General features: G+C 41.5%; 1 protein-coding gene and 1 pseudogene across 2 annotated transcripts; one reads left to right on the top strand and one right to left on the bottom strand.

Annotated features, from left to right (window-relative positions):
• The first annotated feature begins 20,536 nt into the window (after positions 1-20,536).
• On the top strand, positions 20,537-37,448 carry PABPC1 (poly(A) binding protein cytoplasmic 1). Of its 2 annotated transcripts, none has more exons than XM_059672081.1 (15): positions 20,537-21,250; positions 24,312-24,505; positions 24,970-25,085; positions 27,233-27,363; positions 28,464-28,558; positions 28,880-29,017; positions 29,429-29,524; positions 32,506-32,778; positions 32,898-32,988; positions 33,872-33,982; positions 34,067-34,221; positions 35,012-35,096; positions 35,537-35,667; positions 36,281-36,374; positions 37,204-37,448. In XM_059672081.1, exons 1-14 carry the CDS (start codon positions 21,058-21,060, stop codon positions 36,371-36,373), a joined length of 1,902 nt encoding a protein of 633 aa, XP_059528064.1. In that variant the 5' UTR covers positions 20,537-21,057; the 3' UTR covers position 36,374; positions 37,204-37,448. The 2 variants fall into 2 exon arrangements, with proteins under 2 accessions (XP_059528064.1, XP_059528063.1); XM_059672080.1 differs by having other exon boundaries at positions 20,538-21,250; positions 27,233-27,372.
• Positions 37,449-54,731: 17,283 nt separating this feature from the next.
• On the bottom strand, positions 54,732-55,588 carry LOC132219663 (malignant T-cell-amplified sequence 1-like; annotated as a pseudogene).
• Positions 55,589-65,260: the final 9,672 nt, after the last annotated feature.

A 65,260-nucleotide genomic window follows, 5' to 3' on the forward strand; every position in this document is an offset into this window, starting at 1 on the left:
ATAAGAAAAGATGTTTAATCTCTTTCATAAGAAATGGCTGAACCGGTTTGGCTCAGTGGATAGAGCGTCGGCCTGCGGACTCAGGGGTCCCAGGTTCGATTCCGGTCAAGGGCATGTACTTTGGCTGCGGGCACATCCCCACTGGGGGGCGTGCAGGAGGCAGCTGATCCATCTCTCTCATCGATGTTTCTGGCTCTCTATCCCTCTCCCTTCTTCTCTGCAAAAAATCAATAAAATATATTTTTTAATAAAAAAAAAAATAAGAAATGAAGTAAGGTAGAGAAGTTAAAACTACAGCAAGCTCTTTGGCTTCTGTGCCCTTCCCGACGCAGTGCCGTACCCTCTTGCCAGGACCCCTGCGCACTGTCAAGGGCAGGGTGTCCCTCATGCTGCCTCTTCAGCTGGGCTCCCTCTCTTGCCTTCTTCTAGGAGCCCTCACGGAAGGAAAGGCTTGCCTCTCCACTGACCCCAGTATTTCCCCTGGCTTCCGGGTTCTGAAGATTCTGGACTGGCTCCTTGAAGTGAGGACTGAGCACTGCTTAGGAAGGGTTAAAACATGTTTACATATATATATATAGTACTGCGTCCATATCCAGGAAGCAATAATCTGGAGTATTCTGTGCCAGTCAAGCCACTGTTGAGTAAAATGTTCCGTTCTTTGATAAAGGACAGTGCCCTGTAAGGAGGGCAGCCAGCAGGGTGACAGGTATTGCAACCATGTCTTTCAGGAAATAGCTGAAAGAACAGGATGTAAGGGTTTGGGGGAAACTTACTAGAAGGAAACATAATTGTCCTCAAACAGGTGAAGGGCTGTGGGTCAGCCCTTCTAGGAGAGTGGGTCAGGCATGCTGGGTGCCCCAACTGAAAGCAGAACCTGGGAGGGAGGATACAAGTCCCTGGAAGAAGATCTGTTGAGCTTCGGAACAAGCGGCTTGTTAAAAATGGAATGAGTGCCTTTAAGGGAATGACCTTTCTGTAGCTGGACAAGCAAGTGGTGAGTGACAGGCTTTGAGGGAGAAGCCCTTTCAGAGATGCCACCCTGGGCCAACCTACGATCTCTCTCTCTCTCTCTTCCCTCCCCCCTCTATATATCAATACCTGATCAATGCCTGCCATCCTATATATTTGACTCTATCTTGTTTATTGTCAGCTTCCCTCCTGGAGATGAAGGACTGTCCCTGCTGTTTGTTGCTATATCCACGGCTTAGGACCTGCTTAGACAGCCACTGCTGAATGATCACTGTAGAAGGAAACCCTGCCTGGTTATCTCTGGGTGCATTCCAGCTCAAGAATTTTAAGATTTTATAAGCCCTACAGAGTAACTCCTGACCTTTGGAGCTACCCATGGCTGAGAGGCATGTGACGGAGAGGACCATCAGGCCATGTGTGCGCATTCCTAAATCGGTGCAGGACGCATGTGCCAGTGCAGAGCAGGGGCTGATAGGTGGCTCCTGGGGGTGATGGGGCGAGGAAGACTTCAGTGAGGAGGGGTTTCAGACATGAGCTACAGGGGAGGGCATAGATTTTGGGTGGGATTCTCAGTCTTTGAGCAAGTTTCTTATTTGTCTGAGATTCCATTTCCTTATTTATAAAAACCTTGCATAATTGTTGTGAAAATGAAATTTGAATCACGAGGCCCAGGGCCAATCACAGAAGGTTGTTGTTCAGAAAGTGCTTGCTTCTCTTATGGCGACTGCTTTTGTGCTATTCAGCTTGAGTTTTACTGAATGAGATTTTGTCAGTAGAGATGTGTGAAAAGGGGTCAGAAAGTAGAGAGCGGGGCCTCTACAAAGACGTATGTGCTGGAAAACAAAATTACATCAGAGCATAGAGCTCAAAAGTGGGGGGTCTAGACCAGTGATGGCGAACCTTTTGAGCTCAGCGTGTCAGCATTTTGAAAAACCCTAACTTAACTCTGGTGCCGTGTCACATATAGAAATTTTTTGATATTTGCAACCACAGTAAAACAAAGACTTATATTTTTGATATTTATTTTATATATTTAAATGCCATTTAACAAAGAAAAATCAACCAAAAAAATGAGTTCGCGTGTCATAGGTTCGCCATCACTGGTCTAGACTCAACTGTTTCCTTTCAGATCCTAGCTCTTACTGAGTGGCCTCTCTGTGCCTCAATATTTGCATTGCAAAGTGGGGCTAATAGTACCTACGCTATAGGTTGTTGTGAGGATTAAATGAGTGGCCATGTGTAAAGCACTTAGAACAGTGGCTGGCACAATGCAAGCACTCTATGCATGATAGCTATGAGGATTGTTACGTATTCTGAAGGAAGTCTGCCACTGATCTGTTTAGTTGAAGGGGAGGGAGGAGACATGGGAAGGCAGGGTGAAACCAGACATGAGTGTCATTAACAGTGTGGGCTCTACCGGACATGGCCTTTTCATATGTATAAGTCCAGCCCTACATTCAAGATCCCATCTACCTCCCACAGAAAGCCTCTCCCAACTGCCCTGCCCTCTAGGTTCCAGGTCACCCTGGAAGGCTGTTTTACATAAACTACCTTAAACGATCAGTTACAAGTTTATATTCTGCTTCTCCAACTCAATCTGTGAACTTACTGAGGAAGGAAAGAAAACACGCGTCATGGGCCACAGGTAATCCGGTCCCTTTCCGCTACACCGGGCGTGATGTGAGGGGCCATGTGGGTGGATAAGAACAGCCTTGGAATCAGGTGGTCCTGCGTCCTAACCCCAGATCCCCTACTTCCTCGGTATACGACCTGGGCAAGTTGCTTAGCCTTACAGTCCTCATCTATGAAATGGGGACAATATTATCACCTACCCCATAGGGCAGTGGTAAAGATTGAGATAATTCGTGAAAAAATGTTTAGCACAGAGCCTGTGCTCATAGTAACCATTCGGAAAGTGGGAGCTTTGATTATGCTCAGGGCAAAACAGAAACCTGCTAAGGGCTATAGAAGCACTGTTGGTGTTTTACCGCAGGTTGGAGTAGAGAGAGCAGGAGAGCACTCCCTGCCATAGCCCAGCATCCAGGTGGTAAGCACTTTTGGCCTACACGCTTTGTCCCTCCTACCCTTCCAGGGTGGAAGCGCCAATCATTCAATCCCATGAAGAGGACAGTCTTCGTTTCTGTAAGAAAATACTAAGTGCCAACTATGGGTTGTGTCAGTGTCATTTTCCTGGCTGTGATAGAATGCAAGATTGTCGCCACTGAGGGAAACTGGGTAAAGGGATATGGGATCTCTATATTATTTCATATAACTGCATATAACTTACAATTATCTCAAAATAAAAATCACTTAGAAGCAAATACCTAAATTAACTCTTACGTTTAACGGACACCTTTTTTTATAGCCTTCTTTCTCTTGAACTCCCTTCCCACAGGTCTTGTTTGCCCTGTGTCCTGCCCATAACAGCACTTAGGTTAAATAATATCGATGGCCCACCCAAAATCTGGTGAGAAAAGAACAATAATAGATCATAACTGAGTGTTGGCTATGTGCCGGAGTGGTGCTTTTGATAACCACTGGGGTTTCCCGTGTCTGTATCATCGGGTTCTGTAGACAGGCGCCCAGGAATCAGACAGCAACAAGGAATGGCAAACTCACCTCCGACAAGCCTTTCCTCAAATGTCTCCTTGTCCGCGAGGCCTGCTCTGACCTCCATGTTAAATGTTTGCAGCACCCTTACACTCACCTTCCCCTGCTAGGTATTCAAGTGTCCTGATTTGCCAGGAACTCAAGGGGTTCCTGGAATAGAAGGCTTTTTAGGTTTTCGTTTTTAAAAAAATATATTTTATTGATTTTTTACAGAGAGGAAGGGAGAGGGATAGAGAGTCAGAAACATTGATGAGAGAGAAACATCGATCAGCTGCCTCTCACACACCCCCCACCACCGGGAATGTGCCCGCAACCAAGGCACATGCCCTTGACTGGAATCAAACCCGGGACACTTGAGTCCTCAGGCCAATGCTCTATCCACTGAGCCAAACCGGTTAGGGCAAGTTTTTAAGTAAGGACGGTCCCCAGAAAACATGAAGGAATTGGTCACCCTCCCTTGCTCAACCTATCTTGTCTCTCTTCCCTGCAAAGCAGGAAGGTATCTAGGGACAAGGCGTTCCAAGCTGAGGCAATAGCAGGTGCAAGGCCTTGAGGCCAAACGTGCTTGGTAAGTCCAAGTAAGAGGAAGAAGGCGAATGTGGCTGGAGTGGGTCAGTGAAAGTGTGGTGAGAGAGAGGGAGAGAGAGTGAGAGAGAATAGTTTGTCTGTGGGTGACTTTTAGGTTGAAATTCTACCACTAAAACTTTCCGCTCTTTGGAAAGAGACATTTTCCCCTGTTCTAAAGCAAATACTCCTGTAGAAGAAAATTCCTTAATCCCTTTAGTCACTTATACCTTAGTTCAGTGCTGTAAAAAGTTTATCCGCTAGCTTTCTGAGAGCAAGTGGGACAGGACGGAGAAAGGCAAGGTTGCTTTTTTCATAATTTAGTCTAGGACTAGACTCCTTCAGTGAGATACTTATGCCTGTTTAGTTTTGCTTTCAATCTTTACATTACACTAGTGTAAACTCATATCATTCTTAGTTCTGTTTCCTTCCTTCCTTCCAAGGATTGTTTACAAAATGAGCAAAAATTGGGGCAGAAACTTGTTTTCTCCCTTGGTTACAAGTGCTTTTAGAAAGCTGCATTTTTACAACCTCTTCGCTCCTGGCAGTAACCCAAGGGTAGTCCACTACAGAACCCATATCTGAAGCCCCCAGAGAGCGTGGCCTAGCCAGAGGACGGTGGCAGGAATGGCCGTCACTCTAGACATGAAATGTTCTTGCCTTATCTGCCTCTCGCAGATTCTTGAACTTTTTGCTACCCCTGTTATTTAGAATGAGAATATTGGATTCCTGGGAGTGTGAGAGAAACCCATAACAAGGTGAGATCTTATATTTAAAGAAGCTATGTTATGCATCTCTGCTTTCTGAGTCAAATACCTTATGTGGAACTTAATAATCTAATGTTTATAAATGCCTTATGAATGAAAGCAATAAATATATTTTGAACCAACTGTATTTTAAATAAAAAAACTTCACAGTATTACAACACAACAAAACTTTGACTTTTCAAGGATGAAATTATCCTTAAATAATTTTGTTTTAGTTCATCAAAGCAAAAACTTGAGCTTCCATAGGCAGAGGGAAATATAAGCTAGCCAATTAGTAACTGCAATTTCTACTAAACTTTAAAATACAATTGAGTTCATTATTACATATAAAATCCTTAGCTCCAACGGAAAGCTGGCCTACGCCAGCAGGTGGACATCCCCCAAGGGGTCCCGGACTGTGACAGGGGGCAGGCCGGGCTGAGGGGTGCCTCCCCTCACCCCCACCCCCTGTGCACAAATTTCATGATCTGGGCCTCTAGTTACATATAAAATCCTTAGCTCCATAAAAATAAAATGATTTTTATTTTTTAAAAAATCCAACCATAGTATTCTTCTCAAATTGATAATACTGTAATGGTCTTTTCTGATCTTTGCATACCAAAGTTCTCAGTTTACTGGGCCTGTCACTGCCTTCAGGCCAATTTATTGAAAAATGAGAATCTATCTAAGACCTCATTTAAAAGAAACACAAAACCTGTTATGCTGCCTGGATGTTCAGCCTTAAAAACACAGAGCTGGTGGAACCCAAAATCCTTGTTTCATCTGTAATGTCAAATGCCACAATTTTACCTGGAAAGAAATGTGAGTCCTTAGTTCGCCTTCTCACACTGGTCTGGGTAGTTGGGAAAGAGATATTTAAGCAGAGTCTGAGGTCAGGGCCAAGTTCCTGGGGGTATCTGTGTGGTCAGACAGGTGACCCCACACCAAGAAGGGCCAGTGCTTAGATGAACTCTGCTGTTACCATCTTGAAATTCTTCCTACTTTTTGAATAAGAGGTCCTGGTTTTCATTTTACCTGGGGTCTACAAATGAGGTAGTCAGTTCCGCCTGGCACAGAGCAGTGCTTTGTGAATCACAGAGGTGCTCCCGTGGATGACGACGAGGAGCCAGCACAGAATGTGCAGATGATGTACCAGGCAGAGGATTGGCAGTGCCAAGCTCTGCCCTGGGAACGGGCTTGGCGTGTGAGAGATGGGCTGCCATGTTGCACAATCCCGGGGTCATCATTCCCCCTGAAGCCTGCCGAATGCCCTTCCTGGAGTGAAGCTGTGCCCACCTGCACATGGTGACCCTGTGTGAGAGAAACAGAAGAGCAGCGTGACTAGATCAGAAATGGGAGAGTCAGGCAGGGCCAGATCACACAGGGTCTCACAGACCATGAGGATGAGCTTGGATTTTATTGTGAGACGAGATGGATGCAGATGAGTTTTAAGTAGGTGAGTGCCATGATCTGATTTACCTACAAGATGAATCCAGCTTCCGTGTGAAAAATGAATGGAAATGGTCAGAATGAAAGCAGGTAGACTTGTTAATAGTCCAGGTTAGTGATAGTCCAGGTTGTGATGGCTTGGACTTCGATGGTAGCGGTAGAAAGTGAAGTGTGAACCTATTCAGAATGTATTTTAGAATCAGTAGTAGTATTTACATCTGTTTCTGCTGGCAGTTACTAACCTGGTTTGTTCTATGTCATAGGAAGTCACCACATTCTCAAGGTCATCCAATGCGCCAGAGTTGATGGAGTCCTGTCTGACTCACCTGTTTCGAGAGTACACACCTTCATAACAGATTTGGGTTTATTCAGTTTAGAGCAGTGGTTCTCAACCTTCCTAATGCCGCGACCCTTTAATACAGTTCCTCATGTTGTGGTGACCCCCAATTTCATTGTTACAAATTGAACATAATTAAGGCATAGTGATTAATCACAAAACAATATGTAATTATATATGTGTTTTCCGATGGTCTTAGGCGACCCCTGTGAAAAAGGGCTGTTCGACCCCCAAAGGGGTCGTGACCCACAGGTTGAGAACCGCTGGTTTAGAGTACGAAGTCATGCTCACATGTGAAACAGGGAACCTGGCATTTGTGAATATATTTATTTTTGGTTATCAAGAGTATCTATCATATCAATAGGAAATGAAGCCATAAACAAATAAAACTACCAAAAGTACTTAAGAACCACTGTATCATAATGACTGCGTTCCCATAGTGATCTCACAAGATACGCAAAAATCTGGGGTCCCAAAAAACAACAACAACAGACAAACCTGGGGTCCCTTTGCAGTCAGCACTCGGCTATGGGTTGACAATGAGCTCCTTGGTGGATGGTGGGAGTCTGCCTGTAGCTAGCAGGTCCTTCGAACAAGCAAAATCACTCACTAGTAGCAGGAGGCGGAAAGCTGCCATAGGATTCAGCTATCTTAAAGCACCCTGACGCACAACTGTCAGAGATTTAGGAATATAGAATACTAATCAAATTGATCACTTTGAAGATAAGCAACTCATTGTATGGTGCCAAGTCCAAGATCAGCCTCCCGACGGGCAGGCAGTCTAGAGAGTAAGGTCACATTAACGGGATTTGTCCTTGACCCAGGTGTCCAGCATCTTCAGCAAGTCACGTGGTCTGCATTTCGAAAGCATGGAAGGGCCCAGCCACTTGCCACAGGTATTTGTCTGATTTATTGTTTTATGAGAATTCCTTAAGAATTTGGAAGGGTTTGTTAAATAGGAAATTGATGTTTAAAAAGGTATTTAAATTATTAAATTAATAAATACAGTTTAAAATGACTAACCAGGTGGATAGACATTCATTTGCTAGATTTATAAATGGAATTTTAAAATGGATATATTTAATATAAAAGCTTAAGCACACATTTTGAAAGTAATGAATATTAATTTTTAAAAAGTAGGTTCTAAATAATCATTTCTGGGTAAAAAAGTCTTAATACATGTTAAAGATAATTTTTTTATACTACCACAGAGAAAGTTCACAAGGAAATATCAAATCTATAAATGTGAATTCTTCTCAATAGTGAACTGCCAACAAAAGAGCATTTGAGGCTATGTGAGTAGGCAGTGAATGTGCAGTTTGGGAAAGAGAGTTTAAAAAAATGACACAATAAAAACTCTGACTTTTCACCTTCTTTCCAGGCTTATTGCTCTGGTTGTCTTCAGGCCTTCAACTAACCATCCTTGCACCACCTTCAACTTTGCATTTCAAAAACTTAGTTCATCACTTCTTTATCCCCACCTCTCTACTCTAGGCCTCAGGCAAAATGCTTCCCTTCAGAATTAACATGTTTATTGCACCACAATCAGCCCAGTTCAACGGGCTGGAAACCTGGTCGTTTCACCCTCTTTTCTTTCTCCCCTATCCTAAATCCATCATCCAGTGCCGAGGAGCCTTTCTCTGAAAAGCCCACTTCCCTCAGTCACCACCACAGTTGATGATTATGTCACCTTACACCAGGATGACTGCGCTAGCCTTTGGTCAGTCTCCCCTGCTGTGATTCATTCTACATATAGCTACATCAGACTTCGCTTTCATCTCTTTTGTTTGCATAAGTGTGAAACAACTCCCCAATGTCTGTAAAATAAAATCCAACTCCCCTTGACATCTGAGGTCTTCTGTGAACTAGAAATGCTCGTCTTAGCATCCTCAACTTTAAATATTTCTTGAGGCCCCTCTATGTTATCAAGCCGATTTGCTGGCCGTGTTCTCCACGTGACACCGTGCCCACATGCACCTATATCTTTGCATAGCCCGTTGCCTGTATATGGAAGGCAGGATCCGTGGTTTCTGACCCCTTGAGTCTGGTTTCCTCCTCTCCTTGCAAATCCTGTTAGCACTCACCTCTTCCCAGGCTTTCTAATGGATCTCCTTTGGCTACATACAATGCTATCTACAATACACAGTCTCTTTAGCATCTGTATACATTTCCATAATTAATTTCCATGTGTTTATATTACTCTGTAACAATGTCTTCAGTTTTGGATATGTATTATTTCCTTAAAGAGACTATGGAAATTCTTCAGGGGAGGAATTTTAACAGCCTTGTCAACCACAAGGGTGATAAAGAGTATTAAAAGGAATAGTTTATGTAGAAGTACTTTGTAAACTACCAGGTTTTTATTCAAATACTGTGTTGGAATAGCAGTGGTGTGGCTGAAAAGCCAAGGATTTGGACTTAGAAGTTTGACGTGGAAGAGCTGAGTTCCCTTACTAACTCTATCTCTTACCAGTTATATTTTTATAAGCAAAATTTAATCTTTCCTGAGTGCCAGTAACCTCACCAGTAAAATGGCCATAAGATGCCTTACAGGGTAGAGAGGGAGTTTTGAAGATCAAAGAAATTGACATAAATAAAAACTTTTTACAAACTTTAAAGCATCATATAACTATATATTGTTCAGTAATGACAAGGTAAGCACTTGGCTAATAAATGTTGACACAATGACCAATACATGTTGCCTTAGTGATTCAAAAAGATTATAAGATGGAGAGCACATACCACTGTGGCATAAGCAGCATCACTTCATAGCTGGCATTTCAGAGCCAATGCAAATCGCTTTAGTGATTCTCACACACTGAATGTCCCTTACTTATTTATAGAAGTAAAAAGGACTTCAGATAGATGTTAATAAAGTTTTAAAAAATGTCATATAAAAACAGTATTTCTTTTAGAGCAATTTACTATGTTTATTTAATTATGAGGGACTTTTGAAAGGGTAAACACTGTTTCAGGTCCTGGTAAAGATAGTTTAAGTCCTTTTTGTCAGGGATCTTCTAGTCCAATGGTGGGTAACATATATGTAAACAAAATGACTACAGATCATAATAAATGTTATGAAGATAGTAGTAGTATGGGCTGGAGATGGCACATTCAGGAAAGATGGCAAGGACAAGATGACATTTAAGCTGAGGTTGGAGGATGAAGAGCCACAGGAAGCCCAGGAAAAAGCAGGCCAGTCTGAGAGGAGTGAGGGCATACGCCCTGAGGCAGGAAAGGGCTGGCTGTGATAAGAGACCTATGTGGTTGGAGCCTAGTGATTACAGAGAAGTCTGGAGCCAGATCATGCAAAGCCCGGCAGGCCTTGGTGAGAAGTTTGGATTTTATTCTATGTTGAAATGGGGCTAAGTGGGCTTACATATTATTGAGATTATAATTATACTTAAAAAAAAATCGGTGTTACCATAATATAGTATCTTGGGTCACTTCACAAAGCTTAGCATGATTTAGTTCAAAATATACATTTAAAAGAAAAGAACTGGGCATTCTTAAATCTGGGCATCCGCCACACGGGTCGGGTGCATGAGGAGGAGCTGTATCAGGAGGTTCTACCTGCTGCTGTTCTTACCTTCAAATGCAAGCTATCTCATCAGTTGGCCAGAGGGCAGACAGGCCAAAACCGGTTTGGCTCAGTGGATAGAGCGTCGGCCTACGGACTGAAAGGTCCCAGGTTCGATTCCGGTCAGGGGCATGTACCTGGGTTGCGGGCACATCCCCAGTGGGAGGTGTGCAGGAGGCAGCTGATCGATGTTTCTCTCTCATCGATGTTTCTAACTCTCTATCCCTCTACCTTCCTCTCTGTAAAGAATCAATAAAATATATTAAAAAAAAAAAAAGAGGGCAGACAGGCCACCTTCAGGTAGCCTTTAAATAGATTCTCAAGACATAAGGAGACTGTTGATGTGCTGATATGAAGGGATCCCAAAAAGAAGTTGAGAGGAAAAACCCTGCTCACAATGAAGGCCTACTATCAATACTTACGTAAGCATAAGAAACTGATAACATGGGTCACACCTAGGAGTAGCTGGGGAATAGAGAGGCACAGAATTCTTGCTGTCTACTTTTTTATATTTGTTTAATATTCTAAACAACGTGAATGTATTACCTATTCAAAAAAAATTAAAATCCAATTTTTCCAGTATAGATCCTTATCTTAAAGGAAATGAACAATATTCCAGAATTGGTGAGAAGGAACTTGTATTGCTGGGTAAACCTAAAGTTATTCCATATGATTAAAAGGAGGTTTAAGAATAAGATCTATGTTGTCCAATGAGCCATGTGTCTATTTAACTTTAAATGAACTTAAGTAAATCAAATTTAAAATTCAGTTCACTAGCCACAGTTCAAGTACTCAATAGCCGTTAGCTGTATGTGAGTAATGGCTACCCTATTGGACAGCACAGATATGGAACATTTCCCCATCACAGAAAGTTCAATCAGACAGCCTGCTAGAGTCTTCTGCAGAATAGAACCAGGGTTATGAACTAGTTTAAAACTTAGCTGAGCCCTGGCCAGTGTTTCTCGTGGTTAGAGCATTGGCCCTAGCACCAAAGGGTCTCAGGTTTGATTCCGGATCAAGGGCACGTACCTGGGTTGCAGGTTCGCTCTCTGCCCTGGTTGGGGTGTGCTCAGGAAGCAACCAGTAGATGTGGTCTCTCTCACATGGATATTTCTCTCCCTCCCTCTCTCCCTCATGCCCTCAGTCGCTCCCTCTCTTCCTTCCACTCTCTCTGAAAAGCAATGGGGGAAAAAACCATCCTCAGTGAGGATTAACAACAACAACAACAAAGTTTGGCTGATCAATACATAGAGACTCAGGAGTACAAAAAATCAAATATTCCAAAATGACTCACTAGAATGGCACTTTGAAGTGCAATCAAAACTGCCAACATTAGATTTCTAAGGCAGTTAAGGATGTGATTTTGTCACTACAAAAAAATAGTTTGCACTAGTATAGACACTGGCAGTTATGGACTAAGAGTTAACAATTATTCTTCTAAATACTTGATATTTCCTGAATTTGATATTCTGTACCAATTCAGTGATTCAAATAGTACTAACATGATAATATGAGTCAAATACTACTTTCAGCTTCTCATTAAGTATAAGTAATGAGGCTCAATTATATTCGACTTCGTTAGTACAATTCACCAACTTTTTCATTTTGGCTATCATTATGAACTCAGCTTTTTACATATTAATACATTTCAACTAACCATAGTCATTATTTTCCTTTTGATACTCAAATTGACAGAACTTAGCCAATGGGTTTCCCCTTAAACTGGCTTCTGTGTTCTTCCATGCAACACCATTACTATTGGAAAACATTATTGCTTTCTGGCTCAGTAAAATATTCTAAGATTCACCTGTACCTTCCCAGACCCAGACGTGAATCAACCATTTTTCTAAGGTATATTGTTTCCTTTAAGTGAAAAATAGTATTTGGCTCCATAATTTAGGCATTAGGAGTGCATATAATCAGGTTCATGGAGTAATATTGTTCCTTGGCCATTTCATTGAATAGAGCTAGAAAAAACATATTTTAGTAAATGATATTAGTTTATATTATTATTCCCAACTTAGTTCTTACATTACAGTATGATTCTTCAATTTTTTAATTCTTCATCTAAATTATATTTTCCTTTTTTATAACTCAATGAAACAATTATCACACTAAATAAAAATGTTTAATTCTTAACAAAGTTAGCATACACATTTCTTTGATCTAATAATAAAAGCATAAAATATTACTACAAATATTAATACTAATAGTAAAATTGCTTTTTTCTCTTAGAATGCATCTCACTAAGGCTGTCCAGTCAATGAATTTGCTACTCGTAATAAATCTTCATTTTGCAGGCTTATCTAATACTTACAAGCATATGGTTCACTCCTCCTGTCTTCGTCCATGTGAGGCATCAGCAGAGAAACTGGCCCTTCTGATTTTTGGATGTAGTGTTCTTTCAGCTCCTCACTTTTACCTTTTGAGAAATCAGGATTTTGTTTTTCAAATGCAAATTACTCATCAATAGTTAAATGGCAAATAGGCTATCTTCACAATATCCTTTAAAAATAGATTTTTATATGGAAAAAAATGGACAACGGTCCAAAATTATTAGTGAAAAGAAAATGGTATTATTGGGTAAACTCCAAGTAATTCTAATAGATTAAAAAAAAAAAAAATCTAGACAATAGCCCTGGTAGCTCAATTGGTTGAAGCGTCATCCCCATAAGCCAAGGTTGGGGGTTCAACCTCGTCAGGGCACATACAAGAAACAACCAATGAATGCATGGACAAGTGAAACAAAAGTCAACGTTTCTCTCTCTCTCTCTCTCTCCTTTTCTCTCTCTAAAATCAATAAATAAAAATTTTAAAAAATCTAGACTAAGTGGGGGAGAGTGGGAAGAGATTAAGCAAGGAATTTACATGAATATGCAAAACCCATGGACACAGACAATAGTGAGGTGAAGGCCTGGGGTAGGGGTGGAGAGATGGAAGGGGCCAATGGGGGGGGGGGGCGGGGGAGAGGGGACATCTGCAATACTTTCAACAATAAAGATAAATTTAAAAAACTCTATACTATATAACTCTAGATTTCCCAAGTCAGAGACACACTGGACAGGTACTTAAACACGTAATCTTGTCACTACAATCCCTCAACGTGCACTGTGAGGACAGAGGGCAGTTACCCACCATTTAGCATAAACACAGTTTCTTGCTGAACCAGAACTGATTTCCCTCATTTAATCTAACAGGTAGGCCACGTGCGCCTCACCAGAGCTGCTGCAGTGCTCTATGGGGCCTACCCCAGAGGAGGGGGCGCATCACTGAGTGCATTGCTAGGGGTCTGCAGCTGGGGCCCACCTGTGTGCTCACCTTCTCTGGAGCGGCTTGCTAAATGGTGGCTGTTATTAAATTAGGAAACTCAGCCTGATTGCTCCTCTCATGCCCCCAGGCCCAAACCCCCAAAGGTGAGTTCAATACACCTGCCCTTTGTACCCAGAGCACTTTGTGCTCACCCTCCTCCTACTGTACCACTTACATTGTATGTAATTTTTGGTAATCATGTCTGTCACCCCATTAGACTGTACTTCATGTAACATTTTATCATTGTAGAGGTCTCCGGAAAGTATACCCCTTCGGTTGGGAGTTGCAATATTCCCTCACTTTTCACATTAGATAGGCCTCTTAATGTTAAACTTAAATACCTCATGAAACCAGACAACTCTGATTTAGCCTAAGGTATATTATGTAAGGTATATCCTAGACAGAAGTAACTTAAAATTTATTTGTAAGGTATTTATAAATCTCTAGATTTATTCTAGAGAACTTTGCAATCCATTTACTAAAACGTAAAACAAAACAAAAACCGTACATAGAAGTGAGTTGAACAGCTTATAAAATTTGTTATTTACCTTAAATGTATTGTTATTCTTTATATTTATGTATTTAGGTTATTTGTGCCTTAGGAGCCATGGTCCTAGAGTATAATCCATTTCAAAGTTCTCACACTGACCCCTCCTACATTTTTCACACCCTAGAAAGGCAATTGATTTGCATTAGGTTTTTCTGCCCTGGCCAGTGTGGCTCCGTTGGTTGGGTGTTGTCCCATGCACCAAAAGGTTGCTGGTTCCATTCCAGGTCAGAGCACATGCCTGGGTTGCAGGCTTCATCCCCTGTAGGGGCCATGTAGGAGGCAGCCAATCTATGTCTCTTTCTCTCTCCCTCTCTCTCTAAAAGAGCAATAAAAATATTTCAAATTAGGTTTTTCTTTTTTTGTTATTCATCTAATATTTACATTCTCTCAATGTAGCCATTGCATTTTTCTGTCCTCCAAGTCAGTAACAGTTGTGTGTGTGTGTGTGTGTGTGTGTGTGTATAATTTTTTTACAGCTGTCTGTGTAGTATCTGTTTAATACTTCTGCCATGAATTTGAATTTAGTATCTGCCAAGTCGATGTGCAGTTATATCTATAGAAATGAGTTATCCAATAAATGGTAGCACACTGTACATGATGTAATGTCATATAGTTTCCTATTCAGGTCTCACAATAATTCTATTAGGTAAGTATTGGTATGCCTGTTATAGTATCTCTGTATAGTACCTGTATACCCTATTATTATTGTAACAAACATACACAGATGGCTATGACATTGGAAGAGCACTTTATGCCCTGGCAGGATAGTTGAGTTGGTTGAAGTGATGTCCCAATACGTCAAGGTTGCGGGTTTGATCCTGGTCAGAGCACATACAAGAAGCAACCAATGAATGCATAAATAAGTGGAACAACAAATCCATGTTTCTTTCTCTCTCCTTCTCTTTAAAATCAATTTTAAAATTTTTTAAAAAAGAACAGCACTTTGTAAAAAACCTAAGTGTTGCCCTAACCGGTTTGGCTCAGTGGATAGAGCGTCGGCCTGCGGACTGAAAGGTCCCAGGTTCGATTCCGGCCAAGGGCATGTACCTTGGTTGCAGGGCACATCCCCAGTGGGGGGTGTGTAGGAGGCAGCTGGTCGATGTTTCTCTCTCATTGATGTTTCTAACTCTCTATCCTTCTCCCTTCCTCTCTGTAAAAAATCAATAAAATATATTAAAAAAATAAAATCACCAAGCAGCGCATGGCATGCAGGGGTGCTTAATAAGTGTTCGTCTTTAAAAAAAAAAAAAAACAAAAAAAACCTAAGCGTTCTAAGATTTCTCTAAGTTTTTTATTCTCTTCTACAACAAAGCCTTTAATTACCCTTTTCTTCCAATATTGTTTCTGTGTTGATGATCCTAAGTAGGTCTCTGTTTCAAGATCTTACTTGGCAGTCATTTTCTCAGAACTGTTATGTTACATCATCTGACATACAATGTCAGAACCGATCTAAAACTCTTTTATAAATTCTTTGTTCTTGGTTGGTAGGAGGAAAATAATGTATGTAATACGTATGGGAGAAAACATAACATCTGAAGGGGACCCTTATTATAGGAAATCCTTCTGATCATGGCATGACAATTTACAAGTTTGTATAGGTGTTGTGTTCCTCACCAACCCACAAATCTAATGAAGCAAATAGCTATTCTTCTCAAGCACTGTGTAGTTTGGATCATGAACATTATCTAATATTTTTTTATGTTAAGGATCTACATAAAGTGTATCCTTTCAGTTGGGAGGAGACCGCTATATTCTCTTACTATTCACTTCAAATATCTCAATAACACCTAAAATCTCATAAGCCCAGTCAACTTCATTATACATTACATGAAACACTACAGTCTGGCTATATTCTGAATATAGCCTGAAAGTTATTTATAAATCTCTAGTGAAGTCCAAGTGAACAAGTTCTCTAGAGAATTCTACCTTTTATTTGCTAAAACAAGTTAAATGAATGGTGTTGATGTCATTAAACATTCTTAGGTACCGACAGTGAAATCCTGCACATATAAAGACACTAGAGGCCTTGTGCATGAATTCATGCATGGGTGGGGTCTGGCCAGCCCGGATTAGGGCTGAGCCGGCCAGGGTGGGGGCTGCAGGAGGTCAGCTGGCTGGCTCCGCCCCTGATCTGGGTGTGTGTGTGGGATGACAGGGGGTGGGGCTGGTTGGGGGGAGGGGCCGTCCCCAATCAGGGCGGGGGAGGGCCGATCAGGGCTGCAGTGCATGTCATAGCAACCGGTCATTCTGGTCGTTCCAGTGTTCCAGTCGCTTGGCTTTTATATATACAGATTATTCTGTCCTACAGCTTTGTGATCTAAAATTAGATGTACACAGGCAAACAGATAAACACAGACAGCACATTTTTTAAGACCAAAAAGAAATGAGAAAAATGAGAGCAGTGAATCAAAAAGCCAACGGGAATAGACAAATATTACGTCTTCTGACTTTTATTTGTGATCTTAACTTCCTCTATCAGACGCTATCACACTGCTAGTCAAAGAGGGAGGCTGTCCGGTAGCCCCCGAAGGCTGACAGAGCGTTAATGGTATCACCACCGTACGTGACTTCAGCTTCGGGGGTCCAGAAACTCCTTTTATCCAGCAGTCCTTGTTTTTCCCCTCTTGCCCGACTCTGGGCACTAGAAGTCTACTACCTCCAAGCACATCACTGAAAATGAGCGCCCAGCCAGTATGTTAGGAAATACTGCCTCCAGTAGTCTGTGGGGTTTAGCAGGAGTACAGGGCAGCAGGCTGCCAGGCGGCCTGGACTTGAACACAGCTCTAGGTGCCCGGGTGAACTTCAGGTTTTTATCTCCCGATTAAGCCCCATCCTTGTGTGGTCAGTACGTAAGCCTGACTGGCCTTCTCCCTCGGGTTAAAAAACAAAACAAAACAAAACAAAAACCCTCCAATGTGCCAGGCTTTATCATCGGTAATAGGAATACAGATAAATAGAACATCGGCTCTATTTTAGCGCTTACAAGTGATTTCATAAGCAGACTATTTAAAAACAATGTGGTAAATGTAGTGGCAGAGGGGTGGTTAAGGTAAAGCCCAATGGAGTGGTCAGGGAGGGTGACAGGAAGGCTGGGAATAGTCTGGAAGCTGGGCAGAACCAGGAGACTCGTAGCCCAGAAGCCAAGAGAGTGTATTTAAAAAAAAACAAGAGAGGGAGAAAAACAGGGTCAGATTCTACAGATGTCAAACAAAATTATCCAGAAGAGAGTGCACTGGATTGTCAAACAGAAGAGGAATCACTGGCGACTGCTGAGAGGGCGGTCTGAGTGGAGGTGGGAGAGAGTGTATCTTAGCGGGGTTGAGGAATTAGGGGAGACAAGAAGTGGAAATAAAAAGTGTGGCTTTGAAAAAGAGAGTAAATCAGAGAATATGTGACTAAGGGAGAGTTTGTTTGTTTGATTTTTTTATCTGAGAGAAACGAGCTTGGTGGGGATAATGAGAAAGGGGTGACTTGATTCATGGACCAAAGGAACAGGCTCTTGGTTCGCTTCAGATCCCACGCCTATTTCCTCCTGAGATGAGCTCCGACTCCCTCTCCTCAGGGACCGGCTTGGCTTGTAGTCTTCCCTGTAGATACGCAACTGTGCCTCCCTCAAACATGACAAGGACAAGCCCTGCATGCCAACAACTACAGCTGCCAGAGAATCCTGATGGCCGGTTTCCTTCTCAAAGTACCTACTAATCTACAAAGAACTGGTGTAACTGTCCAGTGACTGGAATACTTCTGTCTGCCACCCGGGGCTTCCATTTCCTGCGGCAAGGTGCCCCGGAAGCTCAGCTAATTAATTGGACTTATCAATTGGGAAGTTGCTGGTTCAAAATGGATTCATAACCAAGAGAAGTCTTTTGGGAGTTATTTAATGCAAATTAAATAGTTATTTAATTTCACTATTTATTTAGTGAAACCCGGGTAGTGACGGGAGTGCTCAAACCCACCCTAGATAGTGCTGGCCAAACTCTTGTTCTCTGGACCAAATTTTCTAGACTCTTAAGCAGACCATTTTTTTCTTCACCTTTGTTATTTATAGTCATGTTTTAGTGAAGTCCAACCAGACACTGTACCCTCATCTTCCTCTACCAGAAGTAGATGTTAAAATCCCCTGGATAGATAATCCTGGTAATTGTGCATGGTTTGGGTAGTTTAAACTTAGTGTAGTTTAATTTACAAGCTATTGGGGGTGATCTTCCTTCACCCCTTTATTGAGTACGACTCTTTTTTTATCCCTCTTTGGTTTTATGTATTGTCTCTGTCCAGTGATTTAATTGAAATACTAAAATAAAGTCATGTTTTATTTTAAAGTACGATAATGGAACTTTTACCCTCTTTTTAAAGAAAACAAATTTGGCCCTGGCTGGTTTGGCTTAGGGGATAGAGCATCAGGCCTCGAACCGACAGGTTCCAGGGTTCGATTCCCGGGATCCTTCAATCTGCAGGCCAACCCTGTACCCACTAAGGCAAACAAGCCAGAGGAAAAAAACAAACAAACAAAAAAACAACAAAAAACCAAAAACAAACAAAAAAACAAATTTGGAATCTAATAGAAAACTGTCATAGGTAGGATGCTGGGATTGGGTGTTGACTGTACTGAATCCAATGCCCGTATCTATGACCACCAGAGGAACGCATCATAACCCTCTCGAGGACAGGGTTTGTTTTTGTCTCCCATCCATCTTCCTTACTTACGAATATAGTACTCTCCCCTTGACAGGCACTCTATATATCGATGGATCGATTTTAACCAGAGTTCTAATAGATTGTGATTTACCATTTAGGAATAGATGCGTCTTCTTAAGGCACAGTCCTGAGTTTTTTGGCTCTTTTGCCTAATAAAGCACATGAAGCAACATGTTTTTTTTCAGGAATATTATCTTTCTTCCATCCAAGATAGGGGTGAAAGAGCACTTACGTGGCTGGTGTAAATGTTAATTAAATGACAATGCAGTGCCCGGTGCGGACCTGCCAATACGCTTGGCATGCACTGAAGTTGACTGAGATGAAGAATGCGCTGGGCAATCATTTGAGGCCGTTTCCCTTAACAGTAAAATAAAAAAATTATTACTACTTGCTCCCCGTCCCACACAAGACTGCTGTAGGGAACAGATGGTCGAATGTTTATGCGAGTCCCCGGAAAACTATTGAACACATTAGTACTTTACAGTGGGAATGTGTGCTGATATAGCCACTCCTATTAACCGGCATTTTCTGTGGCTCAGAACTCATTCCGTTTCGCATCGCTATCACAGGCCGCAGCGAACGCAGGACACGGTCGTAAGCGCGCACTGCCGCGTTCAGACTCTTCCTAAACGTGCCTCACTTGCGGTGCCATGGGGAACGGTGACTCAATACTTGGGGAAAAACATCTTTTTTTTTTTTTTCTCGAGTCCTTCTGCCTCAAAAGACATTTCTGGCAGGAAGAGCACGAATCGATGCCTCCGACCCAGCACCTTAAGTTCACATTGACCACCATCCTCATCCTTTAACCAGGGAAACGGACCAAGACCCCCCAAACGGCTCCCCCAAATCACAGCCACTGACCAACGACCGGTCTAAGGAGGACTGAGGGGCGTCTGAGGCTCGGGAACCACAGGACCGGGAGCCCGAGGAGCCCGCGGACCCCTCCCCCCTCCGCCGAGCGCACGGCGGGGGCGGCAGCCGGGCTCCAGCGCCGGGACGGTTGGGGCGCCGGGACCCGCGGCCGGTTGGGGGTCAGCGGGCGCCGCGGCCGTTGGGGACTCCAGCTCCCGGCAGGCACCGCTCCTGCGGCCGAGGCGCGGGGCGGCGGTGCCCGCTGGGATTGGTAGTGCGGTCCGGGTAGGAGAAGGGGGAAGCCCGCCCCGGCTCCTTTCACGCACGTTTCGGAAACGGGTTTCTGGAAGGGATCGCGCCGGCTCACCGGTGCCCGGCGTCCCTCGGGGACCGGGGGCGAACCAAACTGGGCTGGGCCGAGGCGGGAAGAGGCCGCGGCGACCGCGCACGTGGGGGGTGGTTAGGGCCGAGGAACCCGGAAGCCTCGCGCCCCGCCCACCGCGGCGGTGACGGGTTAACGCCTCTGCCGGGTGGAGGTGGGGGACGGGGAGTGCGGCGGGCGGGGCGGGCGGGGCGGGCGGGGCGGCCCTCCCCTCCCCCACGGGCCGACGCAGCGCGGGCCCCGCCCCCCGGCCGCCGCGCGTGCGCAGAACCCGCCGCCCCGCCGCCCCGGCCCCACCCCGTACCCGCTGCGGCCGCCGCCTCTTCCTTCCTCTCTGCTCTTTCCTCCTCCTGTTTTCTCTTCCCTCCGCCCTCTCGCCTTCTCTTCTCCTCCTCCTCCTCCTCCTCCGGCGCCGACGCTCACGTCGGGTCCTGGCGTCAGACGCGCCGGGGCGGGGCGAGGGCCGCGTGCGGTATAAGTAGAGGGTGCAGGAGGCGGTGCTTCCCCTTCTCCCCGGCGGTTAGTGCTGAGAGTGCGGAGTGTGTGCTCCGGGCTCGGAACACACATTTATTATTAAAAAACCCAAAAAAAATCTAAAAAAACCTCTTAAAAAACCCAAAAAAAAATTTAACAAAAAAGTCCGCGTCTCCCCCCCGCCGGAGACTTTTATTTTTATTTTTTCTTCCTTTTTATAAAAATAACCCGGTGAAGCAGCCGAGACCGACCCGCCCGCGGCCCCGCAGCAGCTCCAAGCAGGAACCCAGAGACCGAGGCCTTCTCGCCGCCCGGACCCGACCCCGCAGCACCTCGCCCCCAGCCGGCAGCCAGCGGCCAGCGGCAGCGGACCGACCCCCGTCCTGCGGCGGCTGTTGAGTAGTTGTCGATTCCGCTCGATTTTTGTCCCTCCGCGCTCGCCCCCGCTCCCCTCCCCCGGCGCCGCCCCCGGCCCCGCACTCGCTCCCCTCCGCTCACGGAAAGGTCGCGGCCTGTGGCCCCGCGGGCAGCCGTTCCGAGATGAACCCCAGCGCCCCCAGCTACCCGATGGCCTCGCTCTACGTGGGGGACCTCCACCCCGACGTGACCGAGGCGATGCTCTACGAGAAGTTCAGCCCGGCCGGGCCCATCCTCTCCATCCGGGTCTGCAGGGACATGATCACCCGCCGCTCCCTGGGCTACGCGTATGTGAACTTCCAGCAGCCGGCGGACGGTGAGCGCCGGGCGGGCGGGCGGGCGGCCATGAGGCTCGGGCGGGCGGGCTAGGCCGGCGGTCCCAGGGGGAGGGGGCGGCAGGGCATGTCACACCCCCTGCCCCCGAGGGTCGGCAGAGAGAGAGGCTGGGGCGCCCGGCCCCGCACCCCGGCGGGAACACGCGCTGCCGGCAGCCGCACGCCTCTCTCACGCCCCGCCACTTCCTCCTGTGCAACCATTTTCTCGGCCTCCGCCGCTCAAACTTTAGGGTGATGTCGCGCCGGGCGGGGGGTGGGGGTGGGGAGGGACACGTGAGATTGGGTTCTCCGCGGCGCTTCCGCCCGCAGCCGCGGGGGGCCGGGGAGCCGGGCGAGCGCGGAGCCCCCTTTCCGGGAGCAGGTAGGGGCGCCGCCGCCACCCAGGCTCCGGCCGGCGCCCCGGCCCCGGGAGGAAGTGAGGTTCGGCGCCGGGGAGACAGCACGTGTTGAGCCCCGTCACCCCGCAGGCCCGAGGCCCGCCTGTGCGACCGGCCCCGTCTCCTGGGGGAGCCGCGGGGCCGCGGGGGTCCCCCGGCCTGATGCCATTCGTCCTTCTTCACCGCCCGCCCGGGGCTGACGGCCCCAGAAATGCCCGTGCCCGGGGGCCGTGCGCCCGGGGTTTTCCCCAAGTTCAAGCGCTTCTTCCTCCAACGGCGCGGGGTGGGGGGGGATGGAGGATGGCCCCATGGAAGGCCGTCGTTTTCTCGGGAGTTTAGATCATTCAAATTTTGTTATCAGGTTAGTTTCGTAATACCGGTTATTTGTTCAGAATAATTGTGTTTTTTTTCTCCTCTAAAATAGTTGCTATGATTTTGAGGGGCTTTACTTAAGAAAATGTATTCACAGGTGTTGGCTGTAAAGCGTTACCTGTGACCGCGGTGTGGACTGGGTCATCATTGCTTAGGTGGCATTGGAGTGGTTCAGGTTTCTTTTTAAAAAGCAGCCTAGAATGTCCGTAAGCCGTGAAGAACGACAGAGTTTTGAATAGCAGGTTCTAATTAGCTTGAGACTTACTGGGAAATGTATTGCTAACCTTGTGTTTTTATTTTGAAGTTCACAAGAAAACACAAAATTTGGTAGATGGGACATGTGGCCGGGGTTTTTTCTTTACATCTGGATCAATTGAATTCCAAGGCAGCTTCAGTCGATTTAATTTTGTAGAAAAGGCCTTACGCCGGGGTAGAATTTAAACCTTTATTTTATTAAATTCACTTAGTATAACAAGTTACTTAATTATGGGCATTTCACTGGGCCAAGTTAATAATTGAGATTTGGGGAGGCAGACTATTGTGACACTGGACCAGAAGTTGTAAAAGTGCACTGCAGGTTTCCTGCCCTTTTGCTCTGTAAGCAGCGCTTCCAGATGTCACTTCATACCAGTTCTTTGCAACTCTGGGCACAAGTCATCACTGAACAGAAGAGAAAGTAATACTAGGGAACCTAAGTTTGGGTCAGGTAATCACAATCTAAGTTGATAGAGAAAACTTGAACAAATTCTACAGACCAGAAAATGGTGACTTGAAAAGTGGCTTTTATTTTTTCTAAGCTTAACTATTTGAAATCTAAAGAAACAACTTTTTTAATTTCTTGGGATTTGAAAAAAATTGAATTACCATGTTAAAATATACCCTGTGTATTATCAATATATCAATAGAACAGTGCTAGGACTATTCAAAAGAAGATAGCATTTTTCCATCTTCCATTTATTTGTTTTCTAAATGTACAAATTACTATCCTTCCAAATAGATTTTCGGGGGTTTCTTCCCCCCCCCCTATTTATTGCTACATGAATGGACTTGTAGAATAACTTCTGAAAGTGACCAGTTTCTAATTTAGCAGGAAGAGGTGACTCATTCAAAAGAAGAAGCTTAAGCAAAGTCAGCTAAAAAACTAGGGGTGCTGAGTAGGTGTGGTCAGTTGATAATGAATTGACAGCTTATCTATCATCACTACCTTCTAGAAAATGAAACTTTTATAAAAAGTGACTAGAAAATTTGTCCTCTCAATAACTTTACAGTTAACGTTGGTATGGAATTTGTGAAACTTGGTGTAGAACTTAAAGTGGACTATTTTACTCTTAAGGGACTAGTTTTTTAAACTTAAGGATGTTTTTTTTTAAATTTAGTCTCAACTTCTCTAATAAGTGTTTCTTTAATACACATAATTCTTCATAGGTCCTGAAATCACAGGGTAAATTTTGAAATTTTCTAGCACTATCCAGAAATAATTGGTTAAATTATTAGTTATTAAGTACAAAAGTGATCTAAGATAAAATTGGTTTTATATGTCAAGAAAGCATTAATAGTGAATTGTGAGTATTGTAGACTAAATTATGTATTATCCAGCTAAGTATGCCCAACTTCACATTAGTTTTTGAAGGCCTGATTCAAATATTTTTTTCCCCTGATTCAAATCTTGATCTGAATAGATAATAGCCTTTTCTTTTTTTTCTTTTTCTTTTTCTTTTTACATGGCAATAGGAAGTTGTGCCATGAATCACTGCAATACCCCCAATAATTCAGGGACTTTTTATTTTTTAAGAAAATGGACTGGTTTTTGCTTAATATTGGTAAGTGATAAGCTGCCAATGAACAGGCCAATTTTGGCAAGCAATAGGGAAGAAGCAAAAATGCTTAAAAATTCATAAACTATGCTTAGCCTGTGGATAATCTTTAATTGCCTAATGTCTTTTATATTGCTCATTAAGCAGATTTTATGTGAAAAGGGATCTTGATTTTATGTTGACCAGGAACAAAAAGGTGCTTTTAAATATAATGGCAATTAAAGAGAAAAATTGTTTTAGAAATACATTATCAGTGATATTTCATTAATTAGCAGGAAATTTGGGGCTTCTGATAAGCCTCTTCATGTGTTAGACAATTTAAATCTCAACTAGGTTGAGTAAGGTCCAGCCATCATGAAGTTTGAAGAAATAGAGAGATTGTGGGCCCAATCACTCCTCCCACACACAGTTAATAAAATTTTAAGTGGCCTATAAAAGTTTTGAAGTAATAATTCACTCTGAAAATATCCTTCCTACAGCGGAGCGTGCTTTAGACACCATGAATTTTGATGTTATAAAGGGCAAGCCAGTTCGCATCATGTGGTCTCAGCGTGATCCATCACTTCGCAAAAGTGGAGTGGGCAACATATTCATTAAAAATTTGGACAAATCCATTGATAATAAAGCACTGTATGATACGTTTTCTGCTTTTGGTAACATCCTTTCATGTAAGGTAAGCAACAATGCGACAGATAAACATTTACCATGTTTCCTAAAAAATAGCAACCATACTGTGTATTAATGGGTATCTTTATTTTCCAAATACCCAGGCTAGGTGACTGACAAGTTACAGTTGACATTAGAACAGTGTGCCCACTTAAAAGCAGATTTTTTTTCCCCCCCAGTAAATATCTATATGTGTTTTCTGTCTGTTTGGGAATGCATGTATGCAGAGGGCCAACTATGCATTGTTCTACACTGTTTTATATAGCCACAGATTTTTGGTATCTGCGGGGATACTGAGGGATACATATGTATTTGGGGAGTCAAGTTATATTTAGATTGACTGTTGGGTGTCAGCTCCCCTAAGCCTTCCTCCATCCTCTCAGTGTTGGTCAGCTGTATGGTACTTTTGAACATTGGGAAAATGCTGAGTTAATAGTAAGTAATGAAAAACTGCTATACATTTCCCCCTAGGTGGTTTGTGATGAAAATGGTTCCAAGGGTTATGGATTTGTACATTTTGAGACACAGGAAGCAGCTGAAAGAGCTATTGAAAAAATGAACGGGATGCTTTTAAATGATCGTAAAGTGTGAGTATAAAAGTTTAGTTACACTTCAGATCTCTTATTAATAGTTCAAATCAATACATTAATTGTATAAGTTAATGTATTTGTGCTCTTTAAGTAAAGAGATACAGTTTGAATGAAAATTAACAAACCTACATCTTGGTAGATTTTTATAATTGCTTTTCCTCCACATTCAATGTAACATTAAAATAACTGAATTAATAAAATGATCAGCCTTCACACCAAAAAGAAAATAATGGGTATACTGGGATATAAGCTTTTTCAAAGTAAGAGCATAGTTGAACAACTAGAACCCAGACAGAAGCTTAATTGTAATTCCTGAGGTAGTAATTAGCCCATTTTCTATTTGCAGAAACTGAGGCTAAAATAATTTGCCTGTAATTAAATGCCTGCATGACAGATGGGCTAGAATACAAGCCCAGTGGTCTAAATTCTGAACCCAGGGTGACTCTACGTGGTTATACTGCTGCAATTTATTGATGGATTATAAAGTTGTTTCCCAACCTTTTGAACCCATTCACCTCTTTAAAGAAAAAGCTGAATTAAACCAGGAGTCTTTATGGTTAATCTTTCTGAATAAACTTGTTCTTAAAAGTTAAATAATGTCACTGATGGCCTGGCCAGTGTGGCTCGGTTGCACATCTTCCTGTGCACCAAAAGGGTCACTGATTGGATTCCTGGTCAGAGCATATATATGCCTGGGTTTTGGATTCGATCCCCAGTAGGGGGTGGGATATGCAAGAGGCAGCCAATTGATGTTTCTCTCTTACATCAATGCTTTCCCCTTTCTCTCTCTAAAATCAATAACAACAATAAAGTAAATAACAATGGTAAAACCTGTGTAAGACTATTTCTGCTATAGGTTGTAAGAATACAGATTTTATGAGCCCAAAGAAATGACAAATTTTATTTTCTCACTGTCAGTGGATCTGGGTAAGTTTAGCTGTGAGGTCATATGTAAATGATCTGTGAGTTTATGTTGTGTGTGGTTAATGATGGCATACAAATTGGGTTTGGTTACAAGTCAACTGCATCACTCTTAAGGTGTGGTTCTCATAAACCAGTGCAAGTGGTGTGATCAGCCTGTACGTGAAGAAGTTATGCACATGGTTTGGATTTTGAGTACATTTAAATGAGAAATATTCAGCATTAGTATTCTCAGATGAAAACATAGTTTGCCTGTCAGCTGTGCTTCAAGGGGGGCTAAGTGCTCATCACTGGTGGGGCAGATTTTTGAGTAGGATTATAGGAAATGTTTTACTTTGGTACATATTAAATATTCTTCAATGACACATTTATATTAGGGGAAAACTAAATTTAAAAACATTTTGTTGATAATGTAAAAAATAATGCAGGGCTATTATGTGTTAAGAGTAGAGAACTAAGTTGCATTTTAAGTTACAAAGTGTAAGAGCCACTTTGAAACAGCTGCTGTAAAAGCTTTTGTCCTTTTTTCTAAATCCTCACTGGAGTATATGTTTTAGGGAGAGGGAGAGAGAAACATCAGAACAAGGGTTGGTAACTTCCTGTATGCACCCTATCCTGGGATCTAACTTGCTACCTAGTAATGTGCCCTGACTTGGAATTGAACCTGCAATTGTTTGGTGTACAGGACAATGCTCCAACCAATAGAGCCACCTGGCCAGGGTGTTTTATGTCTTTTCATTGGTGTCCCACTCATCTAAAGGTGTGATCTCTTTAACCCTGGCTCGACAGAAGGGAGAGAAGTGTGTATTAAGAAAAATGGTTTTTTGCCCTAACTGGTAAGTTGTTCAGTTGGTTAGAGTGTCATCCCAATACACCAAGGTTGTGGTTTCAACCCCTGGTCAGGACACATACAAGAACCAAAGAATAAGCGGAACAACAAATCAATGTTTTCCTTTCTCCCTTCTCCCTTTTTGCCTCCCCCCTCACTGAAAGTGAATAAAGTTGAAAGAAAAAATGTTTTTTTGTGTGTGTGATTGTAATTATGAAGTTTTTTATATTTTATACTTACATTTTTTCATTGAGGCTCTATTTCTGTTTTACAGTGTGCTCTCCATTAGAGATTCTGAAATTATGAATAGCATTTACAAAATCAACCGTTAGGCTTAATCTGAACTTCTAAAATGGAAACTAAATTTTATAGTCTACACTTTCTTTTCTTTTAGATTTGTTGGGCGATTTAAGTCTCGTAAAGAACGAGAAGCAGAACTTGGAGCTAGGGCAAAAGAGTTCACCAATGTTTACATCAAGAATTTTGGAGAAGACATGGATGATGAGCGCCTTAAGGATCTCTTTGGCAAGTTTGGTAATGTGTCTGAATTAAATTTTTACACTCAAAGTTCTGAGTAATCTTTATATTAAAAGCCTAGGCAGAATGACAGGTCTCTATGATGCACACTGACCACCAGGGGGCACACGCTCAACGCAAGAATGCAAGAGGGCATAGGCCAGGCTGAGGGACAACCCAACCGCCCCCCCCCTTCCTCCACCCTCCCCCCTGCCCCTCCGCATGAATTTCATGTACTGGGCCTCTAGTTGCTCAATATTAGTTTTGGCTAATTTTACCAAAATAAATGAGACTTACATGATACTTAAAATTTGTAGTTTTTTGGATTAAGCTACTGATCATCTATTGTACTGCAAAGTAATATATATATATGCCTAATATGCAAATTGTCGGGTGTTGTATATTTAATCTATTTTTTGAGATTAGAAGCTATTTCTGAAGTTTGGTTGGATATTGTAACCACTTCAAATAAATAATGCTGTCAGTTGGCCTCCAATTTGTAAATTTGTCAGTTATATTCTGGATGGCTTTGCATAGCAGAGATTGAAAGTATAACCTTAGGACTGCAGCACATTCAAAAGTAACAATCTATGATCATACATCTTGCAAATTCTCTAATTGGATTTTTAGCCTTTTTGTCCCACCTACCTGAGATAATACGCGCCTCAGTTAAGTGTCGTTTTTACTTGAGTGGGTGGGGATTGGGCATGTGGATTCAGAAACATGCCACCTCCAGGTGATTCTTGTCTTCCCAAATGTCAGGCGCTGTATTCCCTTCACTGACTGTTGAAATCAAGTGGGCCAGGGCTTAAGAAGTTCTTATTTGTTAATTCTGATGTCAAGAAAACCAAATTGTTGGGTTAAAAAAAAAAGCAAATCTGGTCTGTAGTACTGCTAAGAATAAAATTTCATTTTTTACAGTTGTCTAAAACGTATCTCCATAAATGGAAATAGGAATGTTTTCAGTTTACTTCTTAGTAGAAATACGAAGTCTTTTAAGAGACTATTTAGTGCCCATGCATGGCTTTGTTTTTGTGCGTTGAAACTTAAAATGTATAAACTAAGTATTGCATGGAATATCTAAGTCATTAAAAAAAATTTTTTTCTAGGACCTGCCTTAAGTGTGAAAGTAATGACAGATGAAAGTGGAAAATCCAAAGGTTTTGGATTTGTAAGCTTCGAAAGGCATGAAGATGCACAGAAAGTAAGACTTAAATATATTAACTAAAGGCACTAATTGCTCTGTGTTTTATCGCAAAGAGATATAAAACTGGGTTGCTCTTATGTTGAAATTTACATGCATACCAATGGCTATTTTACATGTTCATCTTTACATGTTTTTTTTATTTTATTTGGATTTCATGTATTTTGACATAAATTGGGAACCTACATTTTCCCCAAACTGCAAAGTTTAGTTTTTGTTATGGGTCTGTCTTTGGCTTTCACAACGTAACAAACTTTGTTGTTAAATAAATAAATTTCCATATATCAAATTAGTAATTAAAGTTTTTGTTATTTCTGTAAGGCTGTGGATGAGATGAATGGAAAGGAGCTCAATGGAAAACAAATTTACGTTGGTCGAGCTCAGAAAAAAGTGGAACGGCAGACGGAACTTAAACGCAAATTCGAACAGATGAAGCAAGATAGGATCACCAGATACCAGGTTCGTTTTTTGTTTAATATATTTTTATTGATTTCAGAGAGGAAGGGTGAGAGAGACAGAAACATCAGTAATGAGAGAGAACCACTGATTGGCTACTTCCTGAGCAGCCCCTACTGGGGTTCAAGCCTGCAATCCAGGCATGTGCCCTGACCGGGAATCGAACCATGGCCTCCTGGTTTCATAGGTCTACACACAACCACTGAGCCATACCGGCTGGGCTGCCTGGTTCATTTTAATTGAACAAGTTAATAAGACAGGGATGAGGGAACCTATTTTACTTACTGACACATAATCGGAGGATTTGAGTGGGGGGAGGGGGAAGAAACATGGGATAAAACAGTAGGAAGTGTGCTTAAGTGCCATCATGGTTTTCTTTTTCTAGTTTTTCTTTTTCCTTTTTTTTTTTTTTAGGGTGTTAACCTTTATGTGAAAAATCTTGATGATGGTATTGATGATGAACGTCTCCGGAAAGAGTTCTCTCCATTTGGTACAATCACTAGCGCAAAGGTAAGCATTTTTTTTTTTTTTTTGAGATTTTGGGAAAATCCATGGTTATATGTACTTATATTTCACATCAGTTTACTTTTTTTTTTTCACTTTGTAAACGAATAGTCAAATAAGGTGGGCCTCCCCCCCCTTTTTTTTTTTTTTGTTTTCCTGGAAATCAAGTTTTTGCTTCATTACTTAAAAAAAAAACCATTCAAATTTGATGTGGATGTTGTAGCCCCATGGTTTAATTTTGCAGATGGAGAGTTCTGCATTCTTTCCTGAGGAAGCTGCAGTTGATGACCGACCATAGTTAAATTGATTGATCCTCAATGATGTGCACTGTTCTACACTTCGTTAAACTAGTGCTTTTACTGGTTAAGGTGTCAGTTTATTAGGGGACTATACCTGTTAACAATTGGGCTAATCTGTATTCACTTATTCTGAAGAGTCAGACTCTAAAAACAGGATTCTATACTAAATTCTGGAATTTTGGAGTGTAGGAAACATTAAAGCTCTGTGCTCTGGAATGATCTGTGGCTCATCTTTCTACTCAGCTTTTCCTGGCAAACCCATTGACTGAGGAAGCTTCTGTGAAAGTGAGGAAATGTTAGGAACACAGTAGATGAATACAAATAAGAAAGCAAGTGATGTGGTTGTCTTGTGTTACAGCCTGTGCTTTTACAGTACCTGGAGTGTGGCGGCATTTATTCCTGAGTGTCTTTAACCTGCTTGGAAGCTGTTTAACCTGAATATTATGCATTCATTTATTTTAAATGTATTTCACATGCATGTTTTACAAAGGAGAGTTCTTAAAGTCCTTTGTGGATTATAATATCACTATTTGCAAGGAGGTGAAAAGTTTGGCAAGAATTTATTTTGGAGGGAGGAAGGGGAGGGTATTATGTTGATTTAATAATGCTTGCTGAAAAAACATATCAAAAAGAAAGACAAAAAGTGAAAGGCAACTCCTGCATCCCCCATTTCAGTCTCCAAAAAGATTGAGTGGTGTTGATAATTTTTTGTGCTTGTCCAGTCTATATGTATAGTTTTTAGAAAACAGGATTATGCCCTGCATATTCTGCAACTTGCTGTTTTATTTAACAATATATCTAAATACATATTTCAGGCATTTATATATTTTTTTGCTAATAGTTAAATATTCATGGTATGGATATATCATAAATTATTTTACTGTACCTGTATTGATAAGTATTTGGATTGCTTTGTATGTTTCCAAAGTTAAATCCACCTTTCTACAAACCATTTTTACTCATATATATATTTGTACACATGCCAGTATTTCTAGAATTGATATTGCCGTTTTGTGGGTGTGTATTTAAAATTGATACAACAGAATTGTCCAAAAGGGCTGAATAAATTTCTATTAGTCTTATTAGTAGAAAGCAGTATATATATATAATCTTTTCAAATGTTGACATGTTTTTCATGTGTTTACTATTTTTGCCTTTCATTGCATACTTTTATATTGCATTGGTTGTCTTTATTAACTTAGGGACAATGTATGTCAATCCTTTGTTTATATTGCAAATATTTTCTCTCAGTCTTTCACTTTGTACTTTAGGATCTTGTGTCAGATTACATTTTTCCTTCATTTTTGCATTTTATGTTCAGATTGAGAATCTGGCAATTTTATTTTTTTAATGTGATGTGAAGAGGTCTAACAGTTCTTTTCAGTTATCCCAATGTACCATATACTAAATAGTTCAAAGTCCATCCTTTGCCCCCTATTTTTAAAATGTTCACTTTAACGCACTAAATTCCCATAATTGCATGGGTATGTTTCTGGACTCTTAAATTTATATATAATTGACTTAAAATGTTAATTTCATGTTTACAACACAGTGTTTCAGTATTTTATATATTGTGAAGAGATGACAATTCATCACTGTACAGTTACAAAAAATATTTTTCTTGTAATGAAAAACTTGTAAGATCTCTGCTAGCAACCTTCAAGTATACAATACAGTATTATTAACTACTAGAGGCCCGCTGTACAAAATTTGTGCAAGAGTAGGCCTTCCTTTCCCCGGCTGCTGGCACCAGCTTCCCTCTGGCACCCCCGGGACTCGGGGTCATCGTCCGGAAGGTCATCTAGTCTAATTAGCATATTACACTTTTATTCTAGTCCCCATGCTGTACATTCCATTTCCATGATTTATTTTGTAGCTTGGCTTTTGTACTGTTTAACCCCGTTTACCCAGTTTTCCCATCCTTTGCCCCTCTGGTACCCACTCGTCTTATTTTCTGTATCCAGGAACTCGGGAGTTCTTTTCTTTTGTTTGGGTTGTTTTTTTTTAATTTGTTTTTGGTTTTGATTCTACATATAAGTAAGATTGGCGTCTGTTTCATTGCCATTTTTATTCCTGTGTTTCCAGCATACTGTTTAATGTAGCTGGATAGCACACTTATGTATATTTCTGGGCTAGTGAGGAGTTCTTTACATTACCTCATTGCTTGTTGCAAAGATCTTTGCAGTCAGTGAAAGTTTCCTGAATATTGTTTGTACCCCAATATTCATGGCCCCTTCTGGTCTTGAGTGTGAAGTTTTTATTTTAAAATATGCGTATTAGAAGATTCAACTGCTTTCCTTCCCCCGCTTTCCTCTTTAAAGAGTAGTAAAGCATTTTGTCAGCTTCAGTGGCTCGAAGAGTGATTTTAATTGGGTATTTCCAATTTAGTAAGCCTTGAATTTATTTAGCTATTTAAACCTTAATATTGAGAATCTAAATATCTGAGTATCTTTAAAAAATTGCTGTTGCACCTCTGCCCCTTTACTTCCTCCTTTGCTTGGCTGTGATAATGCATGTGTGTAGCTTGCCCTTAATATTCAGGTACTAAGGAAAAACTGGGGAAAAAATTCTTTCATTGTTAACAGGGTTTAGTTGAGTCAGTAGCTGTCATTGTAATAATGCTCTCAATTTGTGCCTCATTCTACCACTGCATTAACCTTGTTTAATATTTTTTTTTTCTTTCAATAGGTTATGATGGAGGGTGGTCGCAGCAAAGGGTTTGGTTTTGTATGTTTCTCCTCCCCAGAAGAAGCCACTAAAGCAGTTACAGAAATGAATGGTAGAATTGTGGCTACCAAACCATTGTATGTAGCTTTAGCTCAGCGCAAAGAAGAGCGCCAGGCTCACCTCACTAACCAGTATATGCAGAGAATGGCAAGTGTGAGAGCTGTGCCCAACCCCGTAATCAACCCCTACCAGCCAGCACCTCCTTCAGGTTACTTCATGGCAGCTATCCCACAGGTACGTTTTTCTGTTTGAGAACCTTTATTTAGTATATAGCAGGTATATATTTAGAGTATATAGCTAGTTGCATTATTTGATTTTACTCTTTAGCTGATGTATTTGCTTGCTTTCTGCAGACTCAGAACCGTGCTGCATACTATCCTCCTAGCCAAATTGCTCAACTAAGACCAAGTCCTCGCTGGACTGCTCAGGGTGCCAGACCTCATCGTAAGCTTTTCCTTTTTTCTCTTGAGGGGATGGATTATTTGAATAAAAATATACATGGGCCAATTAGCTGTTATATTTCAGTGATATGTTAACTTTTCATAATTTATGGTTATCAATGTTCATTTGATTCTAGCTTTTTTTTTTAATTCTCACCCTGGGTCATGCTTATTGAATTTATTTGATTTTTTAATTTAAAAAAAATTGTAAAATGCTTCACCACTCTGAGACAGTGAGACAGTGATTTCTGTGCTGGTTTGACTTTTCCTTTATGGTAAGTTTGGGAATGGATCCAACTCTTTATTCTTTTTTAACTTATTTTAATATGTTTCCATTGATTATTTATTTATTTTAAATTTTTTTAGAAGGAGAGAGAAATATATGAGAGAAAAACATTGATCAGTTGCCTTCCGCACACACTCCAACTGGGGATCGAGCCTGTAACCTGGGAATGTTCCCTGACCGGAAGTCAAACTGGTGACCATTCAGTGCACCAGATGATGCTCAACCAACTGAGCCATACTGGCCAGGGCAGGATCTAATTCTTAATTTCATATTTGGTTGGGCATTAGTTTTAAAGATTTTGTTACTTGTATGAGGACCAGGTCCTGGCATCTTTGGCCTTATCCTGTCTGTAGAATAGTGTTGTATTGTAGGAACACTTGGAATGAGGTTTGTGTATGATGATTAGATATTAGTAAGTACTTGTATGAATGAATATTCACTGATGCTGTGATCTGATAAGTCTGGGGATACTGTAGGTGTGAGACTAAAAAATGGTATTTACTTTTAGCCTTTTGTTCAAACCTCAGCTCTAAAAAAGCAGCATGAACACCTTCAGTGAGTTTTGCCGAGTTAATGTGTGTGTTCATATCTTTAAATGCAGCATTCCAAAATATGCCCGGTGCTATCCGCCCAGCCGCTCCTAGACCACCATTTAGTACTATGAGACCAGCTTCTTCACAGGTTCCACGAGTCATGTCCACACAGCGTGTTGGTGAGTCTTAACCCTGCCTATAAAAATTGGTCTCCAATTTGAAGTAGCAAGGTAAATGTACAAAATACATGTTTTTATTTTTAGCTAACACATCAACACAGACAATGGGTCCTCGTCCTGCAGCGGCTGCTGCTGCAGCTACTCCTGCTGTCCGCACTGTTGCACAGTATAAATACGCTCCAGGAGTTCGCAATCCTCAACAGCATCTTAATGCACAGCCACAAGTTACCATGCAACAGGTATGGACTTACTGATTTCTTCATAAAGGCAACAGAACCTTGGTTGCAATCAAAGAAATTGAAGACAACTATGACATAGGAGAGTTTAGGTTGTCTAGAACATTTTTAAAAAAAATATATTTTACTGATTTTTTACAGAGAGGAAGGGAGAGAGATAGAGAGCTAGAAACATCGATGAGAGAGAAACATCGATCAGCTGCCTCCTGCACATCTCCTACTGGGGATGTGCCCGCAACCCAGGTACATGCCCTTGACCGGAATCGAACCTGGGACCTTTCAGTCCGCAGGCCGACGCTCTATCCGCTGAGCCAAACCGATTTCAGCTAGAACATCTTGTTAATTGTCCCATTAGTTGATAGTATGTAAAAATGTCTTACCTGCCTTGTGCTATAGGAATAAGATAAGCTTTCTGCATTTCCCATTCTTAATTGGGTGACTTGAGTTTTATTTGGCATAGCTGTAAGGAAGACAGGGTAAAATCAAGTTTACTTGGTGAGATGTAGCTCACTCCTGCACCTCCCCCCTCCCCCTTTTTTTTTTTACCCTGGCCAAAACTGTCATTGCTTATAATAGAAATCTGGTTCCAAAGAATACTCCAGGTTAAAAAAAAAAAAGTGAAATATCCCATGTGGTCTTAATACTTGAACAAATAAGTGTGTTTGTGGTTTACTCAGCTTCTATTTGTTCAGATTGCAGTCTATCATCTCATTGATTTTCCAGTGGTGACTGTCACTTATACTTGCCATTACTTCTTACTTGAAACTTAGGAATTTTCCTATTTTATATCTAGCCTGCTGTTCATGTACAAGGTCAGGAGCCTTTGACTGCTTCTATGTTGGCATCTGCCCCTCCTCAAGAGCAAAAGCAAATGTTGGGTAGGTACCTCTGTCTTACCTAGTCAGTTAGAGACTAGAAAACAGACACAAAAACCTCTTTTGCACCTAATAATACAGCTGGATTTATCTGAATTCGCATGAATGATGAAGATGGCACAGTTTGTCTGCCTAACTAATTTAAAGCCCAGAAAGTTATTAATACATTGCTTTTGATGGATATGGTAATAGGAGGGCATTACACCCCTACTTGCTATGCATTCCCACCACATTGTTGGAAGAGGGAATTTGAAACAAGTGAGGGACGAAGAACTTTGTTTGACTTTGCCTGAGTATAGATTTAACAATTGAATATAGCAACATAGCTTACGCTCATTTATTTGCTATATACAAAAGGTTCTTAAATCCCGGTTTTAATATGGTAGATGCCTTTAGGATTTTTTTTTTTTTAATTGAAGTCTTTGAAATGTTTTTGTCCCTAGGTGAACGGCTGTTTCCTCTCATTCAAGCAATGCACCCTACTCTTGCTGGTAAAATCACTGGCATGTTGTTGGAGATCGATAATTCAGAACTTCTTCATATGCTTGAGTCTCCAGAGTCTCTCCGTTCTAAAGTAATTTAAATTTGTCATTTATCTAATAACTTAGACTACGAGTACTTTTAGGGCTTTTTGTAGGAGCTTAATTTCATAGAACATTATTAAGTGCTATATACAGGGTGGGCAAAAGTAGGTTTACAGTTTTAAGTACGTGAAACAGATCATTCTACAAACCGTGCACTATTCTAAGAGTTCTACAGGTAGTAATTGTAAGTTCTGATAATAACGTGTGCTGCTGTTGTTCCCAATTTATAAATTGGGAAACAAGCATAGAGACGTTAAATAATTCCCCAATGCTCACAAAGCTAGAAGTGCCAAGCGTGGTTTCAAATCAGTCAGTTTAACTCTAGTATCCATGCTCTCCTAGCTGCTACTTCTTTACTGGAAAAAGATAGTGATATTTGTTAATATTTTTCAACTTTGGAGGATTTTTGGTGAGAGTAAGTACAAGAGAGTTCATAATTCTGGAATAGTGGTGGAATGGAACTCAAAAAGATAAGGATAATAGTTGGAATGTTCTTTGGAACTCTTAGTTCTTTCCACTTGACCTTTGATGACATTTGTGTATGGTCAAGTTGAGATTCTTTTAGTTATTCCTTTTCAGAGCCAGTTTGTTCTCCTTTTTTAGGTTGATGAAGCTGTAGCCGTACTACAAGCCCACCAAGCTAAAGAGGCTGCCCAGAAAGCAGTTAACAGTGCCACCGGTGTTCCAACTGTTTAAAGTGAGCTTCCCCGCATGGTTGTTTTAGCTTGTTTCCTCAATCTTTTATAATAGTTTGAGCATATTTTGAAACATGGCAAAAATTATTCTACCATTAAGTCCAAATATATTGATAGTTTTTCAGAGAAAAGAAAATGTAAGAATTAAATGTTACTTGTTACCCTGATATTAACTTGGATTTTCAAAATCAAAGCATTTAAACATTTTATATAGTGAGTTTTGTTAAATGGCCTTTAACAGGGGTTGGCCCTTTGTGCACTTTATTCTCAGGGCCTTCCTAGCTTATGCTTTTTCTTGGGTGGCAGTAGTAACAGTTGCCCTTAGGCCTCTACTATTGCCTTTTATTACTCCCAAGAAATAGTATTATAATGTAGCTGTTCAGCCAGGACCAGAGATTGGAAAAGCTTTTCTGAAAAGGACCAGATAGGAAACATTTTGGGCTTTGTGGGCCTTGTGTTTGTTGGCAGAAACTCAACCCTGTTACAGTATGAAAGCAGTCATAGACAATATGTAAACAAATGAGTGTGGTTGACTGAATTTGGTACACAGCTTTAATTTGCTACTGACAAGTACTAGTATTGGTCTTCCTTGTTTTGTTGGCTTGGTTTTATTGAAGTATATTTGATACATAATGGGGAAATTTAAGGCACACCACACACCATGTTAATTGGACACATGTCTATATTGTGACATGATGGCCACTGGAGCGGTGGTTAGTGCCTCCATCACTTTATGTAATGATCTTTTTTTTTTTTAGTGGTTGGAATAATTAAGATCTAGTCTCAGAGCAAGTTTTATGATTATAATCTTTTTTCCCCCCACGTTTACAGATTGATCAGGGACCATGAAAAGAAACTCGTGCTTCACCGAAGAAAAATATCTAAACATCGAAAAACAATATTACGGAAAAAAAAAACATTGCAAAATATAAAATAAATAAAAAAAGGAAAGGAAACTTTGGACCTTATGTACCGAGCAAATGCCAGGTCTAGCAAAAATAATGCTAGTCCTAGATTACTTATTGATTTAAAAACAAAAACAAAAAAAACACAAAAAAAATAGTAAAATATAAAAACAAATTAATGTTTTATAGACCCTGGGAAAAAGAATTTTCAGCAAAGTACAAAAATTTAAAGCATTCCTTTCTTTAATTTTGTAATTCTTTACTGTGGAATAGCTCAGAATGTCACTTCTGTTTTAAATAACAGAATTGATAACTGAGCAAGGAAACGTAATTTGGATTATAAAATACTTGCTTTAATAAAAATTCCTTAAACAGTAAACAGTGATGTTATGCTATTTTATTTCACTTGGCTTGTGTAAGTAGGCGATAAGTTGGAATTAGCTTAAGAACCTCTTGTGACAAAGGTATAGTTTAAATGATCTTAACATTTTTATTTTTTGAGATGACAGTTTGACTATTAAGGTTTCTAGGCTGAGAGATAACTTAAGCCTTCATTTACATGGTGGAGGACAAGTAAACAGTTACTCTGTATAGAGGAGTGTTTTGGGTATGGTTTTTATATTAAATGTCAACAAGGATTCATTTTTTAGCCTTATTTTTTAGTGGCCTCCTGCATATCCCCTACTGGGGATCGAACCCACAACCCGGGCACATGTCCTTGACCGGAATTGAACCATGACACCTGATTCATAGGTTAACGTTCAACCACTGAGCCACACCAGTCAGGCTAGAGAATGGGTTTTAGAAGATGTGGGCTAAGGCCCAAGACATCTGTGAAACAAATTCCCCTGGCAATTTAAATGTACTTTTGAGAATGGTTTTAATACCAGCTCTTTTGCCTTTGGGAGCAAATAAATAAATCCAAATAAAACCATTCCTATATCAGCCCTCTCTGCATGATGAAGCCTTACAATGCTCTGTGTCTGGAATGCTTTTCATTTGGCTTCCTGTTTTGAAACAATAAAAAAACCCCACCTCTATCCCATGGTTTAAATCTGTACCCCCTCCCCCCATAGACTTTCTAATGACTATTTTGTATTTTGTCTAACCATACACTTAACCCTCTAAGGCGCTTGACAGTTTAGGTAGAGAAACATATATCCTGTTTTTCAAAATTTGAGAAAATGGTTCAAGCTTTGAGGTTTTAAAGGAGCAGACTTTAGTTTGAGACACCTTAGAAGTCATATCTATAAACTTCCCACGGTTGAAGTTTAAAACTATTCTAAAATCTAGAGTTGTAGATACGAGTTTACAGACAGTAGCTTTATATGGTTTTATGTGCTGCAGATACACCATCTGTTCTGCAAATACCTTCATTTTCTAGTGAAGCAAACTTCTGCTTGGTTTGGAGCCAACAAAAGTTTGTGATCTGGCAGGAATTGATTTAGGAAAAAACTTGCACTCCATTACTCCATTCTCATTGTTTGATTCTGTGTTTGCAAATTCATCTCACAAAAATATGGCTGCTTCTATTGGAAGTTTTAAGACTAAATTGATAGGTGACATTTATTTGTGGGTACTAGATGTAGAGTGGTTAATTGAAATTGCTTTTTTAGCCTTGAAGTTTTTCTCCTTTTCTGCCATTTATACTGAGACGTGCTTGGGTAAGGTTGGCTAAAGGAATGTATCTTGTTTACAGTATTTTGTCAATAATTATACAAGTCATGTACTGCTTAACAATGGGGATACATTCTGAGAAAATACATCATCAGGCAGTGTCTTCCGTATGTGAACATCATAGATGTACTTAACACAAACCTGGATGGCACTTGTATAGGACTGGCATCCCAGTGGGTTTGTTTATACCAGCATCACAGAGACATGAGTAACTTGTGCTTGGATTAGGATGGCTATGACATCACTAGGCAGTAGGAAGTTTTCAGCTCCATTATAATCTTACCAGAGGCCCAGTGCACAGATTCATGCACCGGTGGGGTCCCTCAGCCTGGCCTACAGGGATTGGGCAGAAACTGGCTCTCTGACAATCCCCCACGGGGTCCCAAATTGCGAGAGGGTGGTTCTCTGGTGACGCAGCACCCTGGAATCGGCTCCCTCTTCGGCTCTGGGTTATGTCGCTCGAGAACCGCTACTGCAGCTCAGCAGCTCCTGCTTTAAGTGTCTGCCCCTTGGTGGTCAGTGCGTGTCATAGCTACTGGCCAGCTGGTTGCTTAGGCTTTTCCATATATAAATGGGACCACTATCGTATACATGGAATCTGTTAATGACTAAAATGTCATTCAGTATATGACTGTACTTTGCCTCCCACCAAACTATAGGCATGTGGCTGGCTTACCAATGGGAATACATGTTGGGGATGAGAAATGCATCAATAGCAATTTGTCTTTGTGTGAACATAGTGTGCACTATGCAAACCTAGATGGTATAGCCCACTACACACACGGCTATCTGGTATAACCTGGTGCTCCTAGGCTACAGCCCGCACAGGATTTTACTGCACTGAACACTGTAGGCTGTGGTAACAGTGGTATTTGTGTACCTAAACAGAAAAGGTCCAGTAAAATAGGGCATAAAAGATAAGATGGAATATCTGTACAGGGCACTTAATCATAAATGGAGCTTGCAGGGCTGGAAGTTGCTCTGGGTGAGTCAGTGAGTGCTTAGTGAATGGAAGGCCTAGGACAGCGGTTCTCAACCTGTGGGTCGCGACCCCTTGGTTGAACGACCCTTTCACAGGGGTCACCTAAGATAATCGGAAAACACATAATTACATATTGTTTTTGTGATTAATCACTATCTTTATGTTCAGTTTGTAACAATGAAAATACATCCATATCAGATATTTCCATTACAATTCATAACAGTAGCAAAATTACAGTTAAGAAGTAGCAACGAAAATAATTTTATGGTTGGGGGTCACCACAACATGAACTACTAAAGGGTCGCGGCACTAGGAAGATTGAGAACCACTGGCCTCGGACATGATAGCAGACTGACAACACTTGGACTACATGAAATTTATCAACTTTTTTCATAATTAAACTTAGGTTACTGTAACTTTTTACCTTTGTCTTAATTTTTTGAATCTTTTATAATAACACTAAGCTTAAAACACATTTTGTACATCTGTACAGAAATGTTTTCTTTATATTCTTATTCAGTACACGTTTTTTCTACTAAAATTAAAAAAAATTTTTTAGACTTTGTTAAAAATTAAGACATAAACACAATTAGGCCCATAGGGTCATCAGTATCACTGTCTTCTACCTCCATATCTTGTTCCACTGGAAGGTCTACAGGGGGGCAATAACATACATGGAGCTCTCATCTATGACGACAGTGCCTCCTGAAAACTTCCTGGAGGACCTGCCTTAAGGCTATTTCTGAAGCTGTTACTCTTCAAAAATTTGTCCATTGTGGTTTGCTGGGCTTGTTTTTCTATTGTAAGTATTCTTGTAAGCACGCTGTACATCATGAACATTCCTCTTTATTGATGAAAACCTATTAGGTGTTGGGGTCCATGTTTTCAAACTTTTTAAGGACCTTACTGAGATCTACAAAAGCTGCTATTCCCTTTACTGAGTTTTCTTGGGGGGTTCTTGTTCTGCAGTTTCCTTTTTCCTCTTCAGCTATTGCAGCCCTAACAACTCATTAGTCAATTCCTCAGGAACCACTAGCAGCAGTGTCCTCACCCACACCCAGTTAGAGTTGCTTGCCATTTCAACCACAGGCTTTTTTTTTTTTTTTAAGTGTTTTCTTTTTGTTGTTGTTGGTTTTTTGTTTTGTTTTTTTATTTTTACTGATTTCAGAGAGGGAGAAGGAGAGAAACATGAACAATCAGAATCATAGATCGGCTGCCTCCTGCATGCCCCATACTGGGAATCAAGCCCCCAACCCAGGCATGTGCCCTTGAACGGAATCAAACCCGGGACCCTTCAGCCCACAGGCCAACACTGTCCACTGAGCCAAACCGGCCAGAGCTCAACCACAGCCTTGTTGATTTTTGCAACCTCATCCTCAACTCCTTTGAAGTCATAGACTGACCTTTTAAGTGTCCCAGATGACAGTTAAACACTTGCTGGTGACATCACCCCAGCCTAAGCAAGGTTCTCAATGCAGTCAGATGTAATCCTTTTCAGAATTGCATCACCAATAAAAGATTTCCCAGGAGCTTTATCAACAATAAGCAAAACCTTGAAATATATGTTACTCTCCGAACAGTACTTGATTTTGCTTAGCAGAGCAATTCAGAAGGGCATCTTGGAAGAGGAGCTGGGTCATCCATTACTTTATTGCTTCTGTAATACACTGGCAATGTGTGTTTGTTGATATGCCTGAAGGCCCTGGAGTTGCCACTGTGCCAGATCACAAAGGGTTTACATTTGTAACCTGCAACACTGCCCCCAAGCAAGATTGTTATTCTGTCCTTTAAAAGCCTTGAAAACAAAAGTAAAATGACTCAGGGCTACGAAGGTAGAAGGTGGAAAATCAGTGGCAGTTATTCCTCCCCTCCTGGATGAAAGTCCTTTTAGGCATCCATTTCCAGAATCGAGAGTTTTCATCTATATTGAATATTTGCTCTGCCAAGTAATTTTCCACAGTCAGCGTCTCTAGAGTTTACAGGTTTTTTTCTGCTGCCTTCACATCGACACTGGCGGATTCACCACTTTTGCATTATGTAATGAATAACAATTCTCGAATTGTTTACCCAGAGATAGCAGTAAATTTAACATCATAGTCTGGTCTAACCTTTTCTTTCAACATTGCAAACAGGTTTTGTTTTTTGCCATGATCATCATGGCTGAGAAGGATATGCTTTTGTGTCTGGTCTTCTGTCAGGTCATTGCAAGTTTCTCCATGTCTCATGTAGGCCCTTCTTGAATTTTTGTTAGTCTCTATGCCTTCAAGAAGCAGGACCTTGCCCTAACCGGTTTGGCTCAGTGGATAGAGTGTCGGCCTGCGGACTGAAGGGTCCCAGGTTCAATTCCGGTCAAGGGCATGTACCTTGGTTGCAGGCAGATCCCCAGTAGGGGGTGTGTAGGAGGCAGCTGATTTATGTTTCTTACTCTCTATTCCTCTCTCTTCCTCTCTAAAAAATCAATAAAATATATTTAATAATAATTTTAAAAAAGCAGGTCCTTTAACAGTTTCCACCACTTCGTTCTTTTTCTTCAAGATTGTTACTAAGGTGGAATGGGACTTGCTTGGCAAGAGAGAGATAACCATGACTGATTTTCTCTACCTTCGTAGTCCTTAATCACTACTTTTGTTTTCAGGTCATTCACTAGACATGCCCTCTTACTGGCAACATTATTAGTAAATCTTGTACACTAAGGGGCCATGATGAAGAAAACATGAGACTGAATCATTTTGTGCTTGATTTCATCAAGAGACATGGTAAACAAGATGTATGAGGCTGCTGCTGACATAATAGCATATAGTTTCACAGCAAACTTTTTAATAGACTATACTCTAATTATATAGCATAGTAAATACTCGGACCAGTAATATTATCAAGTGTTAATGTACTGTTTAATTGTATGTGCTATACTTTTATGACTGGCATCATAAGTGTTTACACCAGCATTACCACAAACACATTAGTAATGCATTATGTTGTGATGTTGCAATGTCTAGGATGTCACTAGGTGGTAGGAATTTTTCAGCTTCATTATAATCTTACGGAGCCACTGTTGTATATGGGGTCTGTGTGCAGCCCATGACAGTAGTCGATTACAGGTGACATTTTAGACTGGTGGTCTGTGAGGTCCGAAAGGTTGGCGACCGCTATTTTAGAGAATACTTTGAAACTTTTTTGTTCTTTTGATGTAAAATCATGGCCCCAGATTATGCATTTGCAATGAGTAAATGACTTTGAAGAGGACCTGGATACTTGTGTTTAATGAGTACATTCTATTCATGAGTCCCCTCTTATCCACAGGGGGATATATTACAATACCATCAGTGGATTCCTGAAACCATGGATAACATCGAATTTTCATATTTTCACTTAAAGGAAGCACTTTACAGCTTCCTTTTGGCATATCCTAATTGCCAGCATTACTACTCTTGTGCTTTGGGACCATTATTAAGTAAAATAAGAGTTACTTGACACAAGCACAGTGATACTATGACAGTCAATTTGATAACAGATGGCTATTAACGAGAAAGCGGGAAGACACTAGATAAAGGGTTGGCTCCGCCTAAGCAGGACAGCATGAGATTTCATCACACTACTCAGAATGGCACACAATGTTAAAGATGAATTGCTTATTTCTCTTTGGAATTTTTCATTTAATATTTTCAGACTGGTTGACTGCAGGTAACTGAAACCATGGAAAGGGGCACTGCAGATAAGGGGGACTACAGTAAAACAGTTCTCATGGAAACAAAGTAAAATCAGAAGTTGGATTCAAGCTGGAAGCAAAATGGGTGGAACTGGTCAATCCAATAGCCAATACCACCAAGCACGATAGTCTGGCGCACTGCTGTGCTAGGAAACCACACCGTCATGAAGACATCCTGGAGTCTTCCAATGAGGACAGGTACACCTTTGGATAAGGCCAAAGCTACATTAATGAATTCCTATCTCAATCTAGACTTCATACTGACTCACTTTCTTCTATAAAGTTCGACAATCTCATTGGTTAGATTTAACGGTTCTTAGTTACCACTTTGATACATCTCAGATCTTCTCAATCACCTTGTTTCAAGTGTACATACATACATGGCAAGAATTTAAAGGGTAAGCCAATTTCAAATTTTAGGTGGTGTCTTATTCAGCTTTTTATCTGTCCATCATAATCATGGCAAATTGGGGGCTGGGGGGGGGGGGAGGCAGGAAAGATGGTCTTATCTACAAAGGTAGAAACACATGTAATTTACTTTTTGATTTTGTTATAATAATATTCTCAGAAAATTTGAAACATGGGATATTCATTGGCCTAAACATTTTTTTTTCTGTAAAGGAAAGGCTCTTCACATTAGAAGTAAAAATATTTGTATTTTTAAAAGATCCCATTAAGTTATATACTAACCATTGATAAGGTATATATGAGCAGAGGGATTTATGGTTGGTGATGGAGTTTTGTTTTTACTTATCACCCCCACCCCCAAGTGAAAAAGTATGGTACTTGAAATATTTTATGATTATTTTCAAATTGCCAAGTGCATGTGCCAGTCTGACATACAAAAGTACTTTATCAGTTCCTAAGTAGTTTTTTCCCCCTTTTGATTGAATGCATTGGGGTGATACTGGTTAACAAAATTATACATGTTTCAAGTGCACAATTCCACAACCCATCATCTGTCTCTATGTTGTGTGTTCACCACCCCAAGCCAAATCTCCTTCCGTCACCATTTATCTCCCTATGCCTTTCACCTCTCCCTCCAGCTCAGTCCCCAAATGTTAATATTTTGCAAACATTAAAATTAATGTAAGACATTTTGACTAATTTCTAAAGTAACAGCATAAAAAGTTATAATGTAAAATGAGTCAGATGCTAAACTGTATGGTAGACCTATCTTTTCTACCTTTAAACTTATTTGTTGAATAGATCTAAAGTTTAATCACAAGTGTTGGTGACTATTATTTACAATACCAATTATGATGCACTGATAATTTGGTGGCACCTTAACAATGGTCAACAATGGAAACTGTGAAGTAAGCATCTGAGGAACAAAGCTTATGTTTACTAGAAAGAGACACAGTACTGATGCACCTGTACAGAGCAGTGATTCTTAAGGTGGGGGCATGTGTTGTTTTAAAAATCACAGAATCTTCTCCCCCCCCCCCCCCACAATGACAGAAAGCCTGTATTTGAATCAATAGTTGTAAATGCTAATATTGACCATGTACTACATGTTTACTTTCCATGCACTATATAATCACCCTATGAGATTGGTTCAATGATCTAGTCAACAAGTGTAGTGACTTGCCCCAAATCACATAGTAAGTGGTGGTGAAGATGGTATTTGAATCCAGACCTACAAGCGCTACATTTCAGGCTCTTAGGTTCTATGTAGCATACTCTGCCTATATACTACAAGAAGAAAAAAGTGAAGTCCCATGAAATCGCAGGTACATGGGCTACCTTCAGTCTGGGGGGTGGGGGGTGGAATGACACAGGTATTTAAAAGCATACAATAGTTAAGTCAAAACATAAAAATGCCTTTCTGTTGTAACATTTTATGGCAGTCAAAATCTAAGAGAAAGTCATTCTTTAGAAGAAAAAGGAGGTCTTTAACCAGGCTAAGCTTAAAATTCTAAATCGGAATATTTTCTGAGTGACTCCAATCCTATCCTGAGACACCTTTGTTGCAGGGGCAGTGCACCAACAAGGAACGACATTTCACGGACAAGCTATATTGACATTCAAGAGCAAGGCTCCTGGCTCTGAGTTCAAGATGGCAGAGTAGGAAGATCCTCTCATTGACACCAAAACTACAACCATATATAGAACAGCTCTCTGAGAATGACCTGAAGACTGGCAGAGCAGATTTCTCCAGCTATGGATATAAAGGAAAAGCCACATTGAAACAGGTAGGAGGGGTGGAGACTAAGTCTAGTCAGGACCTACCCTACCCCCACGCCCCATGCGGTGACTCACAAGTGGGAGGGATATCACAAATGTGGAGGTTGTCTCCAAAGAGAGAGGGGTCTGAGCCCTAGCCTGGGGGACCTAAACCAGGAAGGGGGGCCCCCATAACATCTGGCTTTCAAAACCAGCAGGGCTTACATCTGGGAGAGCCAAAAGGCTGTAGGTTATGCTCTTTGAGTCCCAGCACAGAGCAGTTTGAAAAGTACCTAGGTCATATGTGACATTGACTAATTTTAAAATGTGTACTGAAAGGACAGGGCTCTGTTGGAACTTTCTCCTAAGGCAGAGATGCTGGCAAGCACCCTTTCTCTAACCTAGCAGGTGCCATTTCTAACTCTCCATTAACCTTGCTAGCACTGTTCACCCCACCCTGGCATTTCCCTGAGGACCCACCAAGCTAGCATCCCTCCAAAGCAGCTCCTGCGCTGCCACACTAGTGGGCGGCAGCCTCTGTCAGCACCAGCACACAGCACACAGCAGTGTATCTGCAACAGCATGGTCAGGCCTCTCAGCCAGCCACACTGAAGGCCTGTCCTGCACACCAGTGAGGGGCCAGGCCTTACAGCCAGTGGGCCAGGGATCAGCCTCACCTGTCAGTGTGCGTCCATAGAAGTTGTGGCCCAGCCACAACAGGAGGCCACACTAGTTCACCTGGGAACACCTCTGGAGCACTTGGCTCTGGTGACAAGGGTTATTCCACCACTGGGCCCCACAGGACACCTTCTAAATAAGGCCACTTTTTCAAGACCAGAAGATTTAGCTGACCTACCTAATACATAGAAAACAAAGAGGCAAAATGAGGAGAGAAAACAATATGTTTCAAACAAATCAGCAAACAAACAGGATAAAACCCCAGAAAAAGAACTAAATGAAACTGAGGTAAGCTGTCTACTAGATGAAGAGTTCAAAGTAATAGTCATCAAGATGCTCATCAAATTCTGCAGACATGTGGACAAACTCAGTGTTAACGTCAACAGAGATAAAAATGTTTTGTGTGTGTGTGTTTTTTAAAGGACCTATCAGAACTTAAGAATAAGAATATAACAACTGAAATGAAAAATACACCAGAGGGAATCAATAGCAGATGAGTGATTTCTACTATTCTGTCTTCCTGATGAACAGCAATCAGGAAGACAGGATAGTGGATATCACCCAATTGGAAGATCAAAAAGAAAAAGAATGAGGATAGCATAAGGGACCTTTGGGACAACATTAAGTGCATTAATATTTGATTCATGGGGGTCCCAGAAGAAGAGAGAAAGGGACAGAAAATCAATATGAGAAAATAATGGCTGAAAACTTCCCTATCTGGGGAAGGAACTAGACATCCATGTCCAGGAAGCGGAGAGAGTCCCAAACAAGATGAATCCAAAGAAACATACCAAGGAAGATTATAATTAAATTGTTAAAAGTTAAAGAGAGAATCTAACAGTAGCAAGAGAAAAACAACTAGTTACATAAAAGGGAATGCCCATAAGACTATCAGCTGACTTTTCAACAGAAACTTTTCAGTCCAGAGGGGAGTGGCATGATATAGTCAACATGATCAAAGGGATAAAACCTACAACCAAGAATATCCAACAAGGTTATCAGAATTAAAGGAGAGATCAAGATTTTCTCAGACAAGCAAAAGGTAAAGGAGTTCATTATCACTAAACTGGCATTACAAGAAATGTTAAAAGGAATTCTTTAAGTGGGAAAAAAAAGGCAAAAACTAGAAATAAATATATGGGGAGCTGTAGCTGATTTGGCTCAGTGTATAGAGCGTCGGCCTGCGGACTGAAGGGTCCCAGGTTTGATTCCAGTCAAGGACACATGCCAGGGTTGCAGACTCCACCCCCAGTAGGGGGCGTGCAGGAGGCAGCCAATCAATGATTCTCATCATTGATGTTTCTAACTCTCCCTCTCCCTTCCGCTCTGAAAATCAATAAAGATATATTAAAAAAAATATATGGTGGAAAAATGTCACTAGTAAAGGCAAACATATTTAGAATATCCCCCCCAAAATGTATACATACACTTTGAATAATTATAAAGGCAACATTTATTAAAATACAGTTCATTTTCAAAATTGAGATACCAGCTGTTAAAGTGTGTATACTTTTTTGGGGACACCCTATATTAAAGAAAGTAGACCAACCACTTATAAATCTAGTATGAAAACAATTAAAATTGTGAGTGTGGAAGGATGGAAGGAGGGGAGAGAGAAACATCAGTGTGAGACACACCGATTGGTTGCCTCTCACATGCGCCCTGACAGGCCCAGGATTGAGCCTGCAACTGAGGTATGTGCCCTTGGCTGGGAATCAAACCCAAAACCTTTCGGTTCATGGGTCGATGCTCTAACCACTGAACCAAATCGGCCAGGGCTCACTAATTACATTAAATGTTAATTGACTAAGTGCTCCCTTAGAAAACAGGGTAACTGAATGGATAAAAAAACAAGACCCATACATATGCTGCCTACATGAGACTCCAAATTGAAATATACACACAGACTGAAAATAAAGGGATGGAAAAGATATTTCATGAAAATAAAAATAAGCTGGAATAGCAATACTTATATCAGACAACATAGACTTTAAAACAAAGGCTATAACAAGAGACAAAGAAGGACCCAGTAATTCCACTTTGGGCACTTACCTAAAGAAAATGAAACAATAATTTTATTTTTATTTTTATTTTTTTTTTTAAATATATTTTATTGATTTTTTACAGAGAGGAAGGGAGAGAGATAGAGAGTCAGAAACATCGATGAGAGAGAAACATCGATCAGCTGCCTCCTGCACATCTCCTACTGGGGATATGCCCGCAACCCAGGTACATGCCCTTGACCGGAATCGAACCTGGGACCCTTCAGTCCGCAGGCCGACGCTCTATCCACTGAGCCAAACCGGTTTCGGCTGAAACAATAATTTTAAAAGATATACCCACCCTTGTGTTCACTGCAGTATTATTTACAATATCCAAGATATGGAAGCAACCTAGGTGTTCACCAATAAATGAATGGATAAAGAAGGACACACACACATGAGTATTACTCAGCCAGGAAAAAGAATGAAATTTTGCCATTTATGACAACATGGATAGACCTGGAGGGTATTATGCTAAGTAATATAAATCAGAGAAAGATAAATACTGTATTTCACTTTTTTATGAATGGGATTTTAAAAAACTAAACAAGTGACAAATAAAACAAATAGACTCAGAGATACAGAAAAACCAATAGTTGCCAGAGGGTTGGGTGGTGGGGTTGTGGATGACATCCCTTTATGATAAAAATCCTCAGATTGAGTATTGAAGGAACATACCTCAACATAAAGGCCATATATGACAAGATCACAGCTAACTTCATACTCAATAGTGGGAAATGGAAAACTTTTTCTCTAAGATCAAAAACATTCAAGTTGCAGATACAAAATTAACCAACAGAAATCAGTTGTATTTCTGTATTAATGCAACATCTGAAAAAATAAAACTGTACCATTCATAATGAAAATAAAAACCTAGGACTAAGACTATATAACAAAAACTATGACTTTAAAAAAAAAAGAAATTGAAGAAGACACAAAAAGACATTCTGTGTTTATGGATCAGAAGAATTAATATTATTAAAATGTTTTTATTACCCAAAGCTATCTAAAGATTCAATCCCTATCAAAATTCCAATGGCATTCTTCACAGAAATAGGAAAAAAAATCCGAAAATGTCTATGGAACTACAAAAGACAATAGCCAAAGCAAACCTGAGGAAGAACAAATTGGAGGCATCACACTTGCTGATTTCAAACTGTAGTTGACCCTTAAACACCCGCAGGGGTTGGGGGCGCAGACTAAAAACTTCACATAGCGGCCCTCTGCACTCACTGATTCCCAACTGTGGATTCAAATACAGCCGATGCTCGCCTGGTGTGGGTCAGTTGGTTGAGTGCCATCCAGTGCACCAGGAGGTTGTCCGTTTGATTCCTGGTCAGGGCACATGCCTGGGTTGGGAGCTTGATCCCCTGTAAGGGTGGGCAGGGGGTGGCTGATGGATGTTTCTCTCTCATCATTTTTTCTATCTCTCTCTCTCTCCCTGTCTCTGAAATCAATAAAAACATATAACACACAGTTGATTTTTAAAGTCTGTGTATAAGAGGACCCTTGTAGTTCAAGACCACTTTGTTCAAGGGTTAACTGTGTACTACAAAGCTACAGTAATTAAAACAATGTGGTCTTGCATAAAAATGGACACATAGACCAACAGAATGGAATAGAGAGCCTGCATATACAGTCAACGAATATTTAAAACCAGGGAGCCAAGAACACCTCTTCAACAAGTGGTGCTGGGAAAACTGGATAACAATGCTAAGAAAACAAAATTGGACCCCTATCTTACACCACAAAAATCAACTCCACATAGATCAGGGACCTAAGATCTGATGCCAGAAAACTCCTAGAAGAAAACATAGAAAAGAGATCCTTGGCATTGGTCTGGACAATGCTTTTTATAATAGGACACCAAACGCACAAACAAAAACGTAAAACAATAAATAAAACTACACCAAACTTAAAAGCTTTGGTACAGCAAGAGAAACAACCAACAAATGAAAAGGTAACCTATAGCTTGGCCAGTGTGGCTCAACGGTTGAACATTGGCCTATGAACCAAGCGGTCACGGTTCAATTCCTGGTCAGGGTACATGCCTAGGTTGCAGGTTCGATCCCAGTTGGGGGGGGGGCCTGCAGGAGGCAGCTGATCAATGATTATCATCATGGATGTTTCTATTTCTCTCTCGCTTTCCTTTCCTCTCTGAAGTCAATAAAAAATACTTGTAATAAAGAAAAGGTAAGTTATAGAATGGGAGAAAAAATTTTCAGATCATAAATTGAATAAGGGTTAATATTCAAAATATATAAGGTACTCAGATAACTCAATAACAACAACAAAAAACCCGATCCAATTTAAAAGTGGGCAGAGAAACAAATATAGGAAATTTTCCAAAGAAGACATTTATATGGCCAACAGTTATATGAACAGATGCTCAACATCAGTAATCATCAGGAAATACAAATCAAAACCACAATGAGATATCACCTCATTCTGGTTAGAATGGCTATTATAAAATAGAGACGAGATAAGTGTTGGTGAGGATGTGGAGAAATGGGAACCCTGTACACTGTTGATGGGAATAAAATTGTTTTTAGCCACTGTGGAAAATAATATGGAGGTTTGTAAAAAAAATTAAAAATAGATTTACCATATGATCCAGCAATTTTATGACTGGGCATATACCCAACAGAAATGAAAACAGGATATCTAAAAGATATATGCATTCGCATGTTAACAGCCATCATATGAAAACAACCTGAATAGCAAAAGAAACAATCAACAAATGACCTCTTTTCTATGTCTTCTTCTAGGAGTGCCTACCAACAGATGAATGAATAAAGAAAATGTGATTATATACACACACAATGAAATATTATTTATCTAATATATAGACACAAACATAGTCAAAGAAAATAAAGAAACAAAGGAATATGTTCCAAAAGAAAGAACAAAATAAAACTTAAGAGAACGTCCTTAATGAAATGAGAATACGTGATTTATCTGATAAAGTGTTCAAGATAATGGTCATAAAGATGCTCACTGAATTCAGAAGAATGGATAAACACAGAACATCAACAAAGAGATATAAAATATAAAAAAGTACAAAATAGAAGTCACAGGGCTAAAGAATACAGTAATTAAACGGGAAAGCACACTAAAGGGGTTCAACAATAGACTAGATGAAGCAGAAGAAAGGACCAGTGAGATCAAAGATAAGGCAGTGGAGCTTATACAATCAGAGAAGGGGGAAAAAAGCAATAAAAAAGTTAAGATAGCTTAAGGGACTTATGGGATAACATCAAGCCAATAAACATTCCCATTCTAGGGGTATCAAAAGAAGACAAAGAGAAAGGGGCAGAAAAGTTATTCAATTTCTGGTCAGGGCACATACCTAGGTTGTGGGTTTTATCCCCAGTCGAGGTGCATATAGGAGGCAACTGATCGATGTTTCTCTCTCACATCAATGTTTCTCTTTCTTCCTCTCTCTAAAATCAATAAAAACATATCCTTGAATAAGGGTTTAAAAAAATACTCATACAACCCAGAGCAATCTATAGATTCAGTGCAATCCCTACTAAAATTCCAATGACATTTTTTTATAGCAATAGAAAAATATTGGTCCCAATATCATTGGACCAGGGCCAGGGATTGAGCCTGCAACTGAGGTATGTGCCCTTGACCGGAATCAAACCCAGGACCCTTCAGTCCATGGGCTGACGCTCTGTCCACTGAACCAAACTGGTGCCATGGTCTGCAAACTGCGGCTCGCGAGCCACATGCGGCCTTTTGGCTCCTTGAGTGTGGCTCTTCCACAAAATACCACGTGCAGGCGCACGTACAGTGCGATTGAAACTTCGTGGCCCATGCACAGACGTCGGTTTTCGGCCTGGGCGAGTCTATTTTGAAGAAGTACTGTTGATATTTGGCTCTGTTGACCAATGAGTTTGCCAACCACTGGGCTAGGGCAATCCTATTTAATTTTAAAATTGAGGTATTTACATACAGTTGGGTACAAAAATCTAGAGTACAGCTTTGTGATTTTTAGCCAGTGTTTATAATCACCATGTAATCACTACCAGATCAAGATACAGAATATCTTCAGCACCCCCGGAGGCTCCCTTGTGCCTGCACTCGGTTAATATTCACCCCTCTCCAAGGGTGAGCACTTTCCCTGCGTCTACCAGCATACATTGTGTTAGCTGGTTCTGAGCTTCATAGAAATGAATTCACTCAACGTGGACTCTTGTGCTTGGTGTCTATCCAACATTAGTCTGTGAGATCTATCCTTGCCATGTGTAGCAGTAGTTTGCCTTTTTTTTGTTGCAGTATACTATTCCATTGTACGAATATACCACGATTTATCCATTCTGTTGTTGATGGAAACTTGGGTTTTCAGTTTGACTGTTATGAAAAACATAACAGTGTTTTTGTGCCTAGGCCCTGCATCGCAGAAAAGGTGGCAAGTGGGGTATCACATGCCTCGGTGACAATTGCTCTGCTAAGGCCATGAGCAATCTACAACTTGATTTAGTGCTTTGGAACAAGCCAAACCTCAGATGCAATTTAACATTGATAACTGCAGCACAATAGATGTTTTCATATTGATTCCCAAACCAAGGGAAATGTCTTCAAAAGCTCTGCAAAAGTCGGGAGTCTTACAATGTGGACTATTCGTGTATTAATACAATGAAATGTCTTGAAGTATATGCTATTACTATTACTTACGGCTTTCCACAAACCTACATGTAACCTTTTTCTCTTTACTTACTTTTTCTCCAGTGTGAGGAAGGATTTTTGCTATTTGAAGGAGTGGATTATGAGGGCAGTGACAGCAACAAAGACAGTGATAACAGCTCGGGGGGTTTGCATTGAAATCTACCTCAGGATCCTAGAGAGGAGCTGACTCAGCAGAGTGGAAAAAGCAGGTACTAGACTCAGACCTATCTCTCTGCACGGGCATTAAGGGTAGGGTCCCAACTGAGTAGTCTCTCTAGCTTTAATGCTTGGCACATGGTGGGCGTTCAATAAATGCTTGTTGAATGAGTGGTTCAAACATCAAATACTATTTTTTCTCAGGTTATGAATTTCTAAAATTAGAAACTAATTACTTGAAAGATGGCATACTTTTGTTTTTTTTACTTTTCATTGAAATAATTCTCAACATACAGAAAAGTTGCAAATATTGAGAATTTTGACATATTTATATTCACCAGGATTTTACATTTTGCTACATTTTCTCTTTTGCAAAAAGACTATTTTAGAGCAGTTTTAGATTTATAACAAAACTAGAGGCCCGGTGCACAACATTCGTGCACTGGGGGAGTGGGGGGCGGTGGTAGCCCTCATCCTGGCCTTCAATATTGGGTTGGCCATTTTGGGTCTTTTGCCTCTCCATATAAACTTTACAATTAGTTTATTGACATCCACAAAATTACTTGCTGGGATTTTAATTGAATTGCATTGAATCTATAGATCAAGTTGAGAAGACAGACATCTTGACAATATTGACCATACCTGCTTGTTAATGAACATGGAATTTACATTTGTTTAGTTCTTCTTTGATTTTATTCATTGAAATTTTGTAGTTTTCCTAAAAAAAATCTTGTACATATTTTGTTAGATTTATATCTAAATGTTTCATTTTTTTGGAAGCCAATGTAAATGGATTGTATTTTAAATTTCAAATATCACTTGTTCATTATTGGTATATAGGAAAGCAATTGACTTTTGTATATTAACCTTGTATTCTGCAACCTTGCTATAATTGCTTATTAGTACCAGGAGTTTTGGGTTGATTTTTTTTCTCCATAGACAATCACATCATTTGTAACTAAGGATAGTTTTACGTCTTCCTTCTTAACCTATACACCTTTCATTTCCTTTTCTTGACTTATTGCATTAGCAAGGCCTTCCAGTATGGTGCTGAAAAGTAGTGGTGAAAGGGACATTCTTGCCTTGTACCTGTTCCTAGTGAGAAAGCTTTGAGGTTCTTGCCATTAAATATGATGTTAGCTATAGGTTTGTTGTAAATAATTAAAAAAAAAATATTTTATTGATTTTTTACAGAGAGGGATAGAGAGTTAGAAACATCGATGAGAGAGAAACATTGATCAGCTGCCTCCTGCACACTCCCTACTGGGAATGTGCCTGCAACCAAGGTACATGCCCTTGACCGGAATCGAACTGGGGACCCTTCAGTCCGCAGGCGGACGCTCTATCCACTGAGCCAAACTGGTTAGGGCTGTTGTAAATAATTTTTATCAAGTTGAGGAAGTTCCCCTTTATTCCTAGTCTGCTAAGTTTTTGTCATGAATGGGTGTTGGTTTTTGTCAAAAGTTTTTTCTACATCTAGTCATATGACTTTTCTTCTCTGGCCTTTATTTAAAAAAATTTGATTTTAGAGAGAGGAAGGTTGCCTCCCACATGCACCCCAACCTGGGGCCGGGGATCAAGCCTGAAACCAAGGTACATGTCCTTGACTGGAATTAAACCTGGGATCCTTCAGTCCATGGGCTGATGCTCTAGCCACTGAGCCAAACCAGCTTGGGCCTGAGGCTCATTTATATGTCTTCATATGCCAATGCCCATCATTTAATTAATGGACATCTCTGATGCCAATTCCTTTGTTTACTTTCTCAGTATCTTCTGCAGACATCTCATGGCTCCGACACACAGAGTGTGCTGTCTTCCTCCTGCTGGGATAGCAACAATCGTATCTGCAGCAGCAGCGGGGCCAAGTTTAGCTCTAGGTGAAGTTAAGCTTCGACACATGATATTTGCTCCACCGAGTACAAATTTGATGGCTCCTTTTCAACATGCTAGTGTGGCACCATAAAGGGATATTTGTAAGCCATCTTAGGGTTGGATAAAAAGGCCCTTCTCTTTGTCTAAAAAATAGTAGCTCTCTATTTACTATAAGGATTTCTATATGTTTATGGCATCACACTATTTTGACAGGATCTTTCTTAGGCATGATTTGATTAAGCTATGGTTCAATAACTGGAAATTGCTCTATTAGTTGGTTCTTAACACCCTTTAAAACTGATGTTTTCAACTGGATGCAATTGGACACATTGGCTTTTTCTTCACATTTCTTGAACATGATCCAAGGTGAAGGGGGCAGTGATAGGGAAGGACCGGAATGGGGAAAAATTGAATTAGCAAGGGTCCAGGAGATCCCCTGACACGAGGAAAGCTGGCACTGACAGTCGGCGCTGTTGTTCTTCTCAAACGGCTTTTAAAAGCCAAGATTTAGGTGTCAGGTGTACTCATATATATTAGGAGGGTTACTGCACCTAAGTTCTCTCAGTGAAAAGTACTAGGGAATATACCTAAGAACTACTGAATAAGAGTTTGCATTTTTTAAAAAATATATTTTTATTGATTTCAAAGAGGAAGGGAAAGGGGGAGAGAGATAGAAACATCAATGATGAGAGGGAATCACCGACGGGCTGCTTCCTGCATGGGGGGATCAAGCTCACAACCCCAGCATGTGCCTGTGACTGGAATCGAACCCAGGACCCTTCAGTCCGAAGGCCGATGCTCTATCCACTGAGCCAAACCGAATAGGGCCAGAGTTTTCATTTTTAACAAAATTCCCAGGTGATTCATATGCACATTACAGTTGGAGAAGCATTCCCACCTAAAGTAAATGACTTCAGTGTCCAAGCCAGCTGTTGGAGCACCAGCCATTGCATCTGCATCTCAGGCATTAGGAAGGAGGAAGGAGACAAAAGGACTCACCTCCCTGTTGAGTCAGCTTCCATTAATCCCAAAAGACTCTAGCAACAATTCTGCAAAATCTTATTGCTTACAATTTAGTCACATGGCTGACGAAGGCCAGGGAAGCAGGAAAATGTAGCCTTTCGGTTGGGCCCATCGCCAGCTGGAATACAATTTGCATTCTGTTTCTAAGCACAGAGGGAACGATGGCTATTGGGTAAGTTACATGAGTCTCTGCTCCTCTGGTTTCCTTGGTCATTCCGTGTCCACTCTGCATGCCGGGAAGTTGTTGGCAACAGAGCCAGCACTGGGCACAGCTGCCAATCACCCACATGTGGCCAGCAGGAGTGTCACCGTGGTCAACCGAGAACTGAAGCACAAAGGTAAAATCTGCCTCTTATGTAGCCTCTGTTACCATCATGCCCACCCACCCCACCTTCTGCCTGGACCCAGACTGGAGCGAGAGGGCCAGAATTCATGGAGCAACAAGATAGAAGAGAAAGTGTGGAAGGCACAGTTAAAAACAACCGCTCAGCCGGCAGAGACTAGACACAGACTTCCCAGGTTTTCAACCCTAGTGCCATCACTTACTGGCTTTGGATTTTCAGTTAATGACGGCCACTTGAACTTTCAGTAAGTTAACCTACTGATGAAAGACCTCGCGAGACCTTAATGTCTTCATGTTAAAGTACAGGGCTACCTCCCAGGCTGCTGTGAAGATGTAATGGAAATAACAGGAGAAGCTCTTGGCGCACTGGCCCATCCAGAGCTCTCCATACACCGTGGTTCTTACCACTGAGCAGAGCTGCCAAGAGCAAAGGTACAACCTCCCTGGAGATGGCTGCAACCCTGACCGTGGACTCGGGCCCAGAGAAGCACAAGAAGAACAGAAACTACCAACTTGGAAGCATCATTGATTTACTTAATACTTTCAGCCCAATATTCCCACCAGTTTAGAGAAGATTGCAACTAGCTTTGTTTACTGTTCAACACCCTTGTGACAAATACCCAGGATTTGTCTCCTGTTGCTTTGTGGGACAGTGCCTTCTCTTTCCCCGAGTTTGGTTTCCCTTCTTGACTACTTGAAATACTTCCAACACATTTTTAAAAACAATACTTAAAAAAAGAAAAGCAAACCCAAAAAGCCAACGTGCTAGTGACAGCATTTGCCCCTTCCTCTCTACAATAAAGCCGGCAGCCACCACTGTCCCTGTACAAGGACTGAGCAAACCTTGGCAAGTCCACATCCGTCACTGGATACACTAAAGGCCACACTATCATTTTCTTAGACAAACATCCTGGGCAATTTGGCTTCTTTTACTTTGCCATGAATACAACCGGTTTGCTGAGTACCTTAGGGGACCTTGAAAGACTCGTTCTTGTTATTTTAACCTCCTCACTGGCTTATCATCCTGGTTTATAATTCTAACATATTTGCCAAAGGCTTCCAGGTACCACTGAAAGAAACACCTAGGATAAACAAAGAGCATTTTTTTCTTCCTGAGATCCACATCTCCTTGACACGATGGGAAAGGTTTAAGGAATGCCAAGGAGCACGTGAGCGTGTGTCTTTGTGCCTGTTTATGCGAAACTAGGACTAAATGTTCCGTGCAGCAACACTACCTTAGCTCCTTCTGCCACTTCCCAGTTTGGCTGAGGCTGTTGGAACTAATCCTTCTGCCCTTTAAACCTCTGATTTAAGGTAAAATGACACCTGGTTGGCTACTTCAGGGACCAGGGAAGTGAGTGAGAAGAGTAACAGTGCCCCCTGCAGGTGTGTGCCGATGGCAGTGAATTTGACCATCTCAAGGACCTTCTGAGCAGCAGGATGGTGTCCCCTGGTGTCTGCCCTGATGGTATAGGCAAACTGGTGATTAATGGTGAATATAAGCCTGATGCTTATTGCCAGTATCTCACGAAGGTCAGAGACCAGACCCTCCGTGTTATCTCTGCAGTGGCCTGTGGGAGCTACAGCTGGGTCTGTTCAGCTGGTTTTCCCATTTCTCTTTTCCTGCTACTGGGACCCCTTTTCCTTCAGGAAATTTCTCCTCCACTCCAGGTGAATCTAGTGGGTTTGACAAGCCACAGTATGTGATCCTGTCTGTAGAGGCGAGATTATGGTCCAACCAGGTCAATCTTAGTGCTGGATCCTTGTTGAGTAAGCTAGAACGCCGGAGGTCATCCTGGATACCAACCTCTCCCTTACCTACCATATCCAGGCTGTCAGGGGCTCCCAGTGAACTCCTAGATTTCCTTCCTGTCCGTCTCTCTTATCACCCTCATCCCTGCTGCTATCATCTGTCCCCTGAACCACTGTATACTAGGTGTACCGGTTAATAACGCGGATTTGTTTCAGTAGATGGAGTTACACATATGTTGATATATATGCGATTTGATGTGTATGCTATTTTGTTGTATTGACAGCAAGCTTCAAAACTTCATATGTCAAATTTTCTGAAGGTGTTAACATCATAGATATTTTTACGCTTAAAAATGTCGAATTTTGTGCTAAAAAAGAGCATTTGTGGGAAGTTTTAATTCATTACTTTATTTGGAAGAAAAGTGCTGCTGAAAGTTATCGTATAGTTCAGGAAGCTTATGGTGAACATGCTCCATCTCAAGATACTTGTGAATGCTGGTTTCAACGCTTTAAAAGTAATGAGTTCTATGTGAGAGACAGAACGTCCAGGTCAACCAAAAAAGTTTGAAGACCAACAATTACAAGCATTATTGGATGAAGATGCGTGTCAAACTCAAAAACAACTTGCAGAAAGATTAAATGTTGCTCAGCAAATGATTCTGATCATTTACAAGCAATGGGAAATATTTGAAAGGAAAATGGGTGCCACATCAACTGAATGAAAGACAAATGGAAAACCGAAGTCATCAGTAAAATGTTGCTTCAACGGCACGAAAGAAAGTCTTGTTTGCATCGAATTGTGACACAATGAAAAGTGAATTTATTTTGAGAATCCCAAATGCACAAAATCATGGGTTGATCCAGGTCAACCATCAACATCGACTGCAAGGCCAAATCACTTCGGAAAGAAGACAACGCTCTGCGTTTGGTGGGATCAGGAAGGTGTAGTGTATTCTGCGCTTCTAAAACCAGGTGAAAACGTTAATACTGATCGTTACCAAAAACAAATAATCAATTTGAACCACGCTTTAATTGTAAAACCACTAGAATGGGCCAGAAGACATGGCAAAGTAATTTTGTTTCATGATGACGCACCATCACACACTTCAAAACCAGTTACAGACATGTTAAAAGATTTTGCCTGGGAAGTATTAACCCACCCGCCATATTCACCAGACCACATCCTCATCAACATTTATTAACACCAACTGAAAACGGCAATGAAGGATGCCAAATGAGTGATACAGCTGAATCCTTTCATGGTGGCACCCCCCCGGCCCTCCAAAAGAAGATGTGACCAGATTTCTTTTACCTCGAGGAATTTTGTCCTTGAACTTGCACCAGTTCTGTAAATCTTACATTTTAAGGAGTGTTCTCTCTTCTTGAACTAAGGCCTAAGATGTGCTCTGTATCTAATATCTAAGACAGGTAACCTGACAATAACATGAAAGAATTGAGGTTTTTGGTGAAAAGATCAGAAAGCAATAACTTCAACCATTATTTTAACATCAAATACCGACACTATTATGAAGACAAACCACTGATCTGGGAGATAACAGAGGTGAGAGTGAGAGAATAAAAAGACTGGATGGAAAAGTAAGGATTGTTATTTTAACTGAGGTGGCCAGGCGGTCCAAGAAGGTGACATTTGTACAGAGACCTGAATGAGAGAGGGATGGATCCATCAAATATCTGGGGATGAGAGAACAGCAAATCACAAGATTCTGAGGCAGAAGACGGCTTGGTCCAGGAAGAAAAAAGCTAGAATGCACGGGGTGGAGTGAAGGGGGGTTCGGAGGATTAGCCCGTGGTGCCGCCCAGCACATATGTGTGTGGACTGTGATCTCCCACTAGAGTTTGAGGCTCAAGTCTTTGTATCCCTCGCCACTGTCTCAGGCCATGGAATATGTTCAAAAGCATTTCTTCAATAAAGGAACATTAATTACTAACTAAGTATAGCTCCTCCATCAGCAAATTAGAATATCAATATTCTAGGCTTAATTTTTCACTTCCTGGCTCCATGCAAAACCCAACGGGGAGATGTGACAAGTATGGAGCTCTCCCGAGGCTTTGTTTTATGAAAACATAGTGTGCGGCCCACGGGAAGGGGCGGCAGATGGGCCACCAATGGACCGGAACAATGCAAGCCTTTTTCTTGGTGCTTACAAGTAGGTGGCTCTTACTAGAGAGCCGTTATTATGTACAACTGCTTATGTGCCGTCAAGGGTTTCCAAAATTAGGGCTTTGCTAGTGTTTCCTGGGGTCTGATTTAACACTCAGCCAAGGAGCAGGCTGTCAAACGCTGCTCCCGGTGTTGCCATCTCCCGCTGTGCGTGTGCGCAGCACAGTCGGGATTCCTGCCAATTTTAGGTGGAAGCTTTGTTGTCATTGCATCATCACTGCTATTTAGAGTGGCTCGCGGCTTTCTTCTGCAGTTTTTCTTGCATCTCAAGGACAGCTTTCTTTTCTCTTTTTCCGTAGCAGTCTGGTTTGTTGTGGGTTTGTTTTGTAAGCTCTGCAGGCCGTGGTAGGGAATGTTTCATCAGCCCTTTTCCATTACTTGGGTTTTAAGTTGGTGTGTGTTGGTCTTTGTGGGTAACTGTCACATTAGCCACTTAAGCTTCCCTTCTGCTTTCATGTAGGAAGCGCTCTCCACTTTCACTGTGGGACCCGGGCCCCATCTCCAGGTGGCCCTAGAGGGGCTGGGTAATTTGGAGTCTTGCCTCCCCTGCCTCCTGCCCTCCTTATGCCTGGTGCTCAGCTCAGTAGACTAGCCAAGAAGCGCACTTCCTTCCCCAGGTCACAGTGAGCCTGGGTTCGGGGATGGGTCCTGACCCAGACCATCGGGGTCCTCGCTATGAGCTGACAAATCAATGCTCACTACGAGGGCGCACACTGCCCTCTCCCTCTAAGAGGTGTTTCTTAGAATGAATACTTCCTTTTTATAAGCAATTATTTTGTTATTATCCCTTTAATATACTAAAAGGGAATTCAAGGATATATGTCATTAAAAGAAACAATAGGCTCTCCTAACTCTAATACAAAAGAGAAATAAAAACAGCTTATAAAAAGAGCATAATAAAGGTAGTTTATAATAAATTAGTAATGCATCAATATATAAATACATAGGCCTACCTACACTTTACATAATAACATAACCAGATGCTTGCCCCAAACATGTAGAACCACCATGAGGTGGCAGTGGCAGACGGAGGTGTGTACGTGAGCTGTATGGTCCCTCCAATACCATTCGTGACCACTGGTGATGTGATAGCTGAAAGAGTGAATAGCCCTTGTTAAAATTTGAAATGCAAGAGAGTACAATTTCCCCGCACTTTACACATGGTAGAATTCATGAATAATTCAATGTATATTAAAGTTAAGCAACACATCTAGGGGCCTACTGAGGTTTTCTCTGGGGACAAAGGCGGGGGATGCCACCTTTGCATTGTCCATCTGCTTTGCTCCAGGTCTCCGGTATCTCTTGGAAAGGAGTTTGTACACTTGCCTGGCCCCCCAATTTTTGTGTTTGCCCCCTAGAGAACACCTCTAGATCACCCGGCTCTGGTGGCCAGTGGGGCCAATACTTGTGTGTCCACAGGACTGGAACAAATAGAGAAAGTGTTCTTTTCCAGTTGCCACACCCGTCGAGAGCAGCAGAGAGGCGACATACTGAGGAGCCCAGTCATTCTGTGAAAGAGGCCTATTAGCTTATCTTCTTAGCTGCAAACCTATGGGGAGGCTAATTAAATGCACTTCTAAGGCTGCTGTCATCTTCTCTAGAGAGCTCAGAGGGTGGATGCAATCTTAGCAGTCTCCCCCTGCCATGCTCTCTGGTGTCATGTCAGAGGCCCCAGAGCCCCATCTATGGCCCTCCAGTCCCCAATGATTTCATGGGCAGGAGCTTATCCAGGCACGCCAACCACAAGCCACGGCTGTCCCAGTGCGGCTTGGGCCCCCGGCTTGATGGTTTATTTCCCAGACTCCCCTCAGCTTGCACCCGCATTAGCTATAGCATCTGTGCATGCACAGCTTGTCCCCAGGACTTCCTGAAAATCACACTCACTTCAGCTCCAGATCCAGTGGCTTACCCCTGGGGCTCCCTGCAGCTTGCACCACCCCAGCTTCAGCTCCAGGCCCTGGTGTGGCTTGCCCCCAGGACTACCAGAGGCCCGAGCACACTCTACCTACAACTCCAACTGGCTTCTCTAGAGTGGCTTGTCCCTGGGACTTCCCTTGGCCTGTGCTCACTTCAGCTTCAGCTCCAGGTCACAGTGAGTCTTACCCCTGTGACTTCCCACTGCCTCACATGCTCTGGCTCCAGCTGGCCTGCCAAAGACACCTGGCACATGCAGCTTGCACAGGGGAAGCTCCTACACAAGGCCACTCCTTCAAGCCTGGTTGCTGTTTCGCCTAATTTATAGAAGCAAACACAGAGAGACAGCCAAAATGAGGAGATGGAGACGTGTGTGTCAAATGAAAGGCCAGGACAAAACCCAAAAAAGGAACTAAATGAAACAGAGACAAGCAATCTATCTGATAAGGAGTTTAAAACATTGGTTATAAGGATGCTCAATAACATGGGAGAAGAATAGATGAGCTCAGTGAGAACTTCAACAAAGAGAAAATATAAAAAAGAACCGATCAGAACTGAAGACTACAATAACTGAAATGAAAAATCTCAACAGCAGATTCGTTGATGCAGAAGATTGAGTCAGCAAGCTAGAAGACAAGGTAGTGGAAATCTCCCAATCAAACCAGCAAAAAACAGAAAAGTATTTTTAAAAATTAGGATAGTTTAAGAGGCTTCTGGGACAACATCAAGAGTTCCAACATTTGAATCATTGAATCTCTCTTCTGGGAGAAGAGAGACAGAAAGGAACAGAAAACCTATTTAAAGAAGTAATGGCGGAAAACCTGCCCAACTTGGTGAAGGAAATAGACATCCAAGTCCAGGAAGTAGAGTCCCAAAGAAGAATAACCCAAAGGGGCCCACACCAAGACTCATCATAATGAATATGTAAGAAGTTAAGTCAACAAGAACTTTTCAACTTCAAAGTTGGAAATAAACAGAAACAAATGAAGTTAGCTATATATCAAATAGGTAAAAACCCTATTAAAAAAAAATAGAAAGGGATCCAAATAACTTTTAGCTACTGTACTTTCACCTTCAGCCTGAAGGTAAAAGGACAAAAAAAGCCAAACAAACCCCCAAAAAACAAAAAAACAAAACTGCAAAGAAAACTTGAATTTGACTTAACACATTAGTAGGTTTGTGGTTAATAGTGGTTTGGGTATAGTTATGAAACAAATTTATGTGTACTGTAGAATTGAACAGAGGAGTAAATACATTGATCTTGTTTGGTGCTAGGCTTCTCATGGTGAGAGAAAGAAGCTACAAACATAACTAAAATGACACAGTTGATGAGGGTCAGAGCACGTTTGAATACGAAAACCTGGGGTCCTTTCTTGCATGAGCTCTGATGAAAGCCAAGTGCTACTCATGAGCTCCGCACCCCCAGCCCCAGGCCCCGGAGGTGGTTCTGCGGGGGATGGCCCACCCCCTCCCCCTCCCGCTGCTGGGTGGCTTCCTGGTGATCTGATTTGATGTGAGGAGAGAACTAGAATACCTATAGGAATAAGGCGTTAGTTAAATGTCCCTGATCCAGATAAGCCTTCCTTGTGCCCCCGACTCAGGGCAGCTCCCCTGACTCACACCCCAATCCAGCACGTGCTTTGTGCTCTGCACTCCATGCTTGTCCTCCATAGAATGGCTCACACTTGGAGTCTGTTCCAGTTGTACTCTTTCTTGCTCAATATCTGGCTTCCCCATGAGACTGTCTGAGCACAGGGACCTCTGGCTTGTCCACCACAGTGCCCACAGCCCAGGCCCAGGGCCAAACACACAGCACTCCCTCCCCTCTCGACTGAATACCAGTCCACCTTGCCTGACAAGCTCACTGCCGGAACTACCAGCTCAACCTTGTTCCTACCACTCCCTAACTAGGGATGCAGAGAAGCTGGTTGTCCTCAAGTTCATGTTGATTTTCTGAAATCAAAGTCTGATAGCTGAATAGGACAGGCTCAGCAGGTGGAACAAACCCAGGCATGTTATTATTTACTAGAGGCCCAGTGCATTAAATTTGTGTACTGATTGGATCCCTAGCAGCTGCTGGCTACTGTCCGGGTACTCCCTCCTTTCCCCCGGCCAGCCCTGCCCCCTGGTCGAACTCCCAGACGAACTCCCGGTCGAGGGGACAATTTGCATACTGCGCTTTTATTATATAGGATGGTGTGTGCTGGCGTGGCTAGGAATGCCCTTCCTGTATCCCCAGCCATGGAGCTGTGGCTCTCATTTCTGCTAAAGGAACAAAGTCTTTCTATAAACCGTTACACAATAGGGTTACAAGTGGCAGAGAAAGCCCTGCTCTGTTTCAGAGCGGTGAGGCGTGGCTGCAATTCACACCGCATCCTCACAGCTGAGAAAGAGGAAGGGGAGCCAGAAAGAACCAAAATCTAACAGAACAACTTTTCTGAAAAGCATTTCTCAAAAGCCCTGTGCGCTCAGAAAAGGGGCGGCCGCGTCCTCCCCAGTTGTACTGTGCAGTGATTTCTCTTTTAAAACTTTCAAATACAAAGATCCTACTTAGTGACAACCATGTGTTCCTAACTTAAACACCTGGTTCATTTTCAAAAGTAAAAAATAGATTTTTCTAAAGAAATAAGGCCAACCTTGTTGTTGGGATAGAAAGTTCTAGTGCTGAATAAATTCATACCTAGAAATGTTCTCTATTCTATGAACAGCTGAAATGGATGTTATCAGGGGACTTAAACATATGGTAGGACAGTTTATATATTTATTTTTTTATGCTTCTTTATGGTGGAAAGTATTACATATGTCCCCCTTTTTTC

The sequence above is a fragment of the Myotis daubentonii genome, chromosome 17 (assembly GCF_963259705.1).
Source record: "Myotis daubentonii chromosome 17, mMyoDau2.1, whole genome shotgun sequence".
Lineage (NCBI taxonomy): Eukaryota > Metazoa > Chordata > Mammalia > Chiroptera > Vespertilionidae > Myotis > Myotis daubentonii.

Coding starts and splice junctions, on each gene's coding strand:
- PABPC1 (XM_059672080.1), top strand. CDS start 21,058: ATGAACCCCAGCGCCCCCAGCTACCCGATGGCCTCGCTCTACGTGGGG. Junction 25,086..27,232: donor CTTTTAAATGATCGTAAAGT/GTGAGTATAAAA, acceptor CTTTTCTTTTAG/ATTTGTTGGGCGATTTAAGT. Junction 32,989..33,871: donor TCAGGGTGCCAGACCTCATC/GTAAGCTTTTCC, acceptor CTTTAAATGCAG/CATTCCAAAATATGCCCGGT.